Here is a 72,089-nt window from a genome sequence, read left to right on the forward strand (position 1 = left end):
TCATTGCCTTCCAGTTGCCATTCTGGCACTGTGCTATATGCTTGGCAGTGGCATACATCATGTCCTGGTTTTTTACCGCTCGAATGTGCTCCAGGATAAGTTTTTTTAACATGTAGATTGTACTACCAATGTATATCATGCCACAATTGCATTCAATAATATAAATGACATATTGGTTCATGCAGTTGATTTTTTGATTTAAAGGCAGGATGTTTCCATTTTGGTTCCATGATTGTATGTACATTTTTTCCAATGTTACATGTTTTGCTTGAATTACATTTCACAAAGCCTTTTTGTTGTTCTGCATGCCAATTCTTTTCCTTTTGATCTGTAAAATAGCTTCTGACCAAGATACCTTTTAAAGATTAGATTTTTCTGTATGTTACTGTAGGTTTCAGTCCCATTAGTTGTACTATTTCACTTACAATCAAATGCCAATGTTTTTTCATTTTACTCATAATTATTCCACTTTCCTTACTGAATGTTGTTATGAATCTTGGTACTTCCATTTTCAATGTTTGTTTTTTATTTTTTGGAATCAATGTTTCTTCTCTTGATTTTTGTCAATACTTTTTCTACACTTGTTTAACACAGTTTCCCTGTATCCCCTTGCTTTGAGTCTGACTGTAGTTTCCTGAATTCTCTTTTCCGCATCTTCAACTTTCGAGCAATTTCACTTCATTTGCATGAACTCTCCATACGGAATGCTGTCCATCAGTGGCTTGGGGTGGATACTCCTGCCACGGAGAATCCTATTTGTGGCTATCTTTTGTCTGTACAGAGTAGATTGTATTTGATCGTTTTCAATGTAGATTAAAGTATCCAAAAATGCTATTTCTTTTTTGCTCGTGTTGCAAGTGAATGATAACCCAATTTGACTTATATTTATTTTTTGAAAATATTCTTGTATCTCGTGTTCAGTGCCATTCCATTAAGCAAACCCATAGGATTACCTTTTGTACATCCTCGTGATATTCCCGACTGCATGCTATTATTTTCTCCCACCACCCCATTGTTATATTAGCATAGTTTGGGGAGAAGTAAATGCCCATGGCAGTTCCGCACTGCTGTTTGAATAGCTCTTTTTTAAAGTAGAAGATGTTGTTTGTCAGACATATTTCAATCATTGTCATTAGCATTTGTTTATGTTTCAATTTGTGATTTTTCTTTGTCGTAGGAAGAAATTACAGGCATTGAGAACAACTTTGTGTTTTATGGACGTATAAATGGACACTACGTCTATGGTGATTAATAAGTACTGACTGCTCCAGCTTAGGCCTCCTTGTATTCTGAGAAGTCCCCTGTATCCTTAATATACTAGCTCATGCTTTGGGCTATAGATGCAAGAAACTTATCCACATAGATTGAAAGACTTTCATAACGTGATTCACTTGAAGAGACAATGGGTTTCCCAGGTGGTTGGTTGAGAGTCTTGTGTATCTTTGGTAAGAAATATATTGTTGGTATTACCTGGAAATCTTTCATTAAGAATTTCAGCTCTTCATAACGGATGAGGTTCTCATTGTACCATTTATTTAGTTGAGTGTTTAATTCCATTATCATTTGGTTAATTGGATATGTTTTAGGTTTACAGTAATTCACTGTGTCACTCAACTGACTGTAGGCTTCCTCCATATAATCTTTGGTGGTTGTCAATACAATGTTTCCCCCTTTATCAGCAGGTTTTTATTACAATTTATTTGTTGGCCATCAAGTTATTAATTGATTCTCTTTCTTTTTTACTTAGATGTTCTCTTCGTGTGTCATTTCTTGTATTAGTTATCTTGTCCAGTTCTTCAATTATAGCCTCACTGAATTGATAAAATGGATTCCCAGGGTATGAAGCAGGGCAGTATTTTGATTTTGTTTTTAGCCCACTTTCCACTCTTGTGTCCGTTTCAATATTAAGATGTTGCAACACTTGTTCCTCTGTAAGTTCTTCATCAATAAAATCATAAAAAAAGGTCAAACATAATTTTTAAGTCTTGTATTTGGTCAATACTGATTATTGATTCACTTCCATTCGCCTGAGATATTTCTGATGGATCTTTATTTACATTGTGTTCCTTTTGTTCCTTGTTGGTGTATATTTTGGCTAATTTAAGTTTCCATATATATTTATAAAGGTCAATCCTGACTTGTGTGTAGTTGTGATGACTTTCAGGGCAGAATGTTAAGCCCTTATTTAATACCGCCATTTCATCATTCATTGGTGTATACTTGGAAAGGTTCACTATTAAATTGGGATTATTCACTTCCGGTTGCGTTGGGAATACTTTCTTCTGTCGCTTAGCCCATCTCGTTTTTCTTGTGCTAGCAAAGTATTTTCCGCTTTTCCTCTTCCTTTGTGTGAATTCCTTCCCCATCCTCTTCCCCTGGAGAATGATTGGTGCTCCTGCTCCACTTGTTTGGTTTCCTTCACATATGTCTGATTCTCTTGTGCTTTCAATTAATGTTTTGGAAGCTCATGGTGAGTAATTCTTTTTGAGTGTATCAAAGCATTTGGCAAATGTCAGGATTCTTCCTAACCTGTAGTCTCCCGTTTACATATACGTTTTTTCTGTTCCTGTATTTCAGTCTCGTATTTCTCTAATCGTATATCCATTTCCTTCCGAAGTTTTGTGTAATCATCCTGATTGGTTAGACTAATTTGGATTTGTATGCTTGCTTCCATTTCCTCAAATTCTTTTGTTAATTCCAATACATCAATTTTAGCATGTTTTATGAGTATGCGCATCATATTTAATGAACACTGCAAATTGTTGCCTGCTCATTCCTTTAAAAGTTTATATATATATAAAAATGTGCTTGTTCCTACCTGAACATTTTTACCATGCATCCGTTTAAAACGAAATTGTAAGTATTTTATATTTACATGTGAAATACTTTTATTTACTTGTGAAACCTTTACCATTCTTGCTTTTACAATGAAATTTATTGTAAAGGCATGCTTAAAAAAAAGCATGGTTGTTGTAAAAAATAAATGTGTGATAAAGGTTATGCCTGGTAATGGCAATCGCGCTGTAACAGCTGCATTGTTGAGTGACAATGGAATGTGTGGTTATGTCATATATCCATTGGCCTCGCCTAAACAACTGGTCCTTGGTGTAACATTTGAGCTTTGTGGAAGTGGAACCCACAGGATTGTTGAAACATGCCATCTGATGAAAACTAGCTGCAAGAAGGTATGAGAACTGTGAAGAAATGATGGACTTCATATTAGTAGAAGCAATAAAACTGTTTGGAAGATAAAAGATTAGTCTGAAAGTCTGTTCTATTGGATCTTCTCACAAGTAGTATTGTTTTGGTGCATACAAATGTTACCTTTGTCAAGGCTGCATCTAAGCTATGGGCAATGCTTCTTTTAGTTACCCAGGATCATAAAACAATTTAGGGAGATATATTGTTAAAATGGCTGATATTGTTGTTAAAATATTTTCTAATTTCTCGGTCAGTTAGAGAAGAGTTCAAATTACATTTGATTTTGCAAAAGAGTTCCATAAGTAATGTTGAAAGGTTTTTATTTAATACGTTATATAACTCTATATAAACATTTTCAAACAACCAATATTTTTGAAAGTTCTGCAAGTCAATTGGGGTTTAAGAATGAGATTGTTTGCGAAGTATTCAGAAAGCCATTAATTTAGGTACAAAGAGAGCAGATCATTTTTTTAAAAGTCTTTTAGTGTATTAAGCCATTTTAGAAAATATAAATAAATTAATTAAACTTTGAAATATGTATCTTTTCTGCTAGAATGTTAGTAACATAATGCACAAGTTTAATCAACAGGACTGTTTTCAAACAGTATTCAATACAAATGGTCCCCAAATTAACCACTCAATGCTTTGGGTACGTTTTTTTGAAAGAACGAGCTCTTGTTATTTATCATGCAGATGTTTTCAATTCACTTTTTTGATGCATAGATTTTCCATTTAATCAAAATATACCAGCTTCTTGATAAAAAACGTTCTAATATATGTTTATTTTATATGTATACTTAGTAAGAGAAACTGTAATTTTATCAAGAATGTAAAATATTCCAATGATATGTTTTATCCATAGGTTTTTATGTAATGACTTAATGGCAACTCATACCTTAACAGTATATTAAAAAAGCATGTCTGCTCTCTAGTTATGTCCATGTCCATATTGCCTTTTAGTGTCAGGTGAATTGCAGGTTAGACAGATTGCATTAGCATGCTCACAAAGGTCATGCAGTCAATAAAACGTTAAGTAGTGAGGTTACCTCCACTTTTTATGTGTCAAGGGTTGTTGGTAGACCATGTTACTCCTGAATAGGTAATTATAGGGGCAATGGGACTTCAATTCTGCCTGTGTCGAAAATTTGGCGAGAGTTTGACTTGATGTCTGTGACTGTGCCTTTATTTAGGTTCTCCTTGCAGTAGTGGTCGGGTCAGAGGAGAGGTGGGGTGGTGACAAATGAAGAAAAAAAGGAGAGAAAAAAGAACTTATCTTTAGCCCGCTGCATTGCTGTCGTCTATTCCTCTCCTGGCTCCACTGGAGGCAGATGCTCCCAGATTCCCCTGCGGCCAATCCTGAAGTTGCGCTCATGCTTGAGAGCAGCTTCAGGATTGGCTTGAGTGCCGATGATTTGCGCTCCCAGGAAGACTGGGAGCATGTGCTTTGCTGTCTTTAACCGAGCATCTAAATAAACATGTAGAATCCCAACTGGTATTATTGAAAGAGAATGAAAAAGGATACGTCATAAACATTATCAGAAAGGAAATAAGGAGACTCTTTAGTTGTTTCAAATGTGCTCATGGCATCATAATTATCTAGAAGAGGATGGGCAAGTTACAGTTGTAGCAGCACTGTAAATAAACAAATAATACAAACCTAATTGTACTTGTTGCTCAAGGTGTGCAAGTGATGAACAAGGTGGTGACGCAAGTGACAATGTGATCAGCATAAATGGCACATGGTGACTAGTGCATAAATATATACAGTGAGTAATTGAAACAATGTTGCTCCAGCGGAATTGTGAGGCTTGGTTCTAATTTAGATTGGCTGTAGTTAGGATGAACCACATTGTGGGCTGTGCCTCTGATTGCACTGAGTGGTCGACGGCGTTTCGATCCTCATTAATAGGGATCTTCATCAGGACTGGGTTGATGTGCAAACAGTGCTGGAGGAGAATTAATATCCTGGTGATCCTCAGGAACGAGAGTGAAGTTGTCGATGTGACTATGCCGGGCCTGAGAGCCGTGTATTTCATGGCTGGGTGCAGGGGTCCCGGCATGCAGCATCTGGCAGCTGATCCAATTAGTAATCGGTTGTACGAGAATCAATCTCACTAAGCGGGAGTTTGCGGGTCTGTGTCCAAACAAATCGAGCATAGTCAAGGAGATGCCTAGCAGCTGGGTTGGAGAGAGGTTCCATGAGCATGGCGGTTTAGCTGGCCTGATATGGCTGGCCAAACCATCATCGACCCTGATAACAGTGCATACCACTCCCTGTGGTGCCTGTTATCCCCCTGGCCCTCCCCCCAATTCTCCTGGAAACAAAATAAAACAATAAGAAAAATGAGGGTTATTATCGTTATTTGGTTTTTTTTTTGCGCCTGGTGGGAGGGGGGCGATGCTCCTCAGCTATAGTGGAGGAGCCACCCATGTCACCTTGTTCTCAACCAAAGCTAAGAACTTGTGGTTGGTTCAATAACAGTAAGCATGACATTTATGCCGATTGGAGGGTCACATCTTCAAAAGGTGTTCCTCTAACAAAACGTTAAAGAATCCATCAAAGGTTGTCACCTTCTCATTCATTTATGTTTGTGCTGCAACTAGATATATAGAACCCCTGTGTTTCATTTGCACTCCTTTTAGTATCCTTGACCTTTATTTAATGCTGGTCTGGCCTCCTCTTTCACATTTCAATGATCATAACTCTCAGTGGCATTTAATTTATTTGCACATAGCCTACATCTCTATCCTAATGTGTAAACAGATTTCACAGGCCTAATAGTAGGGAGTAAACCATGCTAACCCATCCTTGCCAATTCGATTTTTTGGGATGTGGGGGTGAGGATGGAGAAATGTACAAACAAAGGAGCCACAGGAATGGGAGTTCGCCAAGAGCTGCCGTGTGCCTGCAGTGTGTGTTTTGTGCCCATGAGCTTTTTTTAGACTCCCTGTGTGTGTTCCAGGCGTAGGGGGTGGTCGGTGGCCGATCCTGCCTCTCTGTCTTGTCAGCAACTGTCCATCTGTGGTGGGTGTTCCATGCCGCTGAGCCTTACCCAAGAGTTCCTGGGCTTGCTTCCACCAGATAATTTATCTTCACTAACTTCCAATCTCTCCCTTGTGTTCAGTTGCAGTGCGCCTGTGCGGGTATTTTTCTTCGGAGTAGTGTTGGCTTTCACAAATTATATTTCAGTGGAAGGGAGTTTGTCCCCACTGACGAATCCTGCTTGCCACCCTTTTTTTATTGGTGTTTCCTCACATTGATGGACACAGCTGTTTCTGTTGTGTCCTGGTAGACAGGCTTTTTCTTTACATTCTTAATGGTAAATTTACTCTGTTAGTAACTCTGCTAAAATAAATGGTCACTTGTCTGATTCCATCTCGCTAATAAGCAAAGCTGGTCGTATTTTCTTCTGCCTGTCAGTATTTCATCCGCTGTTAGGCACAGCTTGTCTAAGACTATTTCAGGGAAATTATATATTGCTGATAGGCACAGCGGGTCATTTTTCTTCTGCCTGTCAGTTTTTCATCTGTTGATAGGCACAGCATGTCTAACACTATTTCAGGAAATTTTCTGACATAATTTTCCAGTAATAATTGGTATTTTTTTCCGATCCAAGGTTCAATAACTCTCATTTTTTGCTCTTGTCTCTCTTCTGTCATCGTGTGAGTATATCATGTTAAGTCAACTAATATATATTTTAATTTCATGAGCATGCATTATAATTGTCAAAGCCATTTTGGGGTTTTACATAACTTGCTGTTATTGGGTCAGTATATTCCTATTTCACAGTGTTTCACTCTTTTTATACCATAGCAGTGCATGTTAATAAGTCTCCCTTGATTAGTCTATTGTTTTTCTTGACAACTCATCACTATGGCTGCAGCTAATATGTCACACCCACCTACCTTTTTTAAATGAGATAGGAGAACCTCAACTACTTTGGAAACAATGGATTGGTTTATTAGAATCCAATCTCATAGCTATTGGGAGGGAAAAATTGTCCCCACTGCGTAAACTACAGACATTGCTTCACAATTTAGGAGTAGGGGGTCAGAAATAGTATTGGAACAATGTGTGCATTTTCTTGACAACTCATCACTATGGCTGCAGCTAATATGTCACACCCACCTACCTTTTTTAAATGAGATAGGAGAACCTCACCTACTTTGGAAACAATGGATTGGTTTATTAGAATCCAATCTCATAGCTATTGGGAGGGAAAAATTGTCCCCACTGCGTAAACTACAGACATTGCTTCACAATTTAGGAGTAGGGGGTCAGAAATAGTATTGGAACAATGTGTGCATTTTCTTGACAACTCATCACTATGGCCGCAGCTAATATGTCACACCCACCTACCTTTTTTAAATGAGATAGGAGAACCTCACCTACTTTGGAAACAATGGATTGGTTTATTAGAATCCAATCTCATAGCTATTGGGAGGGAAACATTGTCCCCACTGCGTAAACTACAGACATTGCTTCACAGTTTAGGAGTAGGGGGTCAGAAATAGTATTGGAACAATGTGTGCCTTTTCAGGAGGCCTAAGATAGTGATGGTGATGAGAATGTATATCAAGTTGATATAAACAAATTGAAGAAACCTTTTGGTAAAAAGATCAATGTGGTTTTAGAAAGGCATACGTTTTTTTTAGAATACAACGAAAAAGTTAAAAGGTGAAATCGTACATTGATGTCTTACTCATTAGGGATCTGTTAGTAAGGTGTACTTATAATTCAAATATCCAAGATAGACTTTTAATGGGGAATCCAAATCTCAAGGAAGCTATTGACATTGCAGTGGGCATAAAATATTTGGCTGACTGCATTAAATAGATGAAAGGAAGCAGTGATAACCATATGGAGGTAAATGTGATAAATAAGAAAGATGCCGGTGAAGAATTTATAAACAAAAACCCAAACCAGTTACCTTAACGAAGTAAACCCACATGTTATAGATGAGGCAGTCCTAATCATCTTGCCAATAATGTTGCTTGTCAGGCCAGAACAGCAATATGCCACAAGTGTGGGAAAAGGGTCATTTGGCTAGGGTTTGCAGAGAGCAGCATTTCAAATCAGCGTTGGATGTTGAATAAGACATATCACCTGAAACTAAATTGTTTTTCCAACTACAGAATGGTAATGACATAACTGGTTTTCTATCTTGTAGAATCATTCTAGGCAGACATCCCCTGCCTCGCATCCAAGAAGTCCTTGCTTTGATTAAGAGTGCAAGCTGTTTTAGTGTTTGGGACCTGTCTTCTGCATCTCACCAGGTGGAGCTAACATCCGGATTCACGCCACCTTACTTCATTTTTAACTCCTCTAGGTGTGTTCCAAAATGTATGCATGCCTTTTGGTTTAGCATCCGTTCCTGCCACTTTTCAGAGGATTATGCAACATGTGTTAAGAGACATACCTGGAATGTTCAGTTTATTTTATTTTGCAGAGTTACTTAAAACCATTGCAATACGTGCAGAAAATAAAAGCAATATAAAAAGATCAATTCGCAATGGTAAAATGTCATCATAATTAAACTATAAAAACACTTCCATACTAGCAAATTAAAAATACAAGTTTAAATGTACTAACAGCACCCACAATAAGCGGGCCATTCAATGCAGCGATTGCTACTCCCATTAAGCAATTACACTGGATTATCCAACAGCCCCTTTGCCCCAAGAAAGCTTTAGTGACAATTTGCCATTATTCCCCAGGCTGCTTCAAGAAATCTAACTAATCTGGATTTCAGTTGTGGTGACGCTGGATCGAAGCATGCCAAAGCTGCTTGCCTCCTTGTCCGAATATCCCTTTGGTTGAAGGGGATTTTTAGCAGTTGCTTCCTTTCCTGAAGCATCTCTGTGCATGAACATACGGTATGGATGATGTTGCCCTGGCCATTTTTGCACAAACTGCATACTGTAAAAGTCTGCACCCTTTTCCATGGTGGAAGATGCTGCATGCATGGTATCACTCCAAGTCGAAGCTTTAAGAATTTTAATTTCTGCGCTTTTGGATAGCCCAGGTTGAAGTATTGTTGGGGGGGCTAAGATCTTATAAGAATTCAGAGTCATCCAGGCATGCGCTCTAGCTGAAAAAGCTGCTTTATCCTCCACCAGTGACGGTTTCTTCAGCGATTTCCAGACTAATTTCTTCAGAGCTGAATGGTGGCACTGTGTGTTCCATAGGGGCAATGGGCCTGTGTCTGCCAGTGCCTCCTGAAGATACATTGTTGCGGGAGAAATCTCCCTCTGTTAGAGATCTTGCTACAGAAAGATGGTTTAGTGAATCAGGGGTTGATTTTATTCCAGCAGTTGATGTATGCTCCATATCTAGCCCAAAATTGCTTTAACAGGCCAAACTAATGCTAAGTTGTGCCGGGGAGGTGTAATGTGGGAGACTGAACATGATTCTCTATGCTTTTACTAGTGTTTTATTCAGAGGATTGGCATCTCTCCGGCGCAAAGCTTCACTAACATAGGTGACTGTAGGTAGAATTTTAACCTGTACTACCATTAAAAGATGGCTCAGTGTTGGTCCCAATAATTTAGCTGATAAACTTTTCATGGTTAAGGCAAGGATCATCTCTTTCCTTTTCATCTCTTCTTGCTGGTGGGTAAATGATCCTTCTTTATTTGTGCCGCCCAGTGCCAGAGGTGCCTTTTTTCATTTGTTGTTAATTGTCATGGTACTGGTTTTGTTTAAGTTAATTGAAAGGCTATTTTCTACTGCATAGTCCTGCAATCCATTAAGAAGGTGTTGCAAACCATATGGCTGAGCAGGACTACGTCATCCGCGTATAGTAGGTTGGACAAAGTAGTGACCTTTAGTCTGGGTGCGTGGGAGTTACAGATGTTGAGTGTCTGTGGTAAGTTTGCCATGAATAGACTGAATAAGATTGGAGCCAACACGCATCCCTGTTTGAGTCCTTTTGGTTTTTTTACTTTTCTTGAGAGATGAAACCCTGATCCTAATTTCACCTGTACCCAGGTGTCGTAATGTAAAAGCATTAACATTGATAAAAGAACATTTGGAATGCCCCATCTGGCTAACTTAGTCCATAGTTTAGACCTCTCCACATTATCAAATGCGGCACTAAAGTCAATAAAACAGACATGCAGCTATGTTTTCTTCATTTTTGTTGTGTCCATATTCAGAGAGATTGCCAAGATGACAGATATTGTGCCCGAATTTTTACGAAAGCCTGTCTGGTTTAGTGGGATTGTTTCATTATCTTCTGCCCAAGTTGTAAGTTCATCTAGCAGTGTGCCCGCAAATTATTTGGCCTCATTATCGATCAGTGCCACTAACCGATAATTGGCTGACAAAGCATTACTGCCACTTTTATTGATCAGAATGATGGTAGAACCTTTCGAGGAGTCTGGAATAATGCCCAGTAATCTTACTTCCAGAAATACTGGATGGAGTATTTTTGCCCATTCTTCCGCCCTTTGTTTGAACATTGCGGGCGGGATTCCGTTTGGGCCCAGCGCTCCTTCCTTTCTTCTCTTCCTGATCTGTTTCCTAATTGTTAGATGCTCAGTAGCAAGTTGTCCTTTCTCCTGATGGTGGATTAAATCAGTAGATTTGGTTATGTCTCTTGCCATTGTCGGGAAACAGCATGACAGTCAGCGAGGTTATTAGTGCCTCCTTTCTTCCAGTGTTAGTATAGTGTTCATCCAAATCTGCTCTTCTGTGCTCTAGTTTTGGCAGACTGTTAGTTTAACAATTGAAATGGGAATTTGAATAGCTTGCCCAGCTTTCTTCCAAAATGTAGGAAGAAATGTCCCCATGTTGCGGGTGGACGATTGTATTAACTGTTTTCCAGAAGCGATCCCTGGCATTATGCAAATGTTTTGCCCAGTAGTCCTGTTCATACTTATTGCTAATATTCCATTTCAGCTTCTTTAATTTATTTCTTTGTTGCCGCAAGGACAAAAGGAGCAATGTATTTCCTGGATCATGTTGCAGAGATCTTATAGAGACATTTATTATTCTCTTATCCTTACTAATTCCTTTTTAGAATTCAAAAATTCTTATAATTTTGAGGACTTCATGGATGTTGTCTTCCAGATTTTAGCGTGCAAACATTTTATCAAATGGCGACATGGCACTTTACCACATCCACAACAGCTTCGACAACCGACCCGGAGACCAACCCACCCAACCTTCTGCAGGACCTTCACCCCCCTCGAACATCCTTAATGACTGGAACCCAATCTCCACTGAGGACACCATTCGCCTGATGAACTCCATCCATTCAGGATCCCCCTCAGACCCTTGCCCCCACCACATCTTCAACAAAGCAGACTCCATCATAGCACCACACCTCCGAGACGTCATCAACTGCTCCCTCAAATCCGGCACCTTCCCAGAAAGCTGGAAACACGCCGAACTCAGCGCCCTTCTGAAAAAACCCACAGCTGACCCCACCGAACTCAAAAACTACAGCCCCATCTCGCTCCTCCCATTCCCAGCCAAAGTCATCGAGAAAGCTGTCAACAACCAGCTCGCCGCCTTCCTCGAAACCAACAAATCCCTTGACTCCTCACAGTCCGGCTTCCGAGCCAAACACAGCACTGAGACCGCACTCATCGCAGCAACAGATGACATTCGAACTCTACTGGACAATGGAGACACAGTCGCCCTCATCCTCCTCGACCTCTCCGCAGCCTTCGACACAGTCTGCCATAGCACCCTTCTACAGCGCCTCAGAAACATCGGAATCCAAGGAATAGCACTGGAATGGATCACCTCGTTCCTCACCGGAAAAACCCAGAGAGTCCGCCTCCCACCATTCCACTCAGAGGCCACTGAAGTCATCTGCGGCGTACCACAAGGGTCCTCACTCAGTCCCACCCTCTTCAGCGTATACATGAGCCCCCTCGCGGCCATCGCACGCCAACACAACCTCAACATCATCTCCTACGCTGATGACACTCAACTGATCGTATCACTCACCAAAGACCCTAACACCGCCAAAACCAACCTACATGAAGGAATGAAAGATGTAGCCGAGTGGATGAAGCACAGCCGTCTGAAACTTAACTCAGACAAAACAGAAGTCCTTATCTTAGGTACCTCCCCCTCCGCCTGGGATGACTCTTGGTGGCCAGAGGCCCTTGGAAAAGCACCCATCCCGACGGACCACGCTCGGAACCTGGGCGTCATCCTGGACTCCTCACTCTCGATGAACAGACAAGTCAACGCCGTTTCATCATCTTGCTTCAACATCCTTCGCATGCTCAAAAAAACATTTCGCTGGATCCCCACCGAAACCAGAAAAACGGTCACCCATGCACTGGTCACCAGCCGCCTGGACTACGGAAACACCCTATACGCCGGTATCACTGCAAAACTCCAGAAAAAACTCCAACGCATCCAGAACGCATCAGCCAGACTCATACTAGACATCCCACGTAATGACCACATCTCTAATCACCTGAAAAACCTCCACTGGCTCCCCGTCAATAAGAGGATTACTTTCCGCCTCCTAACCCACGCACACAAAGCACTTTAAGAACTTGGACCCGAATGCCTCAACACACGACTCTCCTTCTACACCCCCTCCCGCCAACTACGATCCTCCATCCAAGCGCTTGCTACCGTACCTCGCATCAATAAAACCACCATGAGAGGTAGATCCTTCTCCTACCTCGCAGCTAAAACCTGGAACTCACTCCCCACTCACCTTCGTCTCACTCAGAACCACCTAGCATTCAGAAAGCAACTTAAAACTTGGATATTCGACAAGTAACTCCCCACCCTTCTCCAAGCGCCTTGAGACCCTTCGGGTATGTAGCGCGCTATATAAATCTCTGACTTGACAAGTAAGTGGACGGCCTCTTCTAATAAGTCTTGCCCGGGCTGCAGCTGTGACTTGTTTGTTACCATTGTGCAGAAATCTGGGTTTTAAACATTGCTTGAATGCTTTTAGAATTTTTAAAACAAGTACATTGCGCTCTATTGTGTTTCTGCTAGCTATGTGGTGCAAGCGGCGCAAATTAATTGATATTGATTGCTAGCCTTAATGTCGAGAAATGAGTGCTCTGAATTTGACATTATTTTTAAAAACTTTTATTGAAGAAAGGGTATTTTTGCCTGTATAAAAATATTGCCATGAGTACATAAATGAATTTAAAATGTTACCTGTTTTCTCCTATCCCTCTTTTTATATACCTTCCCTGACCCCCTTTTCCCGTCTGTGTTTTATACTGTACTCTTTTATGGCCAAATTGGCCGAAATAAAGAATTTTTGAATTGAATTGAATTATTCTCTTAAGGGTTTTTATTTGAACTCTTTGGACCTTAATTATCTTTTCCTCTTGTGCAAGGACTGGAAAGCTCTTCATTTTTATTTCCCTGGCCTATAGATTGCTAAGGTAAATGGTGAAATGTTCCCAGGTTTGTATAAGATCTTTTTCCAACGGTTGTGAGAGTGAAAGCTTGATTGCTGTATCTGTTAAGGACTCTATACTCTCTGCTGTATACTTAGTCCTCTTGTAATTTGTCGTGTGTCATGAGCCTACACGTGGGGCAGGCTGACTGCCTGATGGCACCGTTGCTGCTAAAGTAATCTCTTGTGGACGAGGATCTCTGTCCCCATTGTCACCCATTCTGAAGCCTGTTACGTATGAAAACAGCGAAAGGCTAACAAACGTATAATCCAGAAGCGAGCTAGTCAATGCAGTGTAATAGCTTGCCACTGGAGGAGTGTCATCGGGTAATCTTCCATTAAGGGCCCTGAGATTAAGATGTTCTAATTCTTCCAAAAGGACTCTGTTTTCCCTAATAGGCCTCCCATGCGTAAAGATCCCTTGTGTTGGTATGTTGTAGTTTGAGAATAGGAAACAAACTTTAGTTTCTATGGCTGATCCCATTAAATATTGATTCAAGTCCCCTCCTAGTATAAGGTTTGGAATTTTGGCCCTGCCTAAGTAAGAAGTTATTTGATCAGTTAACTTCGCCGAATTGCTTATTATCCGTTTTGGATTAATATAAACGTTTAAAAAATGTTACTACATTTTGTACCACTGCCAGAGAAAAAGTGAGTTACCTCTGTTTCTGGGATGGCTTTCACACCTGGAATGTTATATTTCAAGTAGACATTCTTATTCATGGAAAGGATGTGGAAGAGCATAATGTAATGCTTGGAAAAGTGTTGACAGAACTACGGGAGGCAGGGCTCACTTTAAAAAACAGGAGAAATGCCAGATAGGGGTAGGATGCGTGCAATACTTAGGACACAGAATACCATGGGGTGGCATAAAACCCAAGTTAAACTTAGATTAAGCCATTAAGAATACTGCAGCTCCCTCCAATATCAACGGCCTCAAATCTTTTTTTGGGACTGTTTGAATACTACTCCAAATTAGTGCAAAACTATGCTAGCATTATATAATCATTGCGGAGATTACTAAAATCTAAAGGTCCTTTTATGTGGAGCAAAGAGTGTCACAGTGTGTTCTCATTGGTGAAGGCTAGTATTGGAGCAGCCCCCTCTCTGGGCAGAATTGACCCTGCCAAACCCACTTTTTTGAGCATGGATGCAAGCAACAAGGGCCAGTTAGACACAATAGGTGGATGGTACAAAAAAGGTTGGTGCATTTGCCTCCAAGGAACTAAAGGGTGCGTAGAAAAACTATTGAGTTGTAGAAAAGGAGGGGTATACTATTTACCATCAAAACTGATTATAAGCATGCTTTTATGGCTAAAGGGTCTGCTAGCACCCCGTCTAGGATATCTAGATGGATCTTGTGGTTGGAAGGTTAACATTTTTATAGCAAAGTATTTAACTGGAGCACAGAACGTGGTTGCCGATTTCTTGTCCTGCACACCTACAGAGGAAGATTAGGACACGAATGTTGAGGAAAACAAAGAAGTGATGCTTAAATTGATAAGCATGAATAAGCAGGAGTGTGAAATCTGACAATTTGAGGAGTTAATTAACAGAATACATAAATATCGTTTTGCCGGCTAAAAAAAATATTATGTCTAAATACTGAGTTGTTAGATTTGAGTTAAGTTTACAAGACAATACAGTGTACAGTGGGGAGAAAATTGATCCTTCGGAAGAGTTAAAAGATAAAGTCATTGACCTGGCACATGTAGGACATTTAGGTTGTAGCCTCTCTAAAAGTAAAATAAGGTTAAATTACTGGTGTAGAAACCATGGTTAAGACCAAACTGAGAAACTGTGTGAAGTGCATGTTGAGTGACAAAACTCACCAAACCAGCAATACTCCCCTTTCTTCTGTGAAGGTCCCAGATACCCTTTGGACCAAAGTGGCACTTAACATAATTGGCCCCCTCAATCTGAAGCTATTGAATGAATGTTTCAAACTGGTGTTGGTGGACTAACTCCCTTATCCGGTTTCGTAAGAGTGTATTCTTTGAGGAAGCCATTCTGGACATCTTAGTGATGGATAATGTAGTACAGGTCACATCTGAAGTCATGAACACATTCTTGGCTGATCTTCAAATGGAAACATCATAACACCATAAGACTGCATTATATTACTCTCCAGTGAATCGATTAGTTGAAAGAATGAATCGCATGATCAATGATTGTTTGCAGAGAGCAGAAATATTGGGTGCACCTGCTATAACTGCTCTACAAGACAGTATGTGGGCGTATCACACCACACCCAATTGTGTCACAGGTATCACTCCTTTCACGTCATTGGAAGAAGGAATTACCAAGACCAAATTATCTGCTATGTGGTCATTGAAGAAGGGTGTGTGTGCTGTGAACTGGGATGATATCTCAAAGAGAATTTCTGAACACCAGAATAAGTATAAAAGCAGATAAGATCCGGCCAAACACATAAAAAGTACTGAATTTCATGAGGGTGAGTGGGTGAGTGGGTCTGCGTGGATCTTCCCAAACCACATAAGAAGGATACCTCCAGATACTCTTAACCACTCAGAATAGCCAGGGTGGGCAGGAATGTTATGCATCTTGAAAATTGGAAAACCTGGGGAATGGACAGGATTGTTCAAAGCAAACCCACTTGTGAGTCCAGTGTGGACCCCACCTCGAAAGATGCATTAATGGATACCAAATCTTACATGCCCTAGAGATCGCAGAGAACTATGGGCCAGATATATCAAGGTTTTTACCATTCGCAGTTGGCGAACGGTAAAAAGCCTTTTGGGATGTATCAACTCAAAAGGCATTTGCAAAATAGGTAATCACAATTTTTTTGATTACCTATTTTGTAAATGCAGTTAGGTTATCGCAATTTGTCATTCCTTAAATTCAATGCAAGAAGTCTTCTCAGAATTCGACTTTGCATTAAGGAATCACAAATTACCACCAACTTCAAGGTGCTGATAATTTACAAATCCTTATAAAAAAACATAAAAATGCATTATTTTAAGTGCCATGTGGCTCATACACATGCCCTTAGGGCATATGTGCGCGCCACATGTGTACACTTACCTTTTTTGGTGGTGCATAGGGGGGCCTTATGTCCCCCTGGCACCCTTGCAATTGCATTCGCAATTTGCATTTACGTATTTGGTAATCGCATATTAAAAAATGCCTTCCCATTCATTCCTATAGGCCTTTAGGCCCATAGGAATGAATGGGAAGGCATTCCCTAATAGCGAATCATAATTTGCGATTTGCTAATAGGGAATGGTAAGGATTCACACAAAAATGGGCATATCCTACATACATTGCATTTTGCGATTCTAAAATAGTGAGTTGGTAAAATTAGTTATTAAATAACCTTTTCCATGCTCAGGACGAGCTAAGCTCGTCATGAGGCACGGTGCTCCAGTGCTCATGATGAGCTCAGCTCATCATGAGCCATGGAACGCTTGCATGCGGGGATAATTCCCCTGCTGTGCTGAGCGTTTCACAGGAGCCGGTGCACCTGTGATGAGCTCAGCTCGTCATGAGCACAGGAGCGCCGTGCCTTATGACGAGCTGAGCTCGTCATGAGCATGCAGGTGCTGTGGGCTCCCCCCTCCCCCTCAGCACAGCGGGGGAATTACCCCCGCAGCGAATGGGTTAAGAATCCCAAAAGCAAATCTTGATACATCTGGCCCTATATTCTCTCCAGTTCGACATAGTTTTTATAATATTAAATGTTGCAGGTGTATAAAGTTCATTTCTCCCTAGTCTAGTCCTCGGTCTTTATATCACCTTCCAATTTTGTATATTTTATTTTACTCATAGTATGTTTATAGGTTGAAATGTGATATCAGTACTGCAGCTGCTTTAGTTACTTTCTTTTTCCTTTAGTCATTGTGTTTATTAAGTTTGTCCTCCCTTGTGTGGGAGGTGTGTTTTAATTAACCAGTATGGTACATTCCATCTCCCCTCCTGTCCTGACCCAGTTAGAATGTTCTATTGACTGTTGTTCTGAAGGTTCCACAGCTGACTGGAACCTGTGGTAGAGTGATGATTAAATAAAGAACTACTGAACATTACCAGTGTCCTCTCTTTTTAACAATATTACAATATTAGAGTGACCAGCAACTGATTCAGTGTTAGTGGCTCGTACCCTGATGCTTTTTCAACAAAAATTACACAAATGTGACGTTGTCACAGAAGACTATCAGGCCCTCATGAGTTTGTCAGATATTGGTGCAGGGATCCTGAGGAGACGGAATCCCCAATTTTGTCCATGATCCCCACACCACTAGCTATGAAATACATGATTTGTTCCAGTATGGGGAATAACCTCTCAAATCTAGCAACAATAGGTTATTTTATTTTGTTCTTTTTAGTGGTGTGTTTTAGCCTGTGATTATCGGATACCAATACAGACAATATCAATGTATGCTATAAACTTTGCTCACAGGACCATGCAAACACCCAAAAATATAATATCAATATATGTCATACCGTGTAACTGCACAATGGCGCCAACACCAGCAATAACGAGACCAATCTATGTCATAATCTATGCATAAATGACAATAGTGTTGCTAGTACAAACAATGTCAATGTACGATATCACTTAAGCAAACTTAACTGTGTCAATACCAGTAAGAACAATGTAATTGTATGCTATGACAACGGTATGCACAATGTTAAGGATGTCGATAGAAAAGAAACCACTCACTGCCATAATATTTTTAGGAGTTCCAATTAACTTGTATCATTGCTGTTGAATTCACTCAAGGTGACCCCCACCCATCAATCCTAAGTCCGAGATCCATGGTTAAACAAGTCTTATGACCAATGCCTATTGAATACCAGGTCACAGGTGGGTTCTCTCTTAACCAAAAGACAAACATGCGCCCAGGGATCGATCCCACAGATAGTTGCAGCACAAAGAGGTCCAAGACAATTCACCCCAATAAAATACGATTGGCCAAGGGCTCACATTCCCCAAAATACCACACAGCCATATATGACATGTAGATAGAAACACTCAACCAATCAGGACACAATATGCACACCACAAGTAGTGATCATACACTCCTCATGCTGGATATCTGGACACATACACATTGGCCCACAATAGCTGTCCCCGAGGTTGAGAGCCATCTGTGTCTTTCTCAGATGCCCAGGCTTGTTGATTTACAACCGAGATGCTTTCTGGAATGTAAAAATATTGTTTTATTGTACCTCATGAACTGCTGATATAAGTGCCACAGCTTTGTACACCAAGAGACTTTGAGCAGACGCACTCTGTTGAAGCTCCCCCAAGGCCGCAACGTTTAATTAAATCAACTTGTTCCATTTTTGCTAAACACATCTTCTCTTTTAATTTATTTAAGGTAAACTCATATCCAAACAACAAATGTAAAAATAGATTTGAATCAGTAGAAAACACATACACTACAAAACACCACTGTAATATGTGTGATGCTAGACTTACTTCAAGACTGAGTTGTAGTAGATTTCTTACTGATTTGTGGTATTTTGGGCTCTAGTAACTATAGAAGCATAGTTTATTAATAGGAATGGGCTCACTCTTTTGTGTTTTGGTGTTAGCATGTCCCTCCTTAACCCCCCCCCACTCCTCCCTAACCCCTCCTGTTTAATAGTAAGCATATCCATTTTCCAAACACTCCCCCTGTCCCTCCCACATTTAATACAAAAAACATCCATTTACATGTGCCAATCTCTGCATAAAAAAGAAAGGAGAGGCCAAGATCTCCACACGTTGGTTAGTGAATAGCATGTTGTAGTATTTGAGGACCACTATTGCAAAACTACGTCATGCACTACAAAATGCATTTGGTGAATAGGCCCCTATAAATTAGTACATTTTACACTAAAAGATAGTTGACAGAGTCTTTTGCCATACCACTGTCAGGAAAACAAACAACACACAAACAATTCTACACATCTGAAGTTCTTGCTTCAGCTGCTGTGCTACTGGGTCTATCAATTATAGTAAAATACTGCTACTTTCTGTACCAGGCCAGAGGATTCTGTGCTGATGACAAATATTAGCAGAGCAGGAAAGGCCCTTGTGCTTCTGTACCCTGCAGGTCAGTGGCGTAACACAGGCCCCCACAGCCCCCACAGTGCAGGGGCGAGCTGCAGGGGCTCCCTCAGCACTGCACTCTCGTCCGTCGGAGCGGGGGCCCCTTCCTGCACCCTGCAAGGTGGCCTCCTCGAATTTCGTTACGCTATTGCTGCAGGTTATGCGCCTGCCCGAGGCCACGCAGTGGCCATCAAGAGGGCGGGTACCTAGTCAAGGAGGGCGGTCCCGCCCCCACTTGCCTGTCCGGCACATCCGCCTCACCGGTTGGAGGAGGCGGCCTGCCGAGAATCTCGTCCGGGCGGCGGGGAGGGGCTTCTGGGGTACTTATGCTGTGGTGCCCCCATCCTAAGCCTCTTGCCGCCCGGACGCCGTACGATCTTGCGGGACACTCTTTTGGGACAATCTCGTCGTGTTGAGGTGAGCGAGGCCTTGGGCCTACCCTCCCCCCCCCCTTATCGTAGCCGCCTGCTCCCTCCTTGGAGGTGTGAGCCTGGCGAAGCGGCCCGCTAGAGCGGGCTGCTGTGGGGGGGGACGTCCGGTTGTCCGTTCCGGTCTTTGTCCTCCGGTCAGTGTGGGCCCGGCCTGTACTTGTCGGGCCCCGCGGTAATCGCTATTCCGAGTCCCGTTTTTACGAAAGGTTTCGTGACTTTTGTGTATTCTCTGGCGTCGGGGTGGCCATAGCTTCACGGACGATCTTTTAGAAGCCCTAGGCAGTCTGCGTATATGGCTTGCTTCCTGAGGGTCGGTGATATACAAACACGCGCGCATGAACCGGCAGATAGTTTACTTATCGGGCAGGCCTATTTCAGCCAGGCTGGGTTCCAGTTTCATCGTTACAGAGGCTTGCGTGTTTCGGCGTCCATTCTGTGACTCCAATCGGATCGGCTGAGCACATGGCTTTGGGTTAAGTCAGGCCAATTCTAGTGTGGCTGACCGTTGCTACGTGAGCTGGACCCTGCGTTTGGGGAAGTTGTGATGTAGGACGTGCTTCAGTGATTGAGGGTTGCCGAGTTTTCAGAAATCATCGAGAGCTGGTATGTTAGGCTAACGTTCCCCTCGCTCAAAATGTGTTTCAATTGGGCCGGTTTGGTGCGGGTCTGTGGGGAAGGTCGCAATCTGTATAGGCCATGCTAGTGCGGAGGTTACCGTGCATTAGTAATTTGCTGCCGATGTTTCCATTGTTTGAATCAGTCTATGTAGGAGTGTGTACGGGGCGGACATGTCTTTCATTGGGCATTATGTTTAGAATTCTGCTTAGTGCGGAGGTTCTGAGTACGATTAATTTAGGCGTAACGCTTATTCCGTGTTGTATTGCTCTATGTCGGTGGGGCTATCTTCGTGTGCGGGGCCTCATGACTATGTGGCCTGCCGTTTTTGACCCTTCCCGCCATAGGGATCCATTGTGGTGTCAGCCGTGCACACAGCCCCTCGTGGCCGGCGGCAATTATGCTCAGCTTTGGTGCGTTGGTTGCAATGTGGTACGCCACAGGCCTTTTTGCGACGATTGATGTGTTTTTCGTACTCTTGCCTCGCCAAGTATATTCACGTGTTGGCTCGCCAGCATCGCACAAACAGCCCCCCCAATTGAGTGTCTTGTTCTCGTTAAGTTGTACAGATGCGTAATGCAGTGCGAGGGACAGACAGTACGTGCATAAATTTGTTGATGGTGACCGTAGTTATCGAGGATGTACGGGGCATTAGATATTGAGCGTGAGGGTTCTGCCCATTTCGCGCGTAAATTTGGGGTATGACCGTATTGAAAATTGGAGTACAGTGTCTTTGGGCCATAGTAACTCGAGGCCCATTTGTGTGTCTTTTTCTAATTTACGTGTGGCATGGTAATTTCTGCAAGATGGGTAAGCATATGTTGAGCATGGTTTACTACATGGCGGTCATATTTACGATGTGTGTGTGTATTACCCCGAGGCCCAATCGTGTGTTTGATGCACTGTGGCAAGTGGCATCTTATGAATTGTGTTGTTTCCTCCCGTGCAGGCCCAACTCGCACCCCCCCCCCCCTGTTGCCGCCCTCCTCGGGCCGCGCGGTGTCCAGCAACAAACGGTTGCGTGAGGTATGTATCAGCAAAGCGTGGGGGGCAGACGTAAGATGGAGTCGGGGGTGTGAGGGACTTTGTGTAAGGTACGAGGCCTTTACTTAGGCCGGAGTGGCATCATGGGTTCTTATATTTGCAGATGCGTTCACGCCCCCCCCTCCCCATGCGCCTGCCTCAGGGCGTGTGGTGGCGCGTGTACTTAGAACCAGTCATCCGGCTGACGTGAGCATTGCTTCCATGCTTAGTGTATGTGCTATGGGAGTACATTTCAGCGCGACAGGTAAGCCTATTTTGCGCGCGATTGGGTTACGGCGTTTTTGATACAAGGGGGTATAGTATTCATGGGGCCAGGGTATCTTAGGCCCAATTGAGTGCCTTGTGCAATTTTGTTCGATGGCTGCAAGATTGTATGTATTTGCGTGCGCGAAGTTGTTGCCTGTGCCAGCATGCTTAAGGGTTCGTTATGGCAGAAGTAGGTAGTGTCTTCGACAATAGTACCTCCAGGCACATTCGATCTTACATGCGGCGACGCATATTCCTGCGTGAGATATGCCGTTCGGCCGCAACCGTATTTTGGTTCCGATTGCGTGTGCTGGTTTGATTATTAGCGTCCTTATTTAATTATGGGACGGTGTCCCATTATGCCATGGTCCACGGGGCATGCGGTGTTGCTTGGGTTGGGCAGCCACGCCCGACGTTAGGTCCAGGGGTACGTCCGTTTCATGTGCGTTATGTGGCGCTGTCAGATCCCTTTCTACATCAGCAGGTTCGTGGTACATGATACATGAGGCATCAAGTCAGGAGCTATCCTTGTGGTTTCAACTTTACTGGGATAGGTGCTTATGTGAAGGGAGGGGTGCACTCTCGTGATGTTTGTTTACGGCCTAGATCTGTAGGGACAATCAGATGTTGCGAGTCCAAATTCTACGCGTAATTAATGTTAGGTTGCACTGGTTTCCGTAATATAGAGTTCCTCCACGTAATTGCATGTGGTGGGAAGGGAGTCTGTGTGCAAGTTACCTACACATTGATGGATAGTGGACCAGGGTTCCTGCATGATGTGGTGTTTCACGTGGTCTACCTCGAGGTCACAAGTCCTAACCTCGTCGGGCCCCTCAGCCTTTCATCAGTTTGAGGTCGTATTGCGAGCCCCTTGCAGCCAGAATTTGGCTTCGAGATTCAAGTATAGGAATGCGCAGCATTCAGTAGAATGTTTTACTAGATACCGGAGGGTTAGGTCTCATCTGCGTGCCTGTGCGAGGTGTCAATCACTAGGAAGGCTCTGCTTCTTCCCTCCATTACTATTACTTAAATTAGTGTATAGCCAACATATCTTCTTCTGTTCCCCATGGATAGGGTATCCGCGATTGTCTTTAGCTTCGTAGTGTCAGGGCGCGAGTGTTCTCTCAGGCTTTGTCCTGGCGTTCGTCGGTCTCCGTGACCACGGGCCCCGTTCTAGCGCGGTGATTATCGTGGCTACATGCGAGGTAATGTGCCCCCCCCCTTTTTACTCGAATTGGGGGGATACCCACCAAATCTTCTTATATTCTCCATAGACATGGTACTCGTGCCTATCGTGAAGCTTCTTTTTTGTCAGGGGGGGAGTGTTCTCTCTGGCGTTCGCCCCGGCGTTACCGGTCTCCGCGACCACGGGCCCCGTTCTAGCGCTGTGAGTGTCGCGTTTGGGCCTATATATTGAAACAAGCCATGGAGAGATGTGCACGACCGCTGAGAAAGTGTCCAGGGTTCAACAGAAAGTAAACTAAAAGCTAGTCGGGTGAATTCATTGTCACCAAAGACAACGTCTGCCCCTTCGCAGGGCCAGAAAGCTTAGCGGGTTGTGTGTTTCGGGCAGGCGGCCTAAGTGTCTGGGGGGCCTCCATATGGAATCTTTTCAAATACATAGGGCCAACACAGGCCTTACAACCTTCTGCCATCAGTGCAACTAGCACCTGAGATGTACCATAGTCGTACTGCTACCCTGGGGCGGAAAGTGCTGCGTGCAGGTCATGTGAGCACACACTTTGAAGTGGTTAGGACGGGAACATTCTCCCGTCAATGCATCGGTCCTGCATGCCATATGTTTGGCTTTGCGCCCTGTCTTTGTCTTGGCTTCGTGTGCTGTGTCTAGTGTACGGATGTGCGTTTTATCGATAATCCTCTTGAATAAAATCCTGTGAAATCCTAACGCCACTATCTGGGTATAGTAGCACGAGGTGGAGATTGGTAGTTGCAGTCACAACTGTGGTGCTTTACTTTGCGTATGCTCATCTTACATAACAAATTCATATCGCACGATAGGGTCCTCGGCTGCGCGCAGGTAATTTCGATCAAGTTCTTGTGGCGAGGTCCCCCCCCCCCCCCAAAGTGAGTGTTATAGCATCAATATGATATTGATGCAATATTGTTGAGCCACACGTGAGCTTTTGGGAAGTTTCATATTTTGTTCGGACAGTTGCACTGCTAGGTTCTGCCTGACCTGCTAACAACGAGCCTCAGTCTGTCAAAGCCAATCTCTGGGTAGTCACCATTGTCTGTATGTGGTGGTGTCACTGGTCTCAATTTCGGTCCAATTTTGCCTGGACTCTCCTGTGGGTTTTAGCATAAGTTACAGATGAGACCCTAGTTTGTCCTGCTCATCCGTACCAGCAATGGGGGTTCAATGACTGCTTTTGCCCCTTGTAAAGTCGGGAAGTGGTGCTGACACTGGTCTCCATTCTAGCATTGGCACTCCCTGATCAAGCTATAGATCAGCATTGCAGGTAGGGAGTTCTACGTTGTGGGTGGCAGTTTGTCATCGGCATAGCATGTGATAGAACTGGTCCAAGAATATTATAGCAGGATGCTGGACAGGTATTTAGAATAAGACCCTACACCTGTTCTTTGTCGAAGATGCTCCCTCCCTGAGACGGGCATAATCGAGAGCGTAGCTGCAGCAGGTGCAGGGGTTCCTAGGACACTTGATTCCCCCTCTGCTGAAGTGACCATGGCTGCAATTTTATCATCCCACCCCCTTCCTGGGGGCCCATATTCTTCATCTTATCGCTTCCTATGACACTCCCATTGCCCTATTCTCAGATAACACGCACCCAATCCTTGCGTGTCCATCCCATAGTAACCAAGGGTGAACGCAGCGTGTGATAGTGCTGCTTTTCGGGACCCGTTACATAGTAACCGGACGTCTAGGCTTGGCACATCTACTTTATTTTGATGGTTTGACATGTATCTGACACGCAGATATTCTTCAATGAAAATCCAGTATCTTTTTATGTATGATGATTTTCAAAGCACTCACGTACCTTGCCCCCATTCACCACGAAGAGGTCTTCAGCCTAATGGGTAGGCACAACGGCCGGTCTCTGTTAGTCCATTGCTAACATGCGGCGTTGTGCTGGAGACTAATATTCTTATGCCATGTCACAAACGATATAGACTGGTCATGCCACTTTCATATTCACAGACGTCGTCTGCCATGTATGGGTCCTCTTTACTACAGTAAGTTAAGCGGGAGGATTGCCATTATTTGAATGTCTTGGGGTTTAATTGTTTGATAGCCCAGGCTGAGATTTAGTGTCACCTGTAAAGCTGAGTGGATCTACATTAAGACTCCTCCCTCCTTGGCTCCTCTTGCGAAATACTCCTCTTTCCACCTAAGCGTCTGTTACACATGTTTTTTTTAGGCCAGACGATTTTAGTGGGGTGGATTTCTCAGGCTACTTCTGAGCTGTACACGGATGGAATCTGCATGATTGGCAACAACTCGTAACTGAGAATTAGTACTTGGTACCCTCGATTAAGGCACATGTGAGGCTGCCATGCTTGGGAGGGTCATTCGTTTAGTCTCCCCCCCCCCCCCTTCTTGGATCTCCTGCCTTCTTTTCCTAGGCTCGAGGGCCCGCTGGCAGCTCACCCGCAGTCTGCTGCCTTCAGTGTAACACTCTATTCAGTTATACAGAGAACAGCTGTGGCTTCCACAGCCAGAGATGGAATTTTCCGAGTGTTTAATCTTAAACTAGGGTCTAAAGAAGTGTGTTTAGATGTGGCCCGGCATGCAACAATGAGTACCAATCACAGGTTTATAGGGAGCACTGCATGATTGGCAACAACTCGTAACTGAGAATTAGTACTTGGTACCCTCGATTAAGGCACATGTGTGGTCTGCCATGCTTGGGAGGGTCGTTCGTTTAGTCTCCCCCCCCCCCCCTTCTTGGATCTCCTGCCTTCTTTTCCTAGGCTCGAGGGCCCGCCGGCAGCTCACCCGCGGTCTGCTGCCTTCAGTGTAACACTCTATTCAGTTATACAGAGAACAGCTGTGGCTTCGTCAGCCAGAGTACGGACTGCCAATAATGGTTTGGGGTGGGCCCGAGAAGTCTTTTAGGAATTCAGGCATGATCCGGGGGGGCAAGTGTTCGCGGCTGTCCCCGTGGCTTCCAGTTTGCCTCTTGTAAGACCTATTTGCTAGTCATTCAATATATGCTTTGCGCACTGCAATAGACTGTATCCGGGGGAGGATTAGTCGCTTATGCGTAATCTTGCAGTTGATTATTTCTGTGACAGCGCTTGTTTTCCGGGGGAGAGTCTCTGCAGGGGGGGCCCTTCCCATCACCTGGTCTCTTGCCTGGGATAGTCTTCCCTCATGGGGAAGTGGGACTGTTCCCGGGTGGTTAGGCACATTGGTGTCGTGGTGGCTGGTACTTCCCATACATGCCCCGGCGCAGGTCAGCCTTGTGGGCTCCCTGCCAAGCTAACTTGAACAATATCTTGTCGGTAGCCGCTCCCAGCCTAAATCCCAAGGGGGGCAGGGGATACCGGCTGCTTGAAGACAGACCTAGGTATCATTGCCAGCATGTTCCGCGAATGCGAGGTCTGGTGGTCTGAAACAGTGCCTAGAAGACACTGGCGGGGCGCTAAGTCCAGCGAGGCTATCGTGAGAGCAGGAAGGCGCATATATGCGGCCATGACAAAGTTACGCAGCGCAGTGGGCTGTTTTTCATTAACCATGACGTGATCCAGGAAAAGGTCATGGGGTACTTTGAGGAAGGTGGTGTTCTCCTCTCGCCTGTTGGCTTAGACCTCTTTCTGCTGGACTTGAAATAAGAACTCATGAGCAGAGGTTGCAGGTAGCACAGGTAGCAATGGTGGGGGGCCTGTGCGGCAGCGGTGACCACCGCACAGGCTGTGGCGGAGTTACGGGGCGATCCGGAAGAAGAGAGGTGCAAATGATGTACTTCAGCGGGCACATAGGGGTGCCAGAGCCTAACCTGTAACCTCATGGGAGGTGCAGGAATCCGTGTCGGCACCCCAGTAGTCCTTCGGGCGGTTGTGGGCCTGTGCAGCCGGGGGTTTGCCTAGTCACGCCCAGCAAATGGGTGTGTCAGTATTTAATTATATTCTACAGCAGTTGGGTGGTTCGCCACTGTGCTGTTTGGCTCAAACAGGCGGACAGGTGGCGAGAATGCGGCCTGTCCTGGATCGCCCGTAAGCTAACCCACCATCTTTACATATGTTGTATGTAAATAAATCCTGCAGCAATTTTTTACCCAAACTCTATTTGTCTGTGTTTCCTTTGCGGGTTTGGGTATGTGGGGCGGGGGAATGTTAGGTAGCCCTGAGTTGACTATGCGCCTGCCCGAGGCCACGCAGTGGCCATCAAGAGGGCGGGTACCTAGTCAAGGAGGGCGGTCCCGCCCCCACTTGCCTGTCCGGCACATCCGCCTCACCGGTTGGAGGAGGCGGCCTGCCGAGAATCTCGTCCGGGCGGCGGGGAGGGGCTTCTGGGGTACTTATGCTGTGGTGCCCCCATCCTAAGCCTCTTTGCCGCCCGGACGCCGTACGATCTTGCGGGACACTCTTTTCCCTCCCGTCCTCTTACCCAGAGTGTCATGAGTAGGGGCTGCGGGGGTGTTTTAATGTGTCTTGTTTTTCGTTGCAGGCGGAGTTACGGGGCGATCCGGAAGAAGAGAGGTGCAAATGATGTACTTCAGTGGGCACATAGGGGTGCCAGAGCCTAACCTGTAACCTCATGGGAGGTGCAGGAATCCGTGTCGGCACCCCAGTAGTCCTTCGGGCGGTTGTGGGCCTGTGCAGCCGGGGGTTTGCCTAGTCACGCCCAGCAAATGAGTGTGTCAGTATTTAATTATATTCTACAGCAGTTGGGTGGTTCGCCACTGTGCTGTTTGGCTCAAACAGGCGGACAGGTGGCGAGAATGCGGCCTGTCCTGGATCGCCCGTAAGCTAACCCACCATCTTTACATATGTTGTATGTAAATAAATCCTGCAGCAATTTTTTACCCAAACTCTATTTGTCTGTGTTTCCTTTGCGGGTTTGGGTATGTGGGGCGGGGGAATGTTAGGTAGCCCTGAGTTGACTAGGGGTCCGCTTTTAGAGCAGGGATGACTGCAGTGACCACATTCTTTTGGAGGCCTCTTCCAATGCGGAGCTGGTTTGAACAGTTTGCAAGGGGTTTCCAGTCAGGACCTGCTGCTGAGATTTCTCCCCATGGTTTACAAAACGGTACCTGGCTTAGCAACCCGCTAGCTGCTTCCTCAGCACCACCTCCCCTCCAAATCTCATTACTGCCAGCTCATTGCCAAATCCCCCTCTGCGTCTTCCATATATATGCAAGTGTGTTGCACTCTATGCACCTTTCATTGCGATGTCCTACCAATGCAAGGTGTCCCCAACATCCTTCCTTGCGTCAGAAATGATCAAACCTCCAAGTTCACCACCAAAGGTCCTCAACTCAAAACGAGCTCCTCTTCCGCCGGTCACAAGACCTACTAACGTCAGACTCTTTTTCGAGAAGTAAATAAGAAGTAAATATTTGATCATCTTTGATTTTGCACTCCGTTATTGTTCTATCATCAAACCCATACAAACGCATCGCCTCTCTGCCGGTTTTGATGTTCCACCGTCAGTGCAGTATTGAAACCTACCATTGGCCAGGCCTGTTTACCGCACATTTCTCAATAAGCTTCAGAAACAGTCAAAACCATGCAGCCAGCAAACCAAACGACGCAGAGACTGCAGGCTCATGTCTTTGAAGATTGTGTTCCACACGGATTAAAGCAAGCACTTGACAATTGATTATGATGCTGCAGGGGCCTCCTTTTGAGACCTCGAAGGCGCAGATCGTCTTCTTTCAGCGTTGTTGGGATCAGGAATACTAGATTATGCTTCATGAAATGTAAATACAGTTTTGTATTCCAGAATTCAGGGGTCCTTCAGTGATCAAAGATGTTTTCTTTGCAAGGTATAAATTAAAATGCTCGGTCATATCGGAGATTGCAGGATGCGCCTGTGAGAACCCTGACAGGATGGCAACAAGGAAACGAGAGGAAATATCCCTGACAACAGCAAATCGAACGTTCAGGGTATGTTGCTGACCTTCAGAAGGTTACCTTTTATGCAGCACAAACGCAGTTCTTGCCTTAAAAGAGGAATAATTTGAAAACATATTAAGTGCACCTTACATACATTGAGAAACAGAAAAAGATTTAGGTGCCAGCACCGTGAAAGAGTATATGGGTAGGTACAAGTAGTGAAATTAATCTTATAGTGAATTAACCTATTCAATTTATGGATTTTTTAATGAAATACTAGTTTACCCATCGCGCGTTGCTGCGATCTCAGAAGAAAGGACATTTAAGGAAACTTGTTATGATAACATTTAATTTACATTGTGTCATTTTTATTGAAACTTATTCATTTTAATATGGAAAACATTTTAAAGTGTTTTATTAATTCTGTTTATTTATTCAAGTGCTTGTGGATACACGGTATTTTTTGTTTTTCCGTCTGGTGCGTACACGAATAAATCAGAAAGTTTTCCGACGCGTGAGCTGGCCACATACAGTTGTCCATGTGATAAGCATGGATTCAATACAACAAAAGAAGAGAGGTCTGGTCAGTCACAGGACTGCCAGGAATATGGAGCAAATGATAGGAGGGTTTTAACACAATCACTCTGATTGAGTAGGAAGGCCCTCACACACCGACCTGGTCAGTGTCATGCTTCATCATCGGGCCCCACCGAAGAGACCGAGTGTCTCTTCGATGTGCTACGACGCCAGAAAGACTGCGGAGCTGGTCGTGTGGGGAGGACGTGTTGTGAGAAATAGAAATTAAAAGTGCCTAACAGGGTATCGAAAAAACTTTAATGAGTGATCCCTAAGACACGTGTAGGTGGTATATGTGTCTGAATTTAAGTGCCAAGGTTGTTAGGATTTGGTTAAATTCAGCTAAATACCACGTGGTTAAATTAATCAGTCAACATGTTTCTGCCGTACTAGTGGTATGTATTCACCAAGGCATTCTTCAGGACTATACCCCGGCGGTATGGACACTCTAATAGTCCACCCTAACCTGGGGACGTGAAAGTGAAAAAAGAAAAGTGAAAAAAGTGCTTAAAAAATTAGAAGAGCGAAATGCTCATTCTAAAAAAAACCCAAATTCAGGGGTGTCTCAGCACCTGTAAGAGAGAATATACAAACAAACATATATAGACATACATACAATTAGTATATGCTAGGGTAAAGTTATCATAGTGCTCCTAAGATGGTGGCAAACATTAGTGTGCACACAATAAATGATATCTTATGCACTATCCAAGTAGCCCTTGGGGATGTTGTAGTATTATACACTAGGAGGTGAAGTGCTAGAGGTGGTTTAAAACTACAGTTGTAGAGGGGGGAGTAAAAACACGATGTGAATTCTCCATAAGGAGGGATCAATTTGACCAAAAGGTCGGTGACCCCCCCAAGATGGTAAATATGGAGGGTATCTCACTTTAAAATAGGGCGCTACTAGCACCATGGGTCTCGCCTGGCACATCCTAAGAGAGGAAAGAGTTAAATGTCATTGCAACCTAAGCGTACAAGTACTTAGCTTGTGTCGATTGCAACGATTGTCCTTGTGCTTTGTTGATGGTCATTGCAAAAGCGAGTCACACCGGAAACTGTAAACGTTCAGTATTGAAAAGATTATGAGGGCCCTGGGGGGCCAGGGGGCCGGTATTTAACACATTTTTTTTGTTGCCAGAACCCTTCGAGGGAGTGTACTCAACAACTTTTAACAATTTTTTTTAATGTTTTTTTTTTTGCCAGAAACCTTCGCGGAAGTGTACTCAACAACTTCACAAAGTTTCATGCCGATCGGATAAATGGTGTAGTAATGCTTAAAGGACAAACAGACATACTTTCGTTTTTATATATATAGACATGAGAACACTTCCTGTGCACACACAGTTTAGTTCATGCATATAATAAATACATTATTGAGATTTGCCAACACAATAAGGTTATTGTCCTCTTCTTCGTCTTCAAAAATTTCTGTTTTAATACTCGAGCTACAAGCCAATGGCCGCCTCCCCCCGGGCGCTCCCATCGTACTGGGTGGCGCCCCCCCTAGGGACCTTGAAATCACTGCTCACCGATCATGACCTTACCGCCCGACCAAAATAAATACGACAGTTGTTTTACCTACTAAGGGAAGTAAATACGCCTATTCTGCCACAGCTTGACGATTCATCAACTTCCACATTTCTACAAAGGGAAAAAAGTCCTACAAGACAATTTTATTATGTGATACATTCCTCCATTTTCTACAAGGGAAAAAGGCCTACACACATTTATTCAATCAAAGGCATATATTAATGCTGTAAATGAAACTTCATTTCTTTAATACATTCGAATATCACCACAATTACTTTATTCCAACAAATATTGGAAAAAAGGGGCTGGTGGGTGGGCTCAAAATTGCTGCTTGTTCCGTCGAGGGCTCACGAGCAACGAGTGGTGCAGCCTTCCGAGCACTGGAACAAGAGGACGCTTTGTTGGATTCCCGCTCTATTTATCCGTCTGCGGGAGGGCGGGGGCCCTCCTCGTGTACGCCCATCCGTGCGCGGATTTCCTGGTGGGTGTCTAGGACAACCCCTTCTGGGCGGGAAGGGCGTGCTCCGGCTACGCCGCTTTGGGCATACCAGCCAAACCACGCCCCCGCCCAAAACAGTTTCCCGGGGGGATCGGGGCACCTATCCATACGTTCGGGGGGACCGAGTGGTCTTCCCTTTCCATATGGCCGGGATGCCCGCCACCCCCTCCCAACACCAATTCCCCATGGGAGGAGACAAACACAAGTTTGAGTTTTTGGAAGGCGGGGGGGAGTTACCCCCCGGCCGTATTTATTAAAATATGAAACAAAATTTAAACTTTAAATTAAAACGTTTCATAAATTATGTACAATTTTTCTTTCATTACATTTTGATGAAGACATGTTCTTTGGCTAACCTTAACAGATCTCTAATACAAAGGTTTCCTAGCCGAGTCTAGCATCCTGAAAATGCATACATTCTAAAATAAAATTGTACATCCTAGCATTAAGGGCCAACGGCAAGGTCTTAACCGGTGTCAGATCCCTACTACCAAATTACCGCCCTCACGGTGTTAGTGGCGCATGCGCAGAGGACTTTACCCTCGTTGCCAACTGTAAGTTCCCTTGTCGTGGGGGCCCCTTTTCACTCAACGCCATCTTAAAGGTCGTCCGAGTTCCCGTGTGAGGTATCTGTAAGAAGGACAGCGTGGACTCCCCCCCTTCCCTACACTCTCTTCCGCCGGAGCAGATATCCGGCCCCCGGGAAATTCGTAGGAGGGGCATATAGCCGTCTCCCCCCTGGGAGGGGCCTATGGCCGTCTCCCCCTAGGCGACCCATCCGTAGTGGGTGCCGCCTCCCTGTGGGAGGGGCCAATGGCCGCCTCCCCCCGGGCGCTCCCATCCGTACTGGGTGGCGCCCCCCCTAGGGACCTTGAAATCACAGCTTACCGATCATGACCTTACCGCCACAGGCCGGATAGTTGACCGACTATCCGGCCCCCCCAACACCTCCTAAAGGTCATGCCTCCTCAATCCCACTAGCCATGCTATGAAGTCTCCTATGAGTAAATCATTCCCCGCCCTGGACAGGTGAACCCTATCATTCAAGTAATAGTGATCACCCCGAATACACCCATGGGGAATGCTTTGCAAATGAGCGGAGCGAAACAATTTCCCAATTTTATTGTTGACCCTCTTTACCGGGTGGTTCAACGCCGTTACAGAGAAACCCCCCCGCCAGACTTTCCTGGGGATCATGTGGGACCAGGCAATTGTGCACCCCGGGAGCCTCCTAGCCAACCAGCTGACTGCCGACAATATGTGTTCCACTAACACCCGTCTTCCCAGTCTTACCAAGTTGTTGCCCCCCAAGTGCACTATGATTACAGATGGCGGTGACCTTTGCCGCCCTAAAATTCCCTCCACAAACGCTTGAAATTGGTCAAAACAGAGGCCCCCCTTCCCATGGAAGGTCACTCTGAACCCGTATTCCACAGATCCGTGAGTCGCGTCACCTGCCATGAATACGTCCCCAGCACGCCTCACGTATGAGTGGCCCAAGACCCATACCACTTGATCTCCAGACGGTGATCCTTGACGGCTGGTCCTCTGGTGTTGGGTCGATCCCCAATTCCGCCCCGCGTCACAGGCTTGCGAAACTGTAATTCAAGCAAAAGACAACAAGCGTGAGTGCATTTCATCAGTCTTTTACAACATGTGCAGTTGCACATACCTCTTGAAACAGTTCGAGGACCAACAGCCCAGCCGTTTAACCTCTTCCGCACCCAGACCCCGGGCCGTAGCCTCAGTAGCGGCCCCTATTCTGAATGAGTTGGTCCCAAAATCGCACGGGTTCAAGCCCGTCGCAGCAATTGTAAGTGCCAGCACCCTCTGAAACTGAAATTACGTCAACGGGGTGCCGTCCTTGTGTCTAAGCAGGCTCCCTCCCCATGTCGCCGGCCTCTGTGCCAGGTAGTCCTCCAAATACCTTATCGGACAACTGGGGCTCCCTCGGGCGCGCTGCACAACAACACTACTGCCCGAAGCTTCCTGGTCTGTCTTGGACCTGGCTATCGAGATTAACATAGAATCACCCCGTATTTGAACGTGATCCCTGCACAGGCCTCCCTCCACATCCTTCTTGTTCCTCGCCACAAGTTCACTTACCCGCATGGCCCCATGGAATGCCAATGCGAAAGCCGCTCGGAACAGAACTTTCTCGGAAAGGGAGGAGCATGTCTCATCAAGTTTTGCTAATAGCAAAGACAATCTCTCTAAACCAATCGGGTGCCTTGTATCTTGTCTGCGACATTGCAATACAATTTCTTTCAACAGTCTCAAGATCCACTTGCAGCGTGCTGCCTGGTGATTAATGCACTCAACCACCGTCATATTGTCAGACCAAAACACTACCGAGCGGTCCCTAAAATCTTCTGGCCATGCCAACAGAGCCACCCAAATGGGAAATAGCTCCAAGTACCCAATGTTACCTGTAAGGCCACTGGTGTGCCACCACGTCGGCCATACTTGCACCGACCATCGGTTACCAAAAATTGCGCCAAATCCCACGCTCCCAGCTGAGTCGGTCCATAAACCCAGTTCGTCAGACAATGCTGGGTGTCTGTTCTACGCCACCCGACCGTTGAAGTCTGCCAGGAATGCCAACCAAATGCGCATATCCTGGCGAACCTCTGCCGACAGTCTTGTGCGGTGGTGTCCCTCCTTGAGGCCGACCATAGCTTGTGCAATGGAACGTGAGAAGGGGCGAGCCATCGGTATTACTCTTAAGGCAAAGTTAAGCTGCCCCACTGTTTGTTGTAACTGGTGCAGGGTCACCTTCTTTTTACCCAGGCATTGTATTAAGGAAGCCCTGAACTTGGCCACCTTCTCCATTGGCAGACGGAAGCATCCTTCAACGGAATCGAGCTCAATTCCCAGAAACTCCAGTGTAGTAGATGGCCCCACTGTCTTACCCGGCGCCAATGGGACCCCAAACTCCTGCATGAGAGTGCAGAAGTCCTGCAGTGTCTGTGCACATTTCGTAGTGCCTGCCGGCCCTAAGAACAGGAAATCGTCTAAATAGTGCATCACCTGTCTATGCCCAGTGGCCTCGGTGAACGCCCATTCCAAAAAACAGCGGAACATTTCAAAATAAGCACAAGAAATTGCGCAACCCATGGGCATGCATTTATCCATGTAATACTTCCCTTGGAACGTGAATCCTAGCCAGCGCTGGTCCCGAGGGTGTACCGGGAGCAACCTGAATGCTGATTCGATGTCTGATTTTGCAATCAAGGCACCGGGGCCCAGGTGATTCAGTAGCTCGACGGCATCGTCGACCGATGCGTATCGAACTGAACATACTTCAGGGTCAATGGCTTCATTCACCGAGGCCCCCCTCTGGGCCGACAGATTGTGAATGAGTCTATACTCCCCTGGGTCTTTCTTCGGAACCACCCCTAGAGGTGAACACACAAAATCCGCCACTGGTGGGCATGGAAACGGCCCTGCTACCCGTCCCAAGCTGACCTCTTTGGTAATTTTCTTGGCGGCCACTGCCGGGTTGTGTTGAACGGATAGCTGATTCTTACAAAAGGGGCTCCCCCAAAAATTCCCCGCCGGGATGTTGAAGCCATACAAGAAGCCATTCCTCAAAATCCCGGCGGATACATGATCAGGGTATATGTTCAGCCAGGGAGTCAAAGCCAGGATGTCGATGGGCGAAGATGATTGCTTCCCAGGCATCACATCAATCCTGCTTGGATCCCCCCTTTCCTCCCGAACTACCGCTCTTGGACCTACAGCTACCCTCTGGGTGTGAGGAGTTCCCACAGCCCGCACAAGCATGCCAGAACCGAAATGTTCCCTGGGGCCTGCTACAGTTACCTCTGTTAAAACCCCAACAAACCCCATGCCTGCCCCCGTTCCCGCCGGTTTTGGGCTGTGATTCCCCGCCGGCGTTTGCACGAAGGGGCTGCGCCGGTCTTGGATGGACTGTCCCAGACCCGCTCCTGCCTGGCGAGGATGTACACGCCGATCCAGGCAAGAGTTGTTTGTGCCATGACACCGTGTCGAGACAATCCCACGTTAAAGTCAAATCAAACTCTTTAGATTTTCGAAAGTGAACATCATAACCCTTCCATTCATTCCCCCCGTACATCGAATAAAAATCCATGATCCTGTTCTGGTAACACGATAAATCGGGCAACACTTCGGGTTTACGTTCCTCCATTACTGCTGTGAATATAGAAAAGGCCTTCACCCAGTTCGCCATGGTCTCATCAACCCTAAATTCCGCCATCTTGGCCCGCCATACGCTGGGGTGCCATAAATCTTTCTGGGTTTTTGCGTACTCTATCTCACGATGGTCGGTCAACAGTGAAAACATATTAATATATTTGTCCCCCCATATAATTTCCTTTGTGGCCGCCGGGATGTGCTGAGACAACCTTTCCCACCTCGAAGGCACTGAATTCTCCCCAACCATTCAACCGCCGTGTCCGCTGTCTTTGCTCGGCCATCCGTCGCGACTCCCGGTGCTACCTGTGGGGGAATATAAGGAACATTCGCCGTCCCGGCTTCCCTTGACTGTCGTAACTGCTCAATTATTATTCTGGCTTCCTCGGCCGGATCCCCCACAGCCACTGCCCCCTTGCCTTCTTCTTTAGCCAGGGTAACACTGCCGCTAACTGAAGGGTCAGTTCTGGTGGCATCTGATCATCCTCAACTGGTGTTATCACAACGGGGATTGGTAAACCCACGTCCGGACCTGGAACCGGGCTGTCCACCGGTGCGACTGGGCCTGCTGGGGGCACCTCCGGGACTGGGCCCTCCCCGGAACCCGCCCTCCTCTTACTACGCTTCCCCTTACCCTCCGGGGTGACGTCCGGCAAGGCCGGTCCTATCACTTTCTTAGGCCGCCCGAGGGGTTGTTCTGGGCTGCTATCTGCTTCTTAACCTCTGCTAAGCCCCGTCCGATCGAATCCACTTTACCCAGTTTTCGGTCCATCACCGCCATTCGGTTCACCAAGGTGCGTAGCATCTTCTCCATCTCGGAGCTCTCTCCCGCTTTCCTGCCAGACATGCCTTTGGTTACTCCGTCCGACTTGATCCACAAAGTCCTAGAGCCTCCGCCCGCCTGGCACTGAAAGAGAAACAACAAAGATTACAAGCTCAAAATTGCTGCTTGTTCCGTCGAGGGCTCACGAGCAACGAGTGGTGCAGCCTTCCGAGCACTGGAACAAGAGGACGCTTCGTTGGATTCCCGCTCTATTTATCCGTCTGCGGGAGGGCGGGGGCCCTCCTCGTGTACGCCCATCCGTGCGCGGACTTCCGGGCAGGTGTCTAGGACAACCCCTTCTGGGCGGGAAGGGCGTGCTCCGGCTACGCCGCTTTGGGCATACCAGCCGAACCACGCCCCCGCCCAAAACAGTTTCCCGGGGGGATCGGGGCACCCATCCATACGTTCGGGGGGACCGAGTGGTCTTCCCTTTCCATTATACACATTCTGTTGGTCAGGTACATTAACCACAGGGACACCAGCGACATTAGTACATGCCTGGTCTTACTGGATATTACAGAAAGGAGACACACTAACGTGGTCTATTGGAGGTTACCGTATCCTGTCAGAGTGATCCTCTCCACTATTCCAACATGGCACCCACCAATTTTGGTTGAGGTTAGTGCTCCAGTGCTTTTCACAGTGAGACTGGGAGACCCGCCCCCTTCTGACACCGACTGCAAGCTTAACAGTGCAATGCCACTGCTGGCCATTACCTCCCGGTCCCGGCAGAGTGAGGGGTAGGTCCTCCGACATCTTACGTAGAAGACGAGTAAATAATTGACTTCTTGTTCCTGGAATGGAAATGCCAATGTGTTCCTTGGCATTTTCGCTTCAGGTAAGCCCTTAAAGTTTGCTAAACTACGGGCCGCCGGCTGCTTTGTTTGTGTGTCTCCTGACATTGCGGTATTGAGCAGAGAGCCACACAGTTGCCATGGCCCCAGTGGGCCCGCATGTTGGGTATGTCATTATCCCATCACGGTGGATGAGATTTTGGGTGCTGGGCTGTGATGCACCTTATTGTGCCGTGCAGCGCGCTCGAGTACTCTGACACAGCCCCTTTCTGTACTCCATGTTCTACGACTCGTAACAAATCTTATGGGAAACCTTTGCCCGACGGTGTCCTTTGAATCCCTGGCCAAAGGTGGGGATACCAATTGACCAGCTGCATTATTCTACCTTTTAGCTCACAATGTGTTTCCTCCCTCATTTGAATCTCGAAGGACACTGCACCTTTCAGTGTCAACACTTTCCGGAACACGTTGATACTAGCCATTCACCCCAATGGGGTGGGTCCCTACTTACTATTATTTTTAACTGATCTGCCACACTGAGATAATGATTTTGATATTGTTACCTCATGCATGGTCACAGCATTTCAGCGTGAAGCATGCTTTCCTCACAGTTTGAGAGCTGCACGGTTAATTCCAAAGTTGTGCAACGTACGTCAGGAATATGCACATAACCATGCTGTGAATATACTTTTTCTTACAGGTTGATGTCCTAGATTGACAGGTACCACACTTAGGGTACTGTGTGTGGTCTGTCACTTTTGCTACATTGGACCACCATTGAGAGTGTAGATACAACTTGCTACCGGTCCTGATGAATTGCTGTGTATATGACTATATTTAGGCAAGAAACATGTTGACCTTGGAGCGCGGTACCCTGTAACATTACATAGAGTAGTTAAGGAATTCCCAAGGTTAACCTATGAGAGGAGCAGGCCTCACAGTAGTGAAAACTAACTTGGGTAGTTGCTATAACCAGGACATGTAAAACAAAAGGTACACATCCTACCTTTTACTCACACAGCACCCTGCCCTTAGGGCTGCCTACGGCCTACCCTGAGGGTGACCTGATATGTCAAAAAAGGGGATTTTAAGGCTTGGCAAGTATTTGAAAAAGCCAAGCCAAGGTGGCAGTAAACTGCGCTCACAGGGCCTGCTGTGTAAGGCCTGGGTCAGGTTTGAAAGACTACTTCTGTGGGTGGCACAATCATTGCTGCAGGGCCACTTGTAGCAGTTGGTTAATAAGCCCTGGGTATATGGTATACCACTTGACTAGGCACCTATAAGTGAACCAAATATACCAATCATCGATACACCAATTGTCGTCACATTTTAGATAAGAGCACATGGGGAGAGGATGTGGCACAGTGGCCAGAGCTGCTGACTCTGGAGCTGGGGACCAGGGTTGGAGTCTCCTGTTGGCTCATTATCTTGTGATTCTGGGCAAGTCACTTAATCTCCCAGTTCCCGTGGATAGCGTCTGGATACTCTAAAGGGTGATAAACAACGCTATATAAATCTACCACATAACTTTAGCATTGGTCAGCAGTAGTAAAGTGCTCAGAGTCCTAAAGCCAGCAAAAACAAAGTAAAAAACAGTAGGATAGAAAGAAAAAAGTAAGGGGAATCCATGCCAAAAGATATCAGGTCTAACAATACAAAAATTACAAAAATATCAAAAATCACCATGTCGACAATAAAAATATTGCTTAAATAAATTGAAATAATATAATTACTTAACCTTAATAAGCCTTTTGAATTAACCAAACTCAAAAATTAAATTATAAAATGTTTAACTTACCATGTAAACACAAAAAAAATTAAAAATTATTTATATATAACCATATGCATTTACTAGATAGGTAAAACAAATATACAACACATGCAATCAAATAAATGCATGAAATAAATAGAAATCTAAGAAATTAATATTAACATTTCTTGAGAGTTGTTCACAGCAAGTGATTCTCCACCCCCATGTCTCCGTTTACAACCCCCTAATGTGCGGAGTCCCTCAGGGCTCAGCTCTGAGCCCAACGCTTTTTAATGTTTATCTCACTCCCCTCAGGATATGGATGAGCAATGTGGGGTGAAAGTTGTCTCGTAATTTTAAACAGTGTCTTCTTAATATCTCGTCGTGGATGACAGATAGCTGCTTAAAATTGATTACTGACAAAACAGAGGTTTTGTTTTTTAATCAATCAACACCCCTCGGTTTGTACTCTGGTGGCCGTCTGAGCTAAATCCACCTCCTCTTTCAGTTGATTCTACCAGGAATCTAGGGTTTAAGTTTGATTCACAACTTACTGGCAAGGTGCAAATTGTTCATGTCTCCTCATTGTGTTTCTGGAAGTTGAAGGCTCTGCTGAGATTCCTCCACTTCCTGCCTATGGACTGTAGGAAGAAGGTGGTTCATGCATTAGTCACTTCTCAGCTCGACTATGCTAATAGCCTCTACCTTGGTCTCCCTGAGTATCTGCTCAGGAGGTTACAGATTATTCAAAACAAGCCAAACTTATTAGCAATCTGCCACTGCGACATTGCATTACTCCCCTCTTGCGTGGTCTACACTGGTTGCTTGTAAAAAGAAGGCTAGAGTATAAGGCACTGAACCTGGCGCATAGAGCAGTTAGAGCCATTGGTCCTCACTATTTGAAGCTGAGACTTCAGAAATAAAGCCAGACCAGAGTACTTAGATCAAATGACCAGAAACTACTGGTGATCCCTCGTTTTGCAAAGGCCAGGATTTGTGGCAGTGCCTTTATGGTGAAAACCGCCACACTATGGAACTCTATGTCTGAGCACCTGAGGAATAATAAGTCGGAATCTATGTTTAGGAAAGCTTTAAAAACTTGGAATTTTGGCTTCCCCTAGAGCTCATGGCCTAGTATTGTTCACTCCCCACAGGTTGGACGCACTGCTAGCACCGGGACACTTTCATTGGAGATACCGGTGCGCTTTACAAGCTTTAATAATAATAATCATAATAATAATAATACAGAAAATATTAACTAATAACCTATTATATAAAATGATACAGCTAATACGCAATCTTTATACAAATGCATATATAACAGTTAAATATAAACCTAAGTTACTCTCCACTACTTGAGGAAATGCCTAAGAAAAGCAAACTGAACCCAAGTAACCACCAAATGTTAACATACATTAAACTAACCAATGAATCTCTTGAGCAACACTCTGGGTATTACGAACAGACGGACTATAAGCTCCAATTCATAAAGGCTACCCACCATGACTAGAAGTAAGTAGTACAAACACACTAACTTAAAGCTACCCTAAAGTTTGTGCTTACTGCTTAACTTAAAATATATCCACATTTTTACTTTCATTACAAGATTACACATTAAAATGTCGCCCTGCTCATGAAAAATGGCAACTTTTAAAATAACAAACTTGACAAAGAAACTTTTCAGTTTCAGTTTATAAACTTTATTCGATTGTTCATAAAAACATCACAAAAGTGTACAGAATAATAAAAAAAAGGCACTTAAGAATTGATAAAGAATGGGGAATAAAGTACATGAAGTACACAACATAATAAAAAAACATGGACTAGCAGCAAAGGATATAAACCAACATTAAAAAAAACATACTTTTTCTAACCCAGACTGATTTAAGAATAAAGGTTGCAGTAAAAAAGCAAATGTCCGGGGTGGCAAGTGTGAATAAGAATCTCATAGCGTTAGCAGTGGTGGACATAGAATATTTCGGTTTAAGGTATAAAACTCGCAAAGATTTAAACAAAGGGCAAATCAGCATAAAGTGCAACGTGCTTTGCTCAGTAATTCCATCACACGGGCAAGGGGTGGCAGAATGTATGTTCATACTTGGCAATGCTACCAAGTTATGCGCAATGCCTAATCTCAGCCTGGTTAATACATATTGGTGAGATTGTCTAGTGATAACTTTCAAATACATAGGAATCCCGGTCCCCTCATCCATATTGGAAAAATAGAATGCATGGGTAGAATAGTCACTAGATTGTACTCTTTGTCTATTAAGTTTATGACTCAGAAAAACACCTTTAACCTCCAACTTTGGTATATCAACAACACACTTGGGGTCTTTAAGAACATCCAGGTCAAATAGTTCCTTAAAAGTTGAAATGACGTATTTTAGCCACGGAATCCGGAGTACATTATACAGGCGTAGAAAGTCTTGTATTATTCCCCTGGTAAAGCCGGTTTCATCCTTTAGCCAGATGGACCTCCAGGCCAACAGGGGTCTCAATCCGGTCAAATCAGTTAGATAGTCCAGCCCCGGTTCTTTATGGGTCAGTTCCGTGGATGCCGAAGATGGAAGGCAAAGGAGTGTCTTAAGAAATACATTTTCCTGGACTTGCAGGTCTTTTTGTTGCCTGTGGCCCCAAACCCCTGAGCCATAAAGGGCAATAGATGCACACCTGTGATGGTAAACGTTCAACATATCTGGTATGCGGCGACTTCCTAGTTTGGCAGCAAAATGAAATACACTTAAAGATGCTTTGCCCATCCTAGATTTAACATTAAGTTGTTCGGGGGCCCAGGATCCACCGTTATTAAAAGTAATGCCCAGATAACAAAAGTTATTCACAACCTCAATACGGTTTTCCTTAAAATAGTATGATTTGAGATTATTCACCTTTTTTCCGCATGCCATGATATAGGTTTTCGAATTATTAATTTTTAGTTTCTTCCCCTGTATAAAATCATAAAAACAATTCATAAGTTTCTGAAGGCCTAATGGGGTTCTCGAAAGTAAAACAGTATCGTCTGCATAAAGCAGCACCGGGATTGGTTGTCCCTCGACTTGCGGGGCGTCAGCTTGTACATTTTTTAATTCAGACTTCATGGAATTTATAAACAATGAAAAAAGTAAAGGGGCCAGGACACAACCCTGTCTAATGCCAGATTTTACCCTGATTTTCCTTGTACACTCTCCCTCTTGACCATAGCGAATCTGAGCTGATAGATTATTATACAGTCTTGCCAAAAAGTGGGTTATCGCTGCCGGAGCACCCATTTCGATTAAGGTAGACCACAACAAGGTGTGGTCAACCAGATCAAAAGCACTAAAGAGATCTGCAAAGCAGAGGAACAAATAACCCTGCTTTGCTTTGGTGTATTTTCCGATAATTAGGTTTAGATTGATACACTGCTCAATTGTGCCAAGGCCCTTCCTGAAACCAAATTGTGAATCTGCAAGAATGGTATTGGTATCGGCCCACTCCTCTAGGCGTAGCAACAATACCCTACTCGTGATTTTTAGCGAGGAATCCAGAAGGGAGATAGGGCGGTAGTTCTTAGCCTCCTCTATCTCCCTTCTTCTAGATAGGCAAGATAACAGATTCACTCCAGGTAGAGGGGGTAGTGTCATTGACAGCGGCATTAAACACTTGGGTTAATAGGTGACTCCACAAAGCCAAGTCAGATTTATACAGATCGACCGGTACCCCATCCGGTCTAGGGGCTTTCCCTCCTTTACTACTTCGGATTGCCAGATCAACTTCCAAGAGGGTAATCCCCAGACATTCATTAGAATTAATGGGGTTTACACTAGGGCTATCCAGTGCCCTACAGGTTGGGTCGAAGATCCCAGTAAAATATTGGACCCAACTGTCCTCACTTACTTGGGCAGTCAAAACTGGGAAATCCTCCTTCTGGAGGAAAGGGCTATTGACAGTGCTCCAGAATAGCTTGCAATCCCGGAGTGCTGCCGCCTTGGTTAGGTCCTCCCAGGCCTGTTCTCTTAATTCTTGTTTTCTGCGTTTAAGCTCCTGTCTATAGGTAGCCCTTAATAGAATTACTGCTTCCCTGTCTCTTGGACGGTTTGAAAGGGCCCTCTTAATGTTTTGGAGCGCAGCGATACAGGCTTTATCAAACCAGCCTAGCGTGGCCCGCTTGGTAATGCCCTTAGTGATGGTAAGGGATGGTTTAATTATATTACCAAGTTCTGCAAAGTCAGTAATAATACAACTTGGGGGAGCATCAACTTCGAGGCAACGGAGTATCACCTCTTGACCTGCATTCACAATTTTCTTTAGTAGTTTGTTGGAATTATTTCCACCCCATTTAATCAGAATGCCATTTTATCTACAGGGTATAATCTCATTGGCTATCCTTCCATCATAACGGATCTTAGGACCCAGATGAGGGTTGACAAAGTAATGGCATTGTGGTCACTAATTCCATAGTCCACAATAATGGGAACCGAGCAAAGGGGGACCAACTGTGTTGTTATCAGCAAATAGTCAATAACAGATGTAGAATTTCTCCCAGTAAAGGTTGGAACAATATTACCCTCATGGTCCAGGGCGGGTTGATGGATAACCAGATCATATTTTAACAGGAGGGTATTAAGAGAATCGCCGTAAGGGGTATGAATAAAATGAGCCAAATTCTCCCCATTATCCCCATTGTATCCACACACGTTAGTAAATGAGTAGGGGCAGGTTTTAATATTAAAGTCTCCTCCCCCCAGATAAGGTCATATGACTTGTGGGAGTCATTACAAATTTTATTTATAGCTGACTCTATCTCATCAACAACACGGGTACTCGTGGGGTCAAATAGATTGTTATAATGGTTGATCAGCAAAGTGTTCCAGCCCCCTCTGTATTCCAACCTGAGTATTTGAGAGTATGAGCCCACAACGGAGTGGGACCTCACACGTACTGGGAGGTGCACAGACAATAAAATCAACAGACCACCCTTTGCCCTTCCCATGATAGATTCTTGTGCAGGACCATTATAGGAAGTAAAGCCATCCTGGTGAATATCGGACGTGGACCTGGTCTCCTGGAAACAGAGGATGTCAAACCCGGAGATAAACTCCTTCCATCCCAGGGCTGACATCCTCTGTCGCCAGCCTGCGATATTCTAACTAGCCATTTGGTAGCCTGGAGGGCTAGACACCACTGCCGGCTCGGTCGACACACGGTTATTTGGGGAAACCATGGTAATTAACAACTCCTCTGACGTGCCCAGGGCTTCAAGCGGCTGGTGGAGATCCGTTCTCGCCACATGAGGGGGGGATTCAATAGACAACATTTCAGATGGTTCAGTGGGCAGCAAACATTCAACTAAATACAAATCATTGACCACATCTACCTTGTCCACTGAACCATTGCCCAACTCATGTTGGGGAGACATTAAATCACAGGATGGGTGTAGTCAGTCCACTCCCTCCAAGCCATCTAGACAACTATACCGGTTATAATCAAAAAAAGGGTTATACTGGGGGTGTACTGGGGCGGGATAGCTGGTCTCATACCATAACTTCTTGGTCTTCCCCTTCATTCAACCCTTAACCAGTCAGGCCCTCCTCTGCCATGGGTTACATGAGTAGGTGGAAAAAAGAAGGACACTGGAAGGGTCTGTATGGTCAAATAAAAAGGATCTGTTAAATCCGGCACAAATATGAGATACCGTTCTAGGGTCTCTAAAGCTAACTGTGATACAATACCTGTTAATAGGCTTAGCCGTCTTGCCTACCCAAGGTACCCTCCTTACCATAATAATCTCGTTATGAAGATGGGCCGGGAGGGGTCTGTTCCAGTTAAGCCATTTTACGACTTTACTTTTCAGGGAGCTAAAGGTTTCGGTTTCTCCAGTTTCCAGGGCAGGGGCGCCGGCCAAAACCACCATATAACGGTTTGCTTCCGGGGGGAGGTCAGGCAGACGAGGTCTACAGGGTCTACAGGCTCTAGAGACTTTAATTGGGGAACCTTCTGTTCCGTCAATCATTGGTCCAGGTGGACAGATATTACTGGGTTGGGGTACGGGAGGTAACTGTAAGGGGACATTATTACACTAGAATGGGTCCTGAAGTACTAGGGGGGCCCCTTAAGAGGACCGGTAGGATGTTGGGCTACATTAACTTGTTGGGTAACAGGGAGGGTAGGGGTAATCTGTAGGGTGTTGGAGCTACTGGGTTTGTTAACATTGGCTAGGATGGAGGCAGTGGTTTTTTCGATGTTAGACAACCTAAGTTCAATCTTTTCCATTTTAGCCTCTAGGGGAAACAGGATCAATTTGAATAAAGTAGCCAGGCTTTTGATAGATATCCCGTTAGCAGAGGAAACTGTCGAAGGAATCGTAAGTGGTGGGGTAGAATCGTTTGGATCTTGGCTGATTTCGATTTTCTACCAGCTTTCTTGTTATATGATCTTTTCCTTTTGGCAGTGGCCCCTAAATTCGCCCCCTGTGAAAAAGAATTATTAGAGATGACTTCGGATACAGAGGCAATGGAAACATTGTTAGTTTCTAATACTAGGTTGATTTCAGGTAGAATATCGTGCACAATAATATCAAGTTCCACAGGGGTCTGGTTGTCAGCTTCAAGAGGGGGATGATCTTCCACTATGCTGATAGCGGGATCAGATGATCTTACAGGTGATTTAGCATAAGCAAGTATCCCCAGGGAGGATCTCTTAATGGACGTCAGTTCTTTGGACAAACGTTTTTCAAGGAGGTTAATTTCAGTGTCAATAATAGTATTTGCCCTGATAAGAAATTTGTCCATACCTCCAGTTATAGAACCTCCTGCAAGCGAGGACGTACTCCGTGTTTCCCGTGCAGCCATATGGACCAATAATGCGTGCAGGAGAATTACAACAAAAGTAAAAGGGGTGACCCGGTCCGGTCACTGCTGGTCATGAACGGGCACAAACGGGCCCGCCCTTGGCTCGGGCTTCGCCCGGCGCCGTCCCGCGCGCGTCCATGTACGCGGTAATAAGGCTGGATTTATATGTGAGCAATGTGGGCGTGGCTACAGGGAGAGCGGGCCAGGTGACACCGATTGGCCTCGCAGGGACTCCTGGTAGTTGGAGTCCCTGCCGTCATGCTCGCAGCCCTGTATGCTGCCACAAACCCCCTCAAAGGTCCAGGTGAAGCGGGACCCACGTAGCGGGTCCGGCGAACAGTAGCGCTGGTCTCAGGAGGCACAGGAGACAATCCCAGCAATTACCGTCTGCAGGCAAAGGAGAAGGAGAACCCACCGATGCGGGATCAAGGGGCTGCTTTTACCACCGGTGCAGTGTGGGCGTGGCTACAGGGAGAGCGGGCCAGGTGACAACGATTGGCCTCCCAGGGACTCCTGGTAGTTGGAGTCCCTGCGGTCACGCTCGCAGCCCTGTATGCTGCCAGGAACCCCCTCAAAGGTCCAGGTGAAGCGGGACCCACGGAGTGGGTCCGGCGAACAGTAGCGCTGGTCTCGGGAGGCACAGGAGACAATCCCAGCAATCACCGTCTGCAGGCAAAGGAGAAGGAGAACCCACCGATGCGGTATCAAGGAGCTGCTTTTACCACCGGTGCAGTGTGGGCGTGGCTACAGGGAGAGCGCGGCCAGGTGACAACGATTGGCCTCGCAGGGACTCCTGGTAGTTGGAGTCCCTGCCGTCACGCTCGCAGCCCTGTATGCTGCACGAACCCCCTCAAAGGTCCAGGTGAAACTTTTAAAGTAAGTAAATATAATTCAACGTAAAAGAACTTACAAGTATTACATGTTTAAAATAAAACTAACACCCAAAATCTGCTAAAGCAAACAAACCTTTATTTTAAACACTAAATGAAAACAAATATTCCATATCCAAGAAAGAAAGAGGCACCAGCAAATTCACATTGTGACACAATTAATGAAAAGCTGAGGAAAAATGTAGCGTGTTCAAAGTACAGCAAAAAGTATTCAGTATATACCTCTAACATTTGTAGATATAATGGCACAAAAAGGCAATTACATCAACACCCAGGCAGGCAAGTGATTATTATTAAATATGGGATATGCATACAGCAGGGGCAGCACAAGCACTGAGATTGAACATTGGAAACGTACAAAATGCTCCGCTAATTAGCGTTATGAGACGTCTGCAACCAAAAATATTGTTGTAATTAACATTAGAGAACACAACAATCACCCGAATATAACAGAATTGTAAGTAGACGCATTGGTAAAACCTTAGAGAAGCAAGCAAACACTAGTTCCCAGGAAGCCACAGCAGCAATATTAAAAATATTCTCTCAAAAGTTCCTGAGCACACCACATTGCAAGTGCCAGCAGCTTAACTTAAAAAGATAGAAGAAAGGTCATGAGAGAATCCCTGCTGCGCCTAGAAGATATCTAGGGCCTTATTATAACTTTGTCGATCTTCCCGCGGGCCACCACGCTAGAGCCCTGAAGAAGGACTGCAAAAGCCGTGCTCACACTGCCTGCTGGATTACGATTTTTATCTGTGGTGGGCAGTAGCTAGGCAGCGCTGCAACGGCGGAGGTCTGTAAGGCCCATTGGAGAGCCTTACACGCAGACCACTGCAGGGACAGTGCCATTGGCAAGTTCCTGCATGGTTTGGCAGGCACCATGTGGTGCAAGCCGCACCATGCAGACACTGGGGATGCATAAATACAGGGGTGCAAAACATATGCCCCCCTGACTGCACTTGGAGGCCCTGGAGTGGCAGGGGCCCCCATTGTTTCCTTTCAGCTACCTTTTTCATGGTGGTTGCACTGCCATGAGAAAGGTGGCGGTGAGCCAACTCAACATATGCTTAGCGGTGCTGGCTGCTGCACTGCCTGCATATTTTTCACAGTGAAAGACCGCCAGCCCAGCTGGATAGTTGATCGCGGCGGTTCCAGCAGTCTGGTGGTTGGCAATACTGCGGGCGGTCCGACAGTGAAGCAGTCGTTGGACCGCCACCATGACTATAGCGGTCCGGTGGACCACTGTAGTCATAATAAGGCCCCGAAATAACATATAACTAGTCCTGATAATCTCACCACTGCACATAGTGAAGAGTGTTTCCTCTTGTTCGACATTAATATTAACAATGGGAGAGTAACATTATATTCAAGAGAAACTGACCTCCTTAAACTAAAGAACACCCAAACCTGGATAATTAATAAGCATGGGGTAATTTTGCGAATTCGCAATCCGTGAATTTGCGGATTTGCGAATTCGCAATCCGCAAAATTGGCGAATTCGTGCAAATTGCGGATTTTTTGTTTTTGCGTGTTCGCGGGTGTTCGTGGGGCACTTTGCGTGTTCGCGGGTGTTCGCAAGGCGCTTTGCGTGTTTGCGGGGGTTTTTTTGTCTGGTTAATCACTGCCACCCTCACATTTTTTATGCCCTTCTGCCCTCTGTACCACTCGTTTCTGTGCCCTTCTGCCCTCTGCCACACTCTTTTTTTATCCCCTTCTGCCCTCCGTCCCTGCTTTACTGCTTTACTTTATCTATTAGAGATTCCTGTTGAAGCTGACTTTTGTAACTATTTTAGAATGGCTCTGGCAGCTTGCCGGCACCATTCTAAAAGAGTTACAAAAGTCAGCTTGCGGATTTTGCGGGAAATTCGCGAATCTCGCGGATTGCGAATTTACCGAAAATCCGCAAAATCCGCAAGCCGAACGGATTTTCCGCCCATGTTTAATAATTAATGGCACTTTCAAATTGCACCCTCCACTACTCACACAAATATACACTATACATGGTGAGTATGCTAACAGTAATATACCCATAATGTATGCATTACTTGCTAACAAGCATAGTACATACTTCGAACTAAAAAACTACTACACCCAAAAAAGTCATTATAGAGTTTGTGCAAGTAATCATACAAGCAGTTTTGAAATCTACTCACACACAGCCATGCAAGGCTGCTATAACCATTTTGACCTAAGCATTTAGACGCACCTCCAAAAATCTACATGAAGTGTAGAATATTCAACAATCAATTCACTTTTGAAATAATGAAATGAAGAGCCCTAACACATGTATCAGTCACAGAAGTAACTAACCCACTACACTACATCCTCATAGAATACCCTACTACCAAAGGCACAAATAAAGACAAAGTCTTCTAATGCATTTTTTTGATTTTGAAGACACTTGGGTTGCCAGGCTGCATCGTTCTAACCCCAGATGTCAAACAAAGTTTTAAATACCACATTGGAACATATGTGACAGCACCGTGGCTCAACAAGACAAAACCAACAGTGCAGTAGAAGAATGGCACAGCATCTTACAGGGCCACATTAGGCCAAGGCGCCCTACCCTCTACCAATTCCTAGAAATCCTAAAAGAAAGAAAAGCTACTAAGAAATCCGACCAGAGCGATCTATAACTGAAATGAAATGTAAAATATCTAAGACTGGTGAATAAAAATAATTGTATATAATATGAATAAATAAATAACCACTTATCATACAATACAATAACACAAAATTAGGAACATCAAAACTAACAGGCATTTTGTAACAAATACATGCAATATGTCACAGTCAATTTAAATTGTATAAGTATAATTAACTTTACCAATGGCAAATATTAAACACCCAAAAGAAAGAAATTAAATCAACTTACATTTTTGTAGCTGATACCCATGATTCTCCCTCAGTCCAGAAAAAAAGAAACCCCTAAAAATAAATAAATAATAAATCCATCAAATTAACCTGCAGTCATGAGAAACCACACAAACCTGAAGCATTTATTTTAAATACCACTACAGGAAAACCAAAAAATAAAAGCAAACTAAAAAGTAATCTTGATTAAAATACAGCCAAAATTATTTCTCGGGCCAAAAATACTGTATAATCACACAATATAGCCATCCTCACGTAACACACCCCCTTAATACTCTAAAAAAAATTACATTGATTTACAAACATCACTCATATGAGTAAAAAAACTAATAAAGTAACTACACTAAACTTAATATATGAAGGCCTTCGTCACTATACTATGTAACATGAAACACAACCTGACACAAAACTACAGAATCACTACAGTTTAATACACTACTTTACACTTACTACACCTACCCACGTGGCCCATTATGTGAAAACTCCAAATAATAACTTAAAGGTGGTCTTCACACAAATAAACATTGTTAGTCCGCACTCCAGCAGCAGCGAACTGCGACCAACATGAACCAAAATCACTTAACAATTATATTAATTGAGTGAAAAATATAGGTAAAAAGTAAAAACTGGCTGTTACATGAAAATATAAAAAAAACTATTTTCCTTTACAAATTAATCATTACAAATATAAAATGTATGTGATAGTAAAATGTGTAAAAATATGATAAAAGTTAACAAATATAATTACCATATACTAAAATTATGCACAAAAAATATTTTATAGTGTACTATAAAACTATGATTTGTAATTAATAGTTCTAATTAATATGTTTCAAATGTTTTTTAATGCTCATTTAATATTGCTTTCAAAGTAAAATTTACATATTAAAAAGAATTGTGTAGAATGTATAAAAAAGCACATTAGTATGAATTTCATGAAGTATGAAATGAAGAGGGTACCTCGATTTACATGAATCACTTTGTATTACTTTTTCTGTCAATCTAAGTTCATACTGCCAGCACAGTACAGGTTTTATGAAAAAGATAGCCAATGTACACTGGGAAACCACCTACCTACTCATAACACTTTATGGAAAATTATTATACACTTGGATTCATCACCAGGATGGCAAACATACATGAAGATATTTCCTAAAGAAAAGACCACCGAGATTTTATGAACATTTGAATATGCTGTAATAAATGATCACATTTGTTTTGAATCACAACATCTTTTCCTTTGATGATGTCTTTTGTAAACAAATGACTGGGCCAGCGATGGGTACCTACTTTTCCCCCAGATATGCACATCTAAGGTCAGATGGCCTGGGGTGAGACAATTAGTAGTATTTGAGTCACAAGTTTCTTGACAATCTACTTAACCTCTTGGAATACCGGATGGGGCTCTCAGGCAATGTCCTGAAATGGTTTGCCTACTTTCTCAACCACAGAACACAAAGAGTCAAATCCAATCAAACTCTATCCAACTCCAGTCCTAGGGCGCTGGGTGTCCCCCAAGGGTCTTCACTCTCCCCCACGCTCTTCAACCTTGTCATTGAACCCCTGACTGTAATCCTCAAAGCATTCAACATCCAATATCACATGTATGTGGATTACACCCAACTGTACATGAAAATATCTTCACCTGAAGATATCAAGTCAGTCATCGGAACATTGCACAAAACCTTAACCACTTGGATGCTAATGACAAGGGTAACTTGTCATGCACTGCCCATTCATTTCAATGGAAATCTCATTATATGAGTCTAAGTCCCTTAGCGTCCAAGTGGTTAAATTGGCTAACCACCAATCACCTCAAAGTAAACGCCTTTAGAATGGAAGTCCTCCTCATTTCATCTGCTAGGCAAACCCCCACTGTTATGAAATATCTAAGAAACCTCACCGCTCTCAACTGCACACCCCACATCATTGATTCCATGAACTCACTGGGAGTTGTGCTATATAAGAGCCTAAACATGCAAAATCACATCAGAGCATCTACCAAAGGAGCGAACTTCCAACTGAGTATCCTAAGAAAACTTAAACCCTATCTTCCACAAGATGATTTCAAATCGGCGGTGCATGCACAAGTCATTTTAAGACTTGAATATGGCAGTGGTACTCTATTCGGTCTTCCGAAACTCAGTTTAGCCTCCCTCAGGGCATCTCTGAATGCTGCGACTAGACTCATCACTGGTTCCAAGAAAACCAGCCACATGTCACCGTACCTGAAATCGCTCAACTGTCTTCCATTTGAGGCAAGGATCCAGGTAAAAATTGCATATTATGACCCATAGACCACTACACTTCAATACCCCTCTCTACCTGACAAATAAGCTCGAATTATCAGGTGGCTCCCAGCCCTCAAGGAGCACCAGCACACTGCTCCTTAAGCCGAAGAAACTGAAAACCCACAATCGTACATGCTCTGGCATTGCCCCGAGACTCTGGAACTCCCTACCTGTGGAAACAAGACTGATTCCCTCAAGATTTGCCTTCAAATGCGAAGTGAGAGCTCTACTGATGAACACTCCGCTGAATTAGAAGCTTTTCTCCTTTTGTCACCTATCTGGTTTAGCTGATTTAGCTACTACCTGACTTCTGTTACAGGCTTGTGTCGCCTGCCAATATGTCATTTTTGTTCCTGATATATATTGCTTTACATTTCTCCAGCTGCTATCTTCCTATGTCTTCCACAACCAGTGTGTAAAGCGCTCTGATACCCACTTGGGTCATGTTCACGCTATACAAAACTTCAAATAAATAAATAAATAAATGATACCTAGATGATTTGTTTCTGATCTGGGATGGCCAGTAGGCGGCATCTGAGGAATAAATTAAGTCACTGGACAACCCACAATTGAACCTATTTTTCACCCATTCCATAAGTAATAATCCCTTCAGTTATTTAGACCTACATATGGAAGTGGGGAGGAATTTGTTAAAGACAAGCCTGTTCCGCAAGGATTCGGTTAGCAGCAGTCTTCTCCATACAGACAGCTTTAATCCACCTGAATTAAGAATCGCATACCATACCAAGAGCTATTCAAGGCTAAACATAAATGTGCAACTCCAGAATTGTACCATCTGCAGTAAGCTGAATTGGTTACGAGAATTGGGGGGAAGAGCATATTCATGAAATGTAACCAAAGGAGCAATCATTAAGGCAGCTTCCAGAAAGACACAAAATCAAATTTTTAACAACAAAAAGAAAAGTGCCCATCCCCAGGAGATCAAATTTATCACCATCTATAAATACAATTACAAACCCATTCAGAAGCTATTAGCCAAACATTGGGGTCTGAGACAGTCATAGGAAAGAAAGTGTCTTTACGCATAACTAGCACAAGTTGTAGAGCTAGATTACTGAAGAACATTTTAGTCAACAGTAACTTTGAGACAAAACAAGATGAGGCTTGGTCCCAGAAGAAGCAAGGATTTCTCACATGTGGTCACTCTAAGGCCTGTAAGCACACCAAAAATGTTGATTGCTACAAAACCAGGGTTGGCAGAACACACCACAACAGAAAATCATTGACATGGGCATCGAACATTTGTATATATGAGTTGGAATGCTCATATGACATGAAATATATTGCTTGAATCATTTTTCCAGTTGGAAAAAGGGTCTTAGAACTTTTGAATGCCATCACTCCCAATGTAGAGATATATCCTGCAGCTCAACGTTTCAATGAGAGACAAGGAACTGCTACATACAAACTGTTATATATGTCTATTGAAATGATGGAACCATCCTATAGTGGGGGTAACAGAGAAGAAAAACACTGACGTTTGGATTCATATGACATTATCCATGTAGGCACCTGTGAGAAATGGTGTTGGTGGTTGAGCCTGGGTCAAGCAACAACCACAATCTGTTTCAGGGTGAGCAAGAAAAAAACAACACTAAATCAACCAGTGCTTTACTGTGGTTTATTAGTAGGTGCAGGAAGGTATCTGCAGCTAGTAATAACACCACAATCCCAAATGAGGTGCAGTCAATTCTAATTAAATGTATCCTTGCTCAACCCTTGGTAGTTTGGCTCATGAGCAGTCAGGCTTAACTTAGGAGACAGATGTGTAAAGCATTTATTATCAGCCAAACAGGACATAAGTAAGACACAACACGCAATACAATTCCAACACCAATTTATAGAAATAGGAAATATTTTTGTCTTTAAAATGACCACAAAACAACAAAAATCCAATGTAGGGAACCAGAGATATGAACTTGTAAACTAAATGTAAAAATGAACTTTCTAATGCTAAGAAACAAAAAGCGCCCACCAGGGCATCTGGTCACGTTTGATAGAGACCAAGTCAAAGTTTCAGACTGAACGCAATGGAGTGCGGGTCGGATGCAATGGGGTGAATCGGATCAGTCAAAATTTTACCTTCGCACGTAGTCACTTTTTTTGGTTCTTTTTCTCTCAAAGTCAAGTGAGTCACCTTGGTAAGGCAGGTTGTGGTTAAACAACAGCGGCTGTCTTTAGCACAATGCTTCAGTGATTCCTGGAGGTATTTGTTCTTGTCATCAATGGCTAAGAGCTCCGGAGCTTTCAGCGGGGCAAACCTGGATTTCAGCATGAGTCGCGGTTCGACGTCACCATCTTGACTCTCATCGTCGAGGTCAGTCAACTTATGCATGAGTAAGTTGTATATATTTTCTTATAGGTTTTGGTGTACATTGAAACCGATGAAGGCGGAATTGCCAAATGCATCTTATGGATGGTGGATTAACCACTAAATTGATTTGTCTTTAAGTGCTATCATTCTCTTTCTTCATTTACCGGAGGGGGGTTTCCTTCCTGGATACTATTGGCAGATATTGGTGACAATGCAAGGCACCAAAACAGTTGGCTGGGTGTCTTATGGTTGACCTAGACTGGATGTATTATTTGCAGCATCTGGCACCTAAGAGAAGATGAGTGAGTATTAGCTAAGCAGGGCTGGTCGAGCGTTGTGAGGGCACATCTGGAGGGTTGAAGATATGCCGCTAACTCGAGCCTCAGTCCCCAATATGCAGGAAAATCTGTTTACACAACAAGTACTCTGTTAAGTACCAGTGGGTGCTTACAAGGGAATGCATTAATGCAATTTTATGCACCTGGAGTCTAGGGGAGACAGCTACAAAAGAGTTGTTTGGTGTTACTGTCCCCACAGACATTTCAAACTTGGGTAATTAGAAAACAGATACATTAGGAAGTCTCACAAGTAAATTAAGTAAGAGAAACTGGGAATTAAAAAGTTAAGTAAATGATGGGAAATATGTTCATCAGAATGATATTTTGAAGTTTTACCACGTGGCTTCAGAATCTTGGTGGTCCTGATCTATGAACATCAAAACTCAGGAATACCAAAGGAATAAAGAGAACTCATGGCAGAACCATGTCTAACTATGCTGAAGCTAATGGTGAAATAGGCTAAATCCTGACTGCACTATGTAACAGAATGGAGAAATTGTGGGTAGAGGAGATTGATGGAGTCTTAACTGATAAAGACACCAATGATACCTTTAGGAAAACGTTTGAGGAAACTTTGCCAACGTGGAAACAGATTAAGGATTGAAAAAGGATAAATTCCAAATCCAATATAAGGTAATGCGATAACGGTATTGGCATTAAAACAGAAAGATTTACTATTTTCACTCCCAATTAACCCATTTTTGGAAAAATGCTGGCCCTTAAAGGGGTAAGAGGTTTTATTTCCACTCTAAACTGAATTACTCTAGGGAAGTTGTTGGGCACTATAGGAATTACATTTACTATTAGTCTCAAATCTAATCCATTTTAGGAAGGCGTTCGGCATTAAATAGGTACAATTAATGCTTCTCACTCAAACGGAAAGTTTATTAGGGAAGGCATTGAACAGTGAAGTCCTGATTACGAGTTTGGCAGTGTGGGAGTGGGCTGCCATTCCAAAGCCCTCTCTACACTACCAAACTCGTCCACCGACTGCCCCCCTAGATTAGGTGTTTCCACTTTGCCGGGAGGGCAGTAATTTGGTGGCCCCAGGTGGGGATCCTTAGAAAGGCACCGCAGTGGGAACGCGAAAGCAAGTTCCTGCAGGGCACAGACTGTTAAGGCCATGTTGTACATGAACTGGGGGTGCATGCATACAGAGGGACACACCATGTGCCCCCCTGCATGCATCCCTGTGGCCCTTAGGCAACAGGGTGCCCTGTAGGGCCCCCTTACTTTCCTCACCGCCACTGTGAGGAAAATTGTGGTGGTGTGGAAACTTGTAATATGCTTGGTGGTGCCACAGTGGCACCACCAGCATATTGGCCTCAGTCCCCCAGGGATCATGGATCCTTGGCAGCAGCAGTGGCCCCATGGCAGTCCAACCGCCAAACTCGTAATAGGGAGGTTGGAGCTGCACAGCCACCGTGGGTTTGGCGGTCCATTAGACCCCCAAACTCATAATCAGGCTGTATGCCATTTTGGGGAAGGTGTTGAACATTGAAGGGATCAGGTTTACTATTCCCAAACTAAAGTTCACTAGGGAACATTGAAGGGCTGACATTTATTTTTTCTATTCCAACATAAGCCATTTTGGGGAAGGTGTTGAGCATTGAAGGGGTCATTTGTTATGCTTAACAAATACTAAAGACTTTAAAAAGTATTAAAACATTAACTATGTTTAAATAAATATAAATAAGAAATTTTAACCACATCATATAAAATAAACACAAAATTATATGAACTTAAAGATATTTTATCACAGAAAAATTGTCAAAATATTAATAAGTATGTGTTATTATATTTATATACATATATTTATAACACAAACTATTTTTTATAAAGTATAACTAAAGTAAGAAACAACATTTACAATTCGAAGAAACCATCTTAATAAATAAAAATAATTATATATAATAATATAACTTCCAATTATAATACATTTTATAATACACGAAAAGTATTTATATCATCTACATAACTTAATAAGAACTAACAATACAACTTCAGACATAAAACGAAAAATAGCATATTTACATATCTGAAATGTAACCGTACATTAAACAAATGTACTTTTAAAAATTGTAAATTTCCTAAGAACAGATATATAGATGTCAGTAAAATATACTGTTTTAAATTAACAAAAACACAAAAATCACCATATCTCAAATAACCACAATTCGTGCTCCTAACTTGCGCCCTTGTCATGCAAAGTGTTGTCATCAATTATGTCATTTCAAATGTTTAAGCAATAGTATTATTAATGTCATAGAACATACAATGAGTGATGTAATATATATATATATATTTTACTCTGATTATTGAATTTGAAAAACAAATAGTTCACAAAGCTGCCTCGCAGGGCAGTATATTGCCAATGAGGACAAAAAAACACAGCAAAACAACTTGTGATTGAATGTTGCAAATAATTACATGCACATATTAAATACCACTTGTCATTTATGCCATCAAGCAGAACACAAACTTTGCGGAAGAATACTAGTTAATTATCAGGAGTTAGGTCACTTTGACTCTTCGCCAGCAGGTACTGCCGTAAAGGCTCCCAGATGTCTTTGGGTTTAGAGGAGACAGGAGTTCTTCAGCGTATAACTCCAAAGTCTGTCTACAATAAATCATATATTTTATCCAATGGTCTACTTTAGGGACCAGTGAGCTCTCCCAAGTCAGCAACACACACCGCTTTGCTAAGAGCAAGGCAATTTGCAAAAACTTCCCCAGTGTGCCATTAACCTGGGGTACAAAGCATAGCAAACAAACAGCAGGTGCTTTTTGCAGGGTCTGACCTGACATGTCCTTCAGACAATCAATGACTTTTATTCAGTATTGTGCGACTGGAGCACAATCCCATGTTAGGTGGCAGAAATGTGCACTGTCTCTACCACATCTTTTACAATTGCTTGTGTCTTGGAGGCCTAATTGGTGCAGTCTCGTCAGGGTGTGATATATTTGGTGAATATATTTCAAATGGATTATCCGGAGATTACCATTCGGAGTTAATCTGTCAGTTAGCGCGCATATGTGTTCCAAGTCTGGGGGGGGGGCAGTGGAGGATCCAGTATGCCATTCCAACGCGCTAGACTATGGTCCTCCCCCGGCACCCGTTCAGCTCGAACCGCCCTGTACAGTTTTGTTACTAGTTTTCGCTTCGAGGGTGCTACTAGCAGAAGCTGCAAAGATTGCAGCTGAGGTGGTTCTTCAGGAAACGAGTCTTAGTGTGTTTTAAGCACAAGTTTTAAGCCGTGCATGGTGAATCGAAATAACCATGTCTGGTTAATGCTGGACAAGGAAGCAGCATGGTGCGCAATTGGCAGGGCTGGAGCATAGAGCGGGAGCTTGGCCAACAGTTCACCTATAGTTTGCCAGGAGGCTATGGTGGTATCTACAGTGTTTATCTCTGTCCGTGGCATATCCCTGCGTGTGTGTGTGATGATTCTGGTCAATGGAGTGGGATGCGTTTCCCCGTCCTCCACAGCCACGTGTGGTGTAAAAGAGTGTGGTTTCAATAATAAGCGTATTCCGCTTGTGCCCACATGTAGTACAAGTAAAGATCTAGTGCAGAGAAACCACCCTGAGCATAGTTCAGCGTGAGGATATGCCAACCAATTCTAGCTTGTTTGCCATTCCAAAGAAGACAAAGTAGGTGAGTGTGAATTAGGTGAAAGAACTGTGTTGATAATCTAATGGGGACATTAGTGAACAGATTGAGGAAATGTGGTAGCACAATCATTTTTCTAATGGCAATGCGATCGGCCAGGGAGAGCGGCAGGGAAGCCCACCTGTCAACCTGAAGCTTCAGATCTGCGCACACCCTACCATAGTTTTTCCTTACCACAATCTCCGGGTCACGATGTACCCATACCCCCAGATATTTCACCAGGTCTGTTGACCATATTAGTGGGTATTCCATGTGTGGGGTGCAGTAATCTGCGTCAAAGGGACTAACACCAATTTTTCATAAATTATCAGCAGTTCAGAAAACAAGCCAAATCGGATATATTCCCTCAGGACTAGGGAAGGAACAAGTAGGTTTGAGGTTCACGAATGAAGAGCACCATATCGTTTGCTTATAAAGATATGCCAACAGGACGATGATTACAATTAAGCGCCGACGCTCTGTGGCGTTGTCGGATCACGCACACCAGCGGCTCAAGCATTATGGCAAATATAAGTGGCGAGAAGGGGCAGCCCTGTCAGGTGCCTCGATGTATGGGGAAAAGACTGAGAGGTGAGACCCCCAACCCGAACCCTTGCCGACGAGCCAGTGTACAGAAGCTGTACCCATCTCAGGAATGCGGTCGGGAACCCCATGCACCTCAAGATGGAAAACATAACGCCCCCCATTGGACGGAGTCAAATGCTTTAGCTGCATCCAAAATGATTGCAGCCGCCGGGAGATCAGAGATAGAATATGAAACATGGCGAAGAGAGTACTTGAATTGTGAGATGTAGACCGCTCTGGTACAAAGCTGGACTTGGCAGTACCAGGCAGTACCAGAGAGGACATCAGTGGTTGGAGCTTAGAAGCAAGTATTTTAGCTAATATATTGGCGTCCAGGTTAATAAGTGACAAAGGGCAATAGGAGTTGCAGTAAGAGGGGGATTTGTCCTTTTTAAGCAATGTAATAATTAGGGCCTGCCTAAATGGGGGCGGTAATATGGCCCTCTCATGGGCCTCCGCATATACCTTTAGTAAATATGGCGTTAACAAATCAGCTTACTCCTCATAAAATTCCCCTGTGAATCCGTCCTGACCCCGTGCCCTGTTATTCGGCAAGGAGCTGATTGCTGCTTTAATATCAGTCTCATCAATTGGTTGACTCAGGTATTCCTTATGCCCATCCACCAGCCAGGCAGAGGCAATGTCAGAAAGATAATCCCTGAGGTCGTCCTCATTCATGGTTCCTGGTGAAGTGTATATCTCCGAATAGCAGGACCTAAATTGTTCCACTATCCCCTGAGGCGTGAAGTGTTCCTCCGCTTGTGAGTCTATCAGTTTTGAGATATGATGATGTTCCGCTCTGAATCTAAACTTGCTTACTAGATGTCAGCCCGGATGGTTACCCTCGCCATAGGTTCGTACCACATGATGAAGTGATACATAGCGTGTTTCGATGTCCACCAGTGTATTGTATTCCAAAAGCTGCTCTTGAATGCGCGCTAACGTGGTGGTATCTGGGTGCTCTATATGCTCCCGCTCTAGGTCCTCCAGTGTAGCCTCAATTTTGGAGAGTTACGCAATATATCTGTCAGGTTCTGCTCCACGGGATCTGACCAATGCTTATAATGGTCCACCTCCAAACGTCACAATGCCTCTTGTATAAAAACACAGAGGGATCGAGCCCTTAGGTGAGGGATAAAAAGAACAGGGAAGGGAAAGGGAAGGGCCAGCAGGGAAGGGATATTCCTGTAACGACAAAAACAAGTACTTAGACATACATTCAGAAATAACTGGCTACTCTCATATGATCTCACTAAAGAGTTGTTGTGTACCTTGTGGTATGAAGGAAAAACGATTCTGGCAATATGTCTCCTCTATCGTCTCCTGTCACACAAGGAGCCTATTCAAACACAAATGCAGGTCAGAAACAAACACACTCCCAAGAACATATAAACTCAATTGGCCAACCCCTGTAGATTGCATACCATGCCAACAGACGAGAGACGCTGTAACTGGATTCTGTTTAGACACAGCACCCTGCTGTATTAGTGAAAGAAATGAATATCCACAAGGTTGTTAGAAATCCAAAGTCTCCTTATAAACAGAAAACGGCAGTGTGTGGGAAGCAAGAACCACTACACTCCGCTCTGTATGGCACAAGATAAGGACATAGTCAGAAACCCTTCCCTTAGGGTAGAAAGTACACAGTCTTCAACTGATAGAACCAAAAGCAAAAAAGGCCTTTAAACAAGTATGGCTGTAATAGAAGGAAATGGCATTGCACGGTAGCGCGTAGTTTCGACCACCACCACGCCCCGCGGACTTAGTCACAAATGAGGTCTTATCCCAAAAAGCTTAGATATACTAATGTCTCTTCCGAAGTTACGGCACTCCGGGAATGCAAGAACAGGAACGCGTGGCAGACCACCACCGCGCTCCGCTCTCCCGATACTCGTCACAAAAGCGTGGCGCCGCTGGAGGCAATGCCACCCGCTGTCAAGTCACTCCTTATTGAACAGATCCTACCTGGATCTCCGAACGCCAAAGAAAACCGTCTGCCCTCCTTCAACCACTCGCTGAGCAGCCGCGGCATGCAGCGTCTCCCAACCTCCTCCAAGACGAAACTCCGGAAACAAGAATTACACGCAACAGGAAGCGTGTTGCTGTTGCTCAAGTACTTCCCCTCACCGGGGAGTCTGGGAGTTGTAGTCTAAACTCCCGTTCCAGCCTTAATGTCCTTCCTACATCGACTTACACCCACACATGCTCTGTAATGCAGGCGCAACACTGGAGAAACCTGACAATATCGGCCATTGTGCTTATGCAGGCCCCTCGTATTCTAACCCTTAAATGCCTCCCATGAGGTGGTGGCACTCTCTACTGTGCCAACATTTGTTTCAAAGTACTGCACTATCGCCTGTCTTATATTGTCATTGTAAATGGGATCCAGCAGCGCTTCAGCCCTAACTCTCCAAGTGAACGGTCGATATGTAAAGGTAGGAATACTGAAACATAATTTCACTGGGCAGTAATCATATTGGGTGCGTGGGAGTGGTCCTACATCAGTGACTCAGTCATTTGACTCCTCATTTAATAGCTAATAATATAGGCGAGACCAACTGTTATGTGTGGGAGTGATATGGGTATCACTCCTGACGCTTGTGTTACGCACTCGCCTTATATCTATTAATCCCATCTCCACCATCGCCTCACGAATACATTGCAAAATCTTTGCGGTACGTGGTCCCTGTGGGTTTGATTTATCCATAGCAGGGTCTAAGTGGGTATTGAAATCTCCCCCCCATAAAATGGCTGCTTACGGCCAAGCACTAAGGACGCACTGCAGTCGAATAAAGACCTGTGGTTCATCTTGAATAGGACATAGATGTTAATGACCGTGATCATGGACATCCCTAGTTTCCCATGGACCATTGCGCACCGCTTCTCCCCGTCAACATATGTTTTGAGTGGTGTAAACTGTAACCCTCTTTTGAACAGATTTAAAACACCCCTGGCGTATGAAGAGTACGACATTGCCATCTTATGAGCAGCCCATCGGACACCTATTCGGGCCTCCGAAGATTTGGTGAGATATGTCTCCTGTAGGAGAGCTATCTGTACTGCATGCCTATCCAGGTATGCGAACACTTGACACATTGTTTTGGGGGTATTGAGCCCTCGTATGTTCCATGTCAAACAAGTACATTAATTGCACATCGATGTAGATGTCAACAATAATCTGAGGCGAATACTGATGCAAGGTGTATATGTCTGCAACGGTAGATGTGTAATGTGTTAAGTGTGTATATGCAATCACAAAAAAACATTTCCCATGAAAAACAATAATACTCCCCACCCCCACCTACTCCAGCAATCCCAAGTTGCTAAAGCCATATTCCCAAATTACAACACTCCCCAACATTGAGAACAAATCTAAAACATGTTGTGGGGTATACCCAGTGGAGGACACTGCATCTAAGCATTGCACGTGTAGTATCAACAATAGCTACGCACCAATATCATATGGCAGACTAACATTAGATAGGACCGGTCTAGGCCACTTAGGTCCAGTACACTCCCGTCTCCGCTGACAAATTAAAAAAAAGCCCAGGCCTCGGGATTTTGTCACATAGACTCAGAACAAATACCAATTAAATAGGGCGACTGTCTTCAGCATCAGTCCTCGTTATCTGACACATCCGGAGGTCCACGCTTCTTGTGACAGAGTGATTTGGCGAATTCCATGGCCTGCTTGGGAATGTTAAAGATCCGCACCTATACGCAAACAAGCTGGATACAACATAGCATACAGGATATGTTCATTGATCAGTAGTTTCTTCACTGTTTAAAATTCTTTCCACGCTGCCTGAACAGTAGCTGTAAAGTCTGGATAAAAGGACAGGTTGTTTCCCTGTTAGGAGATAGTTCCTTTTTGGCGTGAAATGAAGCGGGCGATGATTTGTCTGGGTGGGGCGCCCAGTGGTGGACGAGTAGCCAACGATCGATGCGCCCTCTCTACAGACAGACTGTCGGGCCGCAGATCTCGCAGAGCAGCTGTTCCACATAAGTTTCCATCCTGCCCACATTTGTGGACTCTGGCAGCTCTAAACTGCACACATTGTTTCGCCTTGAGTGCGCATCAAGGTCCTCATTCTTCGCCTGGATGACCACCAACCCCTTTTCCTTGTCAGAAACCTTTGAGGCGACCTGCTGCAATCCATCCTCAGCGTCAGAGATGTGTTGCTTGGCTTCTCCGATGCGAATGGCGTGTCTGTCTAATTTGGCAGAGATGGAGTCCATACCACCATTTAGTGCTCAATGTTGCCATGTATTGACTGCAAACTCGCCTGAAAGGCAGCTAGTCTTTTCCATTGCAGTCTGCGGTGCGGCAGCACTGTCTAGCTCGGAATGCAATGCCGCGGTGTGCCCCTGTCTGCCAGACTTCCTCAGGTCAAAATTAAGCTTCCGCTGACTTTTGTCCCTCTTCCCCATTGTGAAGGCTACTCGGAGCCCCAACTCAAAGGTTTTACTGTAGAGGCCCCCCACATGCATGAAGTTCGGAATTAGGATAGATATACAACGTGTGATCTACAGTCAAATCTAGATAGGCGCTTTGTATAAGTGCAGGCAATCTCTGTACATGAAAGAGTACTCTCCTTGCTATAGACGACAAGTGCCCTTCGTGCGCCGCCTGTATAGGACCACCAAAGCCCACTCTGATGTCCCTCAGCACACAGTCAGGTGCACCCTCGCCCCACAGAGTCAGCGCCGTAGGCAAGTATCAGGCCATCCACAGCTCTACCGCACATCGTAGAGGCAGCCTGCAAGAGCAACGCAGCTTGCGATATTTACATGCAGGCCCAGCCAATCAGTCTGCATTCAGCTCAGAGTGCAATTGGCCTGCACCACACTCTGCGGCTGAATATATCAGGGACCCCACAGTTCCAGATGCACAGTACTTCCGGCGTCCTTCCTGTCCTCCGGGATCGCACCCGCCTCAACCTGCACTCAAATGCCGCAAAGGGAGGCCGCACCAGCCAACAGCCAGGGGAGGCTGTGACCTCGCGGCAAGTCTGATGCAACAGCCGCCACAATATCAAAGTAAGCCCCAGGACATCAAACAAGGCTGCAGCCGTCAGCGGAGTGCACCAGCAGATGTAATCAACTTCACAGAGCGCAAGGCGTGCAGGGGCCCATACGAGGTCGAACCTGCCTGAACAGGCTGCCGGGAGAATCAATGAGCGCCCCGCTGCCTGGCGTGCATGGCAGCACTTGTCGCCGGCAGCAAGAACCCAAATGCTGCACTCAGTGCTCCAAGCGCACCACCGCAGTCATGCCAGGTCCGGTGCAAGATATACGACGATGCCGCCATGTTGTGGAACGGCCTGTGCTCCAGGCACCAGTCAAACGGGCCGCCGAGGCACACACAGGGGGCCCAAACAGATAACCAGCGCCGTAGGAGGGTATTGGGTGCTTTGCCTTGGCATATGGAGCCTGGATGGACGTCAGGGATCAGGATACATGCAGAATAATAGTGGCGGCCGGCAGAGCTGCACTATGGTGCGGCCATCTTGCCGTGGGCCCTCTAGTGCCCCTCCAATGAGTGATGTAATATGTGAGGTATTTGGCAGTGCATGGTGATGGCGCTAGTAATAGTTACCCCAGGGAATGAGTTATAGTTATTACAGATACCTATAACAGGGGAATTTCAGTGGTTTTCTTAATTTAAAATGGTTTGTTTTAACTGACATTTTCACCTAACTATAGCATTACTTTAACCTTTGTTTTGTTCAGTGAATTTCTAATACTTTTCAAGGTAAAGTAATATAGTATCACAATTTTTAACTATAAAGTCATTTTAACCTGTGAATTTCTGTGTTTTTTTTACATAAAGTAAGATGCCCAACACCATGTGTGACATGTGGTTGGGTGCAAACCACCCTGCTAATACGGCATGGCCATGGGTTAGGACACAGCACCAGATCGTACTCAACCCCTTAGGGGAGCCCACCCCGCTGCTACACACATTGGGGTTCAATAATCACAACAGGTTAAAATATTTTCTTTTGTTGTGTTCCGATTTTGCATGGACCAATTGACATAAACAACATCGACGTTTTGACCCTAGAATGTAGTGCAGACGTAATTGCATCTGAAGCTGGTCTTCATCAGGACAATGGAAAAGGACAGCCTGAAGGTATGTAGGAAGCTAGAGATGTCTTCGGTAGCTCCTATGGCGGGCATGTCAGCCGACACCTTAGCGTTGTAATCTTAGTTGGTAAAATCTTGTTTATTAATTGCGAATTTTTTCACCAGCCAGTGGACAGAAGAGGTGTATGTGCCGCCGTAGCGATCACTTGGAGATACGATGAGGCTGACTGAATCCGTCTCAGCGCGTCGATTCGCAATTAATATACAAGATTTTACCGACTAAGATTACAGAGCTAGGCTGTCGGCTGACATAGATGTTGTTTATGTCAATTGGTCCATGCTAAATCGCGACACAAGAAAGAAAATATTTTAGCCTGTTGTGATTATTAAATTAAAAAATTGACACACGAGAATTTGTGTTTTGTTTTTTGTATGAATATATGTCACTCTCCTTATCCCTTTATAGCACGGCAAACACCATTCACTACCATCCACCAAGTATTTCAAGCTCTATGTGGTTTTATGTCATTTTGTCTCGGACAGCCATTCATCTATTGATGAACACATGCAAAGTTTTTTACAATAAGAGAAATCATTCAAACTAAAATTGTTGTTGTGTGTCTTCGTGCATTGCACATTTAATGTTGATTCATACAATAACTTTTGATGAACAGTATAGCAAAGAAATTGTCCTATTCCCAACAGAACCACTATTTGTGTCTAGCTTTAGGACCCAGGTTATGAGGGTCACTAGGTTCCCCCATTATAATTAATGACAATATAAAATGCGGCGGGACTACTGATGTCATCAATCGGTTAGCACATCAACCTATAGAAAACATACAAAAAGTAACTAATGACAATAATCAAATGAGCATTTCATAAACTCAAACAAAGCAATCTTTAATAACAATAATATTAACATATTTTCATTAAAGCACTATTTAAAAAAAAAAACATTACACATGTTTCTGAGCCTTTTTTGAAAAACTTTTCAGGCCACAAAGTACAGGAATGGAACCAACCACAAAAGGTCCTAGCACTCCAGCTGAAGAGCAGAGGGCTGCTGCTTAGAGTGATTTATATAATATGGGATCCTGGATTGAGACTTATAGTTTTATTTAATGATGCTTCTGTGCTCCCTGCGGGGCTTCACAACATTCAGATATGGTTTGTGGTGCCCCTGGCTCTATTAGAGGCAGCACTAGGAATCCAAAATATCAGAGAATTATAAATGATGGGCTCTTACTGCACAGTTAAATAGTTATGTATGAGTGTGTGTCTATCTATCTATCTATCTATCTATCTATCTATCTATCTATCTATCTATCTATCTATCTATCTATCTATCTATCTATCTATCTATCTATCTATCTATCTATCTATCTATCTCTCCATCGCTCTCCCTCTCTCTCTATATATATATACATATATATATATATACATATATATATATATATATATATATATATATATACATATTCACTGAAAAAACCATAGGTTATAGACCATATATAGTTAGGAATTAGCATTTACAAAACCTTAATTTACTCGCACAAAACCTTTGAAATTCGCATATATAGTTATTTGCGCTAACTATATATTGCGCACCCGCAATCCACTGCTGATGATGTCACATATTACATCATTCATGACATGGTCAGTGACTTCACATTACAGTTCCAGCCTGCTCCGTGGCCGGCCCACGGGGTTGTAGGCCCGTATTTGTGCACCAACATTTTTATTAAAGGTTTTTGAAAAAGCAAACGTAGATGTAACGCGTAGATTGGTAAGTTTCGAATAAATGGCCACTGTTTCCGATATAAAAATAAATAAATAAATAAAAGCAGGTGAAATGAAGCAGCTCGATTAGTTAAGGGTTAAAAAGTATAGTACACAGCAACATTGCAAATATGAATGGTCCAGGTTTGTTGTATGTGTTTTTCATTTTTGTACAGCATAAAGCAATCGATAAAGATCCTGGTATTTAGCCTCTACTTTATATGCTACCTGTATCAGGGAAGTTGTTTTAAATGCCCCTAAGCCACCCCACCCCGAAGGAATGTCACCGGGCCCCCCTAGCACGAACGAAAACGACCCCGTACCACTGTAGAATATCTCTCTTCCTCAAAGGGGAGCATGAGCTCGCCCCCACTTTACACCGACTGCCCTTTGTTTTGACCCTCCCCTGCACACAATCCGTAATGCCACACTTGGGCGACCTATGCTATCCACAGGCCTCCGATAATTATCTCTCCCACATTACCGGTCCCCCCTGGGCTTAAACGCCGAGATGGTAGGGACTGCATCCCGTGGAGATAGGCCGAGTATGTAGTAAGTAAAAGCCTTTTCGGGTTTATGCGCGCTGATGTGTTTTAAACGCTGCCCCCGCCCCTTCTTTTTCCCTCTTTTCTGCAGGTCACTTCGGAACGTCGATTAAAGTACGGAAAAATGGTGACTTAACGGCCGATGGGATGGGAAAAAGGGTTTGAATATGGTGCCTATACACGACGAGCAAACAATGACTATGTCTCTCTCTGAACCCAGCGCTTGGGAGGGCAGCCTGAAGCAGAAACTTGACGGGTTATTACAGGATGACAACATATGACTTCGCTTGGCACCCCGAATAATACAACCAAGAATGACGTGCACCAATGAATAAATTCCTACGTTTAACTAAATAGGGAAAGTTTAAGGAATATTCCGAGGTGAGGTTTACCCAAGTACCCTCCGTCTGGAGGACTAGGAATGTTGCCAATGTTTAAGATTTACCACCTCCTTCTCGCACCCTCATAGACATGAAACTCAAAGCTGCCCCATTGTTCTCCCGACTGACACCTACCGTTGCCTCAGCCTGGAAACCCATTCGCTAAAAATGATTCGAAGATCCCCCCTGAGTATTAGCCCGACCAGGTTAGTTCCCGACCAATTGGCAAAGGTGTAAGTATTTGCAACCAAAGCCACCAGCGAAGGCAGCCGACGATAAGAGAGAAGAAAAAGGTAAAAAGAGCTCAGCCCCAGATGAATTAAGTAGGATGCTAAGGATGCGCAGCATGCAGGAAGAGATCTTTTTGGCCAGCAACTGTTCTATGTTTTGTCTTGGATTTTTGTATATAATACATGTACTGTCTCCCCCCGCCCGAGTTTGTGTGTACGTAATGTATGGATCTACGTCGTCCCTCTGCCTGTGTTTCCATATTACTTGACCCCTGCTGTTCTGTGTTGTGTGCGCACTAAATGGCCTATTATTGTGCACGTCTCTCTCTCTCTCTCTCTCTCTCTCTCCCTCTCTCTCTCTCTCTCTCTCTCTCTCTCTCTCTCTCCATGTCGTACGTGTACCGAATGGTTCATTTAGAGTGCGGACGACTCTCTCTCCGAGGGTCCCCCTGTTCCCTTTTCCCTTGTGTGGTAACGTTGTGCCCCACCGGCACAAACCTAATTGGGTCTCTTCGAACACAATAGTGTTCGGCAAAATTGACTGGAACTAAAACGATTGTAACTTGCCATATTACTACCTCTCCTTTCTGCAAAACGATGGAACCCGAGTTGGTAATGAAGGAAAGGACAGGTAAGACGACTGATGTCCCCTAATCTGGCCTTTTATAGGGGGACCATATGTCAATGGCCTTCTGTTTTTCAGTTCGTTAGAAATGCAATCCCCAATGCCCAGATTGCCCCACCCCTCTGCACTCAAGTGCGGATGTCCAAAGCGTCCTCGCTTCTCCTGATTGACCCAAGCTCCATATCAGCTGTCCCCGAAGTATAACTGATGACCCTGATTAACCATCGCTCTCCGAGAAAAGCATGTTTACCCCCCCTCTCATGATGATAACACTCCCCCCTGTTTGCAAGAGTTAGCCGACCCGAAGGGAAATGTAAGACTGTCAGTACTTGGGTTAAAAAGGCGAGTCTCTACCTAAGGACTCGATTTCGAGTTTGATAGAATGCACTGTCGATGGGAGTCTGACTTCTCTCCACATACGTCACGAATGAACGCCAAATAGGCTTACGAATTCAGTGGAAATGCCTCCTACATACTCCATAGTGATGACTTCTGACTGTGACCAATGAACATATCCCCCAACTACTTAGGATTGGGGGTGGAATTGAGATGTATAAATGTCTTCTCCTGCTAGTTTTCTAAAACTTGTTTTGTACCTATTCAAAGATACACAAGCACCGGAGGAGAGGGGCTGGACGTGACGCACAGCCTGGCCACAGATCATGAAGCACGTGTGACCTTGACCAAAGGTGGAATCGCAGAGCAACGAGACGCGGGACGAGGCACCACTCTCGAACTCGGAAGATGAAAGGATGAAGGGCTGCCTTGAAGCCCTCGATCTGCTCACCCACTCGTGCCTGAAGTCCCCGTCCCTTTGAGCCCGACTGAAGGGCCTACCTGCTCGTTATCCTTTGCTCCCTTGGTCCCAGCCGCTGGAAGACAAGTATAAACATATATGAGCCTCCTCAACCACCCTCAGAAAACATAGGGGGTCAGGATACGTCTCCCGTACCCCCTCATACCCATTTCTCACATTGTTTTTCCTCCATCTTGTAATTTAATTAAAACGAAACACAAAATGGCGAATTCCCGTTTCGCGTCCCGATTTGCTACCCGGTTCGCGAACCGGAAAGCGCTTCTTCCGCAAAAAATCATTTTTTTTTTATTTGCCCCACGGGACCCTTTAATAACCCCAACATCATTCCTAGGGGGTCAAGAAGGGTCTACCTTGCCCCCTTTTATTAAATTCCCCCTTCGTTTTTTTCCTCTTCTTGTCTCTCGATCCTACCGAGAAACAAGATGGCGGCCGCTACGGACTGTTTAGAATGTTGACAGACGCTGGAGAGCCAATCAGCTTCGCTTCGCAAAGCTCCGTTACGCGAAAAGTACGCGAACTGGAGCGCTATCCGGGATATATCTGTTTTTTTAAACGTTAATTTCTCAAAATCCACTGGAGCACATATATTGAGACCCAGCAAAGGCACATCGGGCTAACAGTCCCTACAATTTCGCCAAGTTTCGTGCAAATCCATTCAGCCGTTCGAGCTAAAAGTGAGGCCAAACACCCTATGGAAAACTCAATGTTAAAAACGCGTTTTGGGACCCCCCTTTTTTCTCGGCCCCCCTTGACGAAACCCCCCCAAATTTTTAGGGGCTGCTCAGAAACAAAATGTGCCATTTTCCTGAAAATTTCAGCCGATTCCGTCCACAAACGCCAAAGTTATTAGACATAGAATTTTCAAAAGTTCCATAGAGAAAAAATCCTAACTATATATACCTACTGGCGACCGCCAGTAGGTAATATATATATATACATATATATATATATATATATATATATATATATATATAGATTCCAACCGGAAAGTTCGTGCGACGCCTTTCGCACAAAACCCAGTGCGCAGACACAGGTGAATGAATCCACAGCCAGACTTATTAAGGATATTCTTCGTCCTTTATTGCATATAAAGTGCAGAGGTGTATATATATATATATATATTACCTACTGGCTGTCGCCAGTAGGTATATATAGTTAGGATTTTTTCCCTATGGGATTTTTGAAAATTCTATGTCTATTAACTTTGGCGTTTGTGGACGGAATCGGCTGAAATTTTCAGGAAAATGGCACATTTTGTTTCTGAGCGTCCCTTGAAAATTTGGGGGGGTTTCGTCTAGGGGGGCCGAGAAAAAAGGGGGGTCCCAAAACGCGTTTTTAACATTGAGTTTTCCATAGGGCGGTTGGCCTCACTTTTAGCTCGAACGGCTGAAAGGATTTGCACGAAACTTGGCAAAATTGTAGGGACTGTTAGCCCGATGTGCCTTTGCTAGGTCTCAATATATGTGCTCCAGTGGATTTTGAGAAATTAACGTTCAAAACAAGATATATATCTGTAACAGCGCTCCGGGCTGCGCTCCGGTCCGCTTACTTTTCGCGAAACGGAACTTTGCGATGCGAAGCTGATTGGCTTTCCGGTGTCTGTCAACATTCTAAACAGTCCGGAGCAGCCGCCATCTTATCTCTCGGTAGGATCGAGAGAGAAGAAGAGGTGAAAAACGAAGGGGGAATTTAATGAAAGGGGGCAAGGTAGACCCTTCTTGACCCCCTAGGAATGATGTTGGGGTTATTAAAGGGTCCCGTGGGGAAAATAAAAAAAAATTGATTTTTCACGGTAGAAGCGCTTCTCGGGCCGCGAACTGGGCCGCAAACTGGTAGCGAAACGGGAATTCGCCATTTTGTGTTTCGTTTTAATTAAATTACTAGGTATAAGGGGGTGCGGGAGACGTATCCTGATCCCTTATGTTTTCTGAGGGTGGCTGAGGAGGCTCATATATGTTGATATATGTCTTCCAGCGGCTGTGCGTGCGCCATCTTATCTCTCGGTAGGATCAAGAGAGAAGAAGAGGTGAAAAACGAAGGGGGAATTTAATGAAAGGGGGCAAGGTAGACCCCTCTTGACCCCCTAGGAATGATGTTGGGGTTATTAAAGGGTCCCGTGGGGAAAATAAAAAAAAATTGATTTTTCACGGTAGAAGTGCTTCTCGGGCCGCGAACTGGGCCGCAAACTGGTAGCGAAACGGGAATTCGCCATTTTGTGTTTCGTTTTAATTAAATTAATAGGTATAAGGGGGTGCGGGAGACGTATCCTGATCCCTTATGTTTTCTGAGGGTGGCTGAGGAGGCTCATATATGTTGATACATGTCTTCCAGCTGCTGTGCGTGAGCGTTTTTATTTTTTTTGCTGCGTGACGTCTGTTAACGTTCGATTCGATGGAAATCAGGAAGTGTTGACCGCCAATTTGTCACTGCGATAAAATATTTTGTTATAAATGAATCCTTATTGATAAACATTGTCTGCGCCATCTTGCCTTTTTTCCAATGCCACAATTTTGTCGTGCACGGCAGCCATTTTAGATGCCTTGACCAGACCCACTCTCTGCACGCCGTCGATTCTCAGCACGGCTCCCCACCCTCGCAAGCATCTCCCCCACGCACTGGTCACCCCCGCTCTCTC

Source organism: Lissotriton vulgaris, chromosome 3_1 (assembly GCF_964263255.1).
Source record: "Lissotriton vulgaris chromosome 3_1, aLisVul1.2, whole genome shotgun sequence".
In the NCBI taxonomy this organism is placed as follows: domain Eukaryota; kingdom Metazoa; phylum Chordata; class Amphibia; order Caudata; family Salamandridae; genus Lissotriton; species Lissotriton vulgaris.